Source organism: Caretta caretta, chromosome 16 (assembly GCF_965140235.1).
Source record: "Caretta caretta isolate rCarCar2 chromosome 16, rCarCar1.hap1, whole genome shotgun sequence".
Classification (NCBI taxonomy): Eukaryota; Metazoa; Chordata; order Testudines; family Cheloniidae; genus Caretta; species Caretta caretta.
Genome location: NC_134221.1, coordinates 8,840,697 through 8,912,785, shown reverse-complemented (window position 1 = coordinate 8,912,785; position 72,089 = coordinate 8,840,697). Strand labels below are relative to the sequence as shown.

The 72,089-nt window shown below is 44.9% G+C and overlaps 1 long non-coding RNA gene across 1 annotated transcript; it reads left to right on the top strand.

Moving 5' to 3' along the window:
• Positions 1–47,681: 47,681 nt before the first annotated feature.
• Positions 47,682–71,834, top strand: LOC125623430 (uncharacterized). The gene is made up of 3 exons (XR_007352996.2): positions 47,682–47,878; positions 69,230–70,241; positions 70,871–71,834. It is a non-coding gene; the product is annotated as an uncharacterized LOC125623430 (long non-coding RNA).
• Positions 71,835–72,089: the final 255 nt, after the last annotated feature.

Sequence of the window (72,089 nt, the reverse complement as noted above, 5' to 3'; positions counted from 1 at the left end):
AGCAGGAACTGGGGGCTAGATTTTCTACTGCACCATGTCATTTAGTCACCCTCAGGGTATGTGCTGTCAGAGCTGGAGGGATCAGGTGAATGAATGTGAAGGCGGGTGGGAGAGGGGAGAAAGACAGTGATCACCTTCCTTTTGCAAAGAGCATATGTCCTAGCTTTTAAAGTCAAGTCCAATTTAGTTAGGAGCTGCTGCCGTATAATCAGTAAATAGGTTTCCTTTCTCTAAGAAGAGTCCCACTGGTGAAATTTCTTAGGATGTAATTGCATCCTGAAGGGTTCCAGCCCTGGGGTCCACAGGACACTTTATTTATTTAAAAGCCCCCAGATCTCCCTGAATGGCTGCCCTCGCCATCACCTTGGTTAGAGACAACTCTTGAGTTCTCCCAATACCTTAGTGTCCTGTAAAAAACCACAAATTGTAGAGCTGATCATCAACCTTCTGACTGAGGTGGTTTGGCTACTTTATATGCTCTGTGGCAAAGGCAGCTTTTGGAAAATATTACCCAGCTCAGAAATTCCACTGAGGGGACACTGTATTAAAAAGGATCCACAAGAGCTTTGGTGTATGTGTGAGGTCCTAGTGAATATTTAGTTATAACCACACATGTTATCTCTATGGAAGTAAAGTTTCCTTAGTAAGAGTTCTGTTGTGAGCCTGGACTAAAGCCCATTGAAATAGTATGGACAGAATGTACATGAGGGGGCAATTTATTTGTGGGTGAGGAGTTAACATTTCTTATCAGGAAATAGCTGGCCTTGCTGTACAGTTGCTCTCAGATTTTTCTCCTTAACATTTATTATCATTGGCTTTATGGCTTCTCTCTGTATGGCTGTGGTGTGACCACACCCAGAATATCCTGTCCTACTCTGGACACGTCTTTACAAGAAAGATATTGGAAGGAGTTCTGAGAAGAATAAGAGTGAGCAGGAGCAGAGACGATGAGATAAATATGCATGACCATATTTGGTAAGGGGGACATGCTAGCAACCTGTAGATATTGGAAGGATGTAAACAAAAAAGGTAGTGAAAAATGATATTGGGTGGTGCACAGGGTTATAGCTAGTATTAATGAGGTGAAATGAAGGAAAGAAAATGCAGACTGACTATCAGGATAAGCTTCCTGACAATGAGATGCGTTAGGCTGTTGAATAGACTCCTACAGGAAGTGTTGGAAGCCCCATCACTTGAAACATTTCAAACTAGATTGAACTAAACACTAGAAAGTGTTCCTTAGGGAACAATTCTGCATTGACAGAGAGATGGACTAGGAGACCTACTAATATATATTTAGCACTTGTAGATCTTGCCAAGGAGTTCCTCTCATTATCTACATTTTACAACTGGAGGCCCGAGGTCTTGCAGTACGTTAGTGGGTGAGCCAGAACAAACTCCATGTCTCTCTTGACTCTTGGTTTAGTACCCTATCCACTGGGTCCCACCACCTCCCCCAGTGTCTACCTCTCTGATTTCTGCAATTCTCAGGTCACACTGAAGTCAATGGCTATTGTAGGTGCTCAGCATCACAAAATCGAGCCCACAATTTGGTCCTTACTCACCCAGCGTGGATTCTATTCTGAAAACCTTTATGCATGCCAGTAGTCCCTTTGGGCCAGATCCTCAGCTGGTGGAAATTATTGATTTCAGGGGAGCTCCACTGACTTACACCAGATGAGGATCTAGCCCATAGTCTTCACTGAAACTATACCACTCCACAATTCTGCTCTTTTTAAATCAGTGTCAAAACTTGCATTTGACTGCTATGGCACAGGACAGGACTGAAATGGTGAAATTCATCCCTGTGCACAGGTCCAGCCAGAGTTCTAGGCACCACTTATATAGGTCGTAGGTGGGACTTAAGTGGCATTTAGCAATTGTTCTGGCCGTCTGCACAAGGGGGAAGTTTACCCTATGTGAGTGATGGATTTCAGGACTGGCCCTTCTATTATTATTTTTTTTTTTTAAGCAGAGCTTCAGTACACCGATGAGTGGCAGAAGGAAAATCACATTTTTGCAGAAAGAACGTGGGGTGTTTCAGGAAAACAGCAGGGATGTTTTTATTCATTTATTGTGCCTGATTTGCCATTGAAATCAATGGGGCTACTGAAACCAGCATAACAGTAGAGTAAGACAGTGGTGGATCAGGGCCAATATTTATTAAATGAAGCCTGGATTTTTGGATTAGCTGTGCACAGGGGCTGATGATTGGAATTCAGTCAGGCAAGCAACTAAGATGTAAAAAGGAGCCTATAAAGAGAAGCTCCAAAATGGAGAATTACAGATAACACTGATGTCAATATTGCAGTTCTTTAAGCTTGGGTCCAGACAGCTCTGATACTTCTGAGGCAGCTGCCATAGTTGGAGATTAAGCTGGTTTCCTTAAGAGAGAGGGGAAAAAATTGAATCCCTATTTTGTTTCTCCAGGCATGTTTTCATTTAAATGGTATAAGCCTCTCAAAAAGCCATGTTCTTTGGAGGGCTGCTTGTTGTTTTGAAGCCCCTTGTAGTGGTGCCAAAAAAATCTTTAGGGGGTGGAAAAAATGGGGTTTGTTTTGTTAACTCGGTGGGACTATTTAATGATGTCATGGCAAAAGTCCTTTTATCAGGAGGCACAGAAGCAAGAGGGACCCATCAGCAGTCCGTATAAGCGACTGGATAATTTATACTGCATTGAAAGGCTGCCTTGGTGGTCGCAATTAGAGGTGCATGTAACCAAACACAAAAGGCTGAGTTCAAAGCTGAATTTTTGATAAAATACTGAGAGTGAGTGTGGCAAGAAAATAGAAGGGAATCTGCGGGCAAATCATTCTGTGCTTGTTTGTAAAGTTTTTATTTTATTATGAACATTCATGAACTTTCCATAAAAATCTTAACATATATTATTCATAACCTTCATATTTTACCCTGAAAAGATCCATTTGTGTTGAGTCAGCCTCTTAGCATCATCTGTATTTATTTTATTCAAATTTCAAAAATGGTAACCAATCACCATATAATCAATTTGATCCAGATCTAACGCTCTGTCTTTTTTTTTTTTAAACTGACAAGATTTCCCATGCTGTTTCCAAGACACTAGTCTTGGGGGAATCTGTCCTTCTCTGAAACCTGACTATCACAGATCAGGCTGCTAGTAGTAATTATATGATTTAGAGTTTTTCAAGTTTCTGAGAGGCTTTTATAACATGAACAACATAGCAAAAACAATAACGCATTGTGTGAAATCCTAACCCCATTGAACTCAATGTAATTTTTGCCGTATACTTCAATGGGGCCAGGTGAGCATCGCAGTTGGGTACAGAATCCACATCCTTTAACTCCCAATCCTGTGGCCTATTTACTGCATCACTCTGATATCTCTGAGCTCAAAAGGCTGATTGATATAATTGGGACTAGAATCTGTTGTGTTGTCAGGCACTGTACAAGCTTTTCTTACCACACTGTGTTAATACCCTTCGATTCTGATCTACAACATTTCCAAATTTTCCAGTCTTGGGCTTTCTACACAGCTCTAGATGCTCCCTGACCAAGAGCAGCATCTGTTCGTGGTCCTTGCTTTCTCTTGAGCATAGACTAGCAGACATTCTGAAATTTTTAACTCACCATGACAACCTATGTTGTTTGTATTTCTTGTCAGGAATTTTCTGATGGAAAATGCAGATTCTGAAAAATCTAAATTTCCCAAGGGAAAACTTTGATTTTTTTTGTATATATATATTTGCTGAAAAATGTTGAATCTTCTATTAGGAAAATCAAAATGAAATATTAAATTTCAGGGTGGTTCAACTCAAATCAGAATATTTTTGGTTTGTTGAACTGACCCCAAAATGTTTTATTTTGAATCGGTTCAACAAAATATTATACAGCATTTCCTTATCAGTGCATTGCTTTATGGGAGTTGCAGTTCTGGCTCCTATTCCTTCCTAAAGGTTTGGCTTCCTGGAGGGCTACCTCTTCCATAATGCAGGGTGGATTTCCCTTTGGCAGAGTTGCATGGTGCATCATCAGAGATGTAAGAGCTGAGCCCAGAAGGGCAAATAGCTTCAACTTCCAACCATTGGGTCATGTTAGACCTTTCTCTGAAAAACTAAAGAGCCCATTACTCAATATTTGTTCCCCGTGTAGGTACAAACAGACCGTAATCAAGTCACCCCTTAACTTTTCTCTTTGTTAAGCTAAACAGATTGAGCTCCTTGAGTCTCTCACTATCAGGCATGCTTTCTTTTCCTTCGATCACTTTTGTGGCTCTTCTCTGAACCAATTTATCAACATCCTTCTTGAATATAACTCCCAGGAAACAATGTGCTACTATAGAAAAAATCAGTCAGTTATCCAAAGCGAAACATTTCAGTTTTGGAAACGTCACAATGTTTGTTTCAAATGAAATGTCAAACAACATTTTTCAGGATGTTGAATCAATTTTTTTTGCGATTTCAGCTTTTTAATTTGGAGTTTGTACCTAGGTCTGACAGATGGATTCACTAAACCATTTCAATCTGTCCTTTCCACACACCCTTTCCCATTATTAAAAATAAAAATAATCATAGAATCATAGAAATGTTGGGCTAGAAGTGACCTTGAGGGGTCATCAAATTCAGCCCCCTGTGCTGAGGTGGGAACAAGTATACGTAGGCTACCCCTGTTTTTTTTTTTAACCTTTCTTCAGAGGTCAGATTTTCTAAACCTCGTATCATTTTTGTTGTTCTTCTCTGTATGCTCTCTAATTTATCTACATCTTTCCTAAAGTGTGGCACCCAGAACTGGAAACAGTACTCCAGCGGAGGTCTCACCAGTGCCAAGTAAAGTGGGACAGTTACCTCCTCCATGTCTTACATATCTAACAGTCCTGTTAATACACCCCAGAATATTACCCTTTTTAGCAATTGTATCACACTGATGACTCATGTTCAATTTGTGATCCGCTATTGTAATCTCTCACGGTAAATACATATGCTCTTTTCCAAATGTTCTGCAGGAGTCTCTTTGCATCTCTTTTACAGATGCTCAGACTGTCTTTAGAAAGCTTCATCATCTGAAAAAAGCCCTCTGAAAAAAGTTCCCAGATTGATCATTCTCAGTGGAGATTTTTTCAAAGCCAGTGCAGGGATTTTGACACCCAGATCCCATTAAAATGAATGGGATTTGGCTGGGAATAAGACATTCAAATCCCTGAAGTGGGTTTGGAACTGTTAGCTTGATATTTAATCCATATGCAGGTTTTAACTTCTGCTGCTGATTCACAATAGATCTCTTACAGGATGGCAGATAAATCCAGATATTCTCTGCTTCAGGGGTTCATTAGTGGAAACACACATGGTTTATTTGACCAGTGCTATTTTTAAAATGCGATGAGTAAGCTGGAGTCTTGCCCCTTACAGCTCAAGAGAAGGGGTCACTGTATGTCTATCACAAAGTGAACATCACTCAGAGCAAGATGCTACTTGAGTCCTTATTTGGCACCACTTTACCAGTCACTTAGCATGTTTGTGCAGGTCTCACTTTGCCCTTCAGTGCCACGCAAACCTCTTCTCTCCCAGGGTTTCAGCACCGTACTGGTGAACAGCAGCCCTGCTAGAAGGTCTCTGGATAAGAGGGAAAGAGTTCTCATTAGCAGAAGCAATACAGCTGCATGAAAAGCTGAGATTCTTTCATGCCACAGCCCTGTGCAGTGGAAAAGTTCCAGCGGACAGAGACATTGCATCAGCAGCACATGGGTCTTGGCTTAACACCATGGAGTCTTGGATTAACCATTCCCAAAAATGAAACGTGATTCCTTGCAGCCTTGGCAGGGTTTGTTGTGAGCAATGATCTGAATCTTGAAGATTTCACATGACCAGCAAAACCTGTTTCTCATTTCTGCTCCTATTCAGACATTAGCACCACCAACAATCCTGCATTGAAAGGGGACATAACCAAGTATGCTGGGGAGAGAATTTGACCTCAAGCTGTGTGTAAATCAGAGGAGAGAGTCTCTTCTGAGTTTGAAATATAAAATTCTATTTTGTTTTTAAAATTTCAAGCTGTTGAGAAAAGTATTGAGTAGAATGTTCTTGTATTATAAGAAGGGAGGATAGAAGGGCCCAATTTACCTTCTTCATGCTGTTCATTATTTTATACAACTTCCTCGTGTCCTGTCTTGTTTGGCACATTTGGGTTCTTTGTGCAGCACTAGGTTCGTTCATGGTACCATGTAAGTAAATCCATGGAAGATGTTAGGTTGGTAGCATGCTAGGGCTACAAAGTGAAGAACTCAGAAGTTAAGATATGCCAAAATGACTATTTCTAATGCAACCCTAATTCTTCTTTCTTTTGTGTGTCCATTTTATTTATTAATTATATCGTATAATTACTTACAGTCCACCATCAGGTATGAAGGCCCCATTGTGCTAAACATTCTACATCCATATAGTACTACAGAGAGCTTATAATGATGCAGTGCTAATTATGTTAGCCATATACCATTTTTTTCTTCCCGCTCCCTGGTTTATAGAGGGCTCAATCCTGTGAAGATCCCAGTAGGATTACCCATTTGAATTTATTTACTGTCTGTACACTGGCTGGTGCACAGCATACAACGAAGTTGTTCAATATGTCTTGTCTTCACCCTTCAGCAAAAGGTTCTCTGCCCTTTTTCATGGCTCATTTACACATTGTCCAAGGTGTGCATTGAAGGAGGCAAAGGTGTTCTAGATGAAGAACTATGGCAGGGCAGTGCCAACAAGGACAATAATCTTCAAAACATAAGAATGGCCACACTGGGTCAGACAAATGGTCTATCGAGCCCAGTATCCTGTCTTCCAACAGTGGCCAATCTCAGGTGCTTCAAAGGGAATGAACAAAACAGGGCAATCATCAAGTGATCCATCCCATCACATCCAGTCCCAGCATCTGGTGGTCAGTGGCTTAGGGACATGCAGAGCATGGGTGGCATCCCTGACCATCTTGGCTAATCGCCAATAATTTCAGTTCTGTGATGTGGTGTCTTTGCCTATGCTGATGAAAACTGCATTGACCTTCTTGCATTGCATATTCCTGCCTAATTTGCTGTTCGCCTTTGTCTCGTTCAGCTTTACAGCTTCCCAGTGAATATGTGGGTTTCTGATTATCTTCACCCAAACGTATTAGCTTTCCTTCTCATAAGGGAAGAAAGGGAGAGGCCAGCTGTGAGGGTTGAATCTAGACTCCAATCTGAATTCCCCCTGAGTTGAGGGGTATTTTGACCCAAGGTTTTGAAAACCTGGGATCACAGCCCTGAGTGACCTTGAGTAACCCACTTAGCCTCTCTGTGCCTCAGCCTCTCTCGGTAAAATGAGGATGATAGTGTAACACTGACAGACCTCCCAGGCATCGGCAGGCAGGATTGAACCTGGGACCTTTGAAACTAAATGCATGAGCCTCTACTGCATGAGCTAAAAGCCACATGCCTGCTCTACAACCTTGGCGAACAGTCTGCTTAATCTCTCTCTCTAAGTGGTCTTGGTGCCACTAGATGGGACAGAACACCACACCCAAAAGGTGTGTGGGTTACAATAGCAACACCCTACCTCACAGGCATGTCGCGAGGATAAATGCTTTAAAGATTGTGAGATGCTGAGATACCTTTTTAATAGGGCCTGTATAAGGACCTCAGCAGCATTGGTTATTTGGTCTCTTCCCTCCCAAAATGTAAGTAACTCTGTTGCGTCGTTTACCTTGTTGCATTATAGAAAGAGAATTACATACGCTGAAGATTAAAGTATGGTCGCTGCTTCTGTGCCTGTATATTGTTTTCACACAAGCATCTGCACTCCCCTGAACCTCACCGACAAGATGGGTCTCAAACACTCTCCAGCATGGCACATTTCCCCTTGTGATGAATGTCTGCCGTCCTTGGCTCTACAGGTGCCTTGCAGACTTAATAGCTCCAGCACTAACACAGTCCAGCTGTACATGGGAAACCATAATTACAGGCCTTGAAGCAAAAGTGATTTGCTCCTGATGGTTGGCAAATGGGAATGGAAAGGCAGTTTGCTTTTTGTTCCAAGTGGTTTTAAGTTGCTTGCTTGCTTGTACAAAGATATGTTCAACGAGCTGAGCACTGCATTGGCAGAGGCTTTTGCTACCAGGTAAGAAGCCCATGTCTGGCAGGCTGTGTGCCAGAGAAGCCATCTGTGTTGTGTTTGGCAGGAGCAGGAAGTGGAGGAAGCCATTTTGCTCTTCAGCAACTTCTGTTCACCAGCCCATTTAAAAAAAAACAGCCAAATTTATCCTGGGTCAAAAGCCTTTGAAGTCAATGGTGTTATACCAGGGATGAATTGAGCCAATAAGAATAAGAATAAATTATCTTGATTTAGGCTGTAGCATTTCAAAGCACTGGACAAACCTCATTTACAGCCGGTAAGTATTATTTATTATCTCCATTTTGCATATGGGGAAATTAGCCCTTTGAATTTCAGACTCCGAGCTCAGTTACACTGGTGTAAATTGGAGCTAACTCTACTATTTTAGTGGCATTATTCCTGACTTATACCAGAGTAACTGAGGTTTTAATCTGGTCTTTTCCAAGGTCACAGATTAACGGGCCAAATTATCAGCTCATGTTAATGGGTGAAACACCGTATAAGATAGGAGATGCACCTGTTTACATCAGCTGTCAATGTGGCTCACAGTCAGATTGGGAACTTAGAGCTCAGGCTCAGGTCTTCAAAGGTGCCTGAGTCCCATTAAAATCAGTGGGAATTAGAAGCCTCCATACCTTTGAGTGTCTGAGTCTTGGGGACTCCTTTTCCCCTGCTTAGGCCAATATACCACACCCTATGGAGTTGTAGATCTGCGAGCTCCAAAAATTAGGTGATCCCCATGACAGTATCTGTTAGGTCAGAAGCTAGGCTGTTAACAAGTGTTAAAAAACATCTTAAATTTGCATTAGATTTCTTTTTAGTTGCATCAGCTGGGCCCCTATTGAGAATGCTTGACACTTTCCCCTTCTCCAGTACTGAGTGGAATACCAATGAAGGCAGAGGTTTTAATGGAGATGTCAGCTACTCAAAGGACAACATTTGACAAATACTGGCAAGTAATTTACAACAATTATTTTATATGAGGCTTTTCCTGCAGATAAATGCCAAGGCATGTTACGTTAATCTTTTAGAGAGGAGGGGGAAAGTTGTGATTTGTTCTCGGTTTTAATCAACTGAAGTCCTGCCTGTCATGATAAAAGTGAATTAATCAGGAGCTCATGGAGCAAGAGAAGCTGATCTCCGATGTGCAGCACGTTATGGAACACTCACATGCTCTATCATGCAGCTGATTAATTTGTGTTGGGCTCACTTGCCTCTGGTGTTGATTAATAGATTCCACTTATGTTGAGAATTAAGAGTGGAGAGGGGAAATATGGATTTTGTTCAGAAGAGGGTGTTCAATCAAATGAAATCTAAAGTTCACCACATGCTGTCTTACTCTGAGACAAAATACAGCAAAGACCTTAAAATCAATTTTAAACGCAAACAAATAACTAATTAGAAAGAACCTTACAAAATAAAAACCAGGGTCTCAAATGCTATTTCCAACTAGAAACAGATTCAGAGCCTCATATCTTTAAGCAATGGAGTTCACCATTCAAGAACAGAATAAACAAGCTAACTTTTCTCTGCATGGCTGTACTTAGATCCTTAGAACCTTCTCTTAGCCAGAGCACATAATCGACCCAGTCTTGCAATGCACTCGTGAGGCTTCCTCTCTAAGTTCAGTTTCTTCAGCAGGTGCTTCACACCTTGTAGGATTGGATGGACAGCGAAGAACATATCTGGGGGTCTGATCAGTGGCGTGAGGTATGAAGGAACAAAATCATATAATATTTCATACTCCATTTGTTTTATTTCAACATTGTTTTTTGGCTGTTGTGCTCTGACTGCATTCTGATCACTGGACATGGTGTTCCATTTCTTTCCAATATATGGTGTTTTGCCTTTCTGCCACCTTTAACAACAGCAGCCTAGGGAGTCTCAAGTGGGGTGAGGTGGGGGGGATGGGATGGGATGGAGGAAAGTGTTTTTTACTTCTGAAACTAGATGGATCAGAATAAAATTTTACTATCAGATCTTCAGCTGGTGTAAATAGGCAAAATTCCATCGGCTGCAAAAAATGTGGCCCTCAGCCTTGGCTGTGATCAGTGATCAGTAACTTAGCTTACCAGCTGTCTCAGTACCTCTAGTGAAATATAACAACGTCTATGAAGCAGATACACTGGGCTGGCATGGGAGGGGAGTGGGAGCGTAAAGGACAGGGGGACAGGTTCTGATCTCAGTTACATGAGTATAAATCCTGAGTAACTACATTGGTCTCAGAATGATTCTTTACAATAGTATAAATGAGAGCAGAATCTGGTCCAGGAACTGCAAACAAGAAGAATGATAGACCAAAGCTTTAGGCAGAAAATTATGTTCCTGCCCTGAACATTGTTTAGTTTATTTAACTTTTGGGGTGTGGACCCGGGGTGTCACTAGGGCATTGATGGTGGTAAGAGATTTAAGGAGCCTTCTGGACACTTTGAAATACGAAGTCACAACATCTTCTGTGGAAGGTTTCCATTAAAATATTTATTTCCCATTCAAACTAGAGAAGCTCTCCTAACCCTGGGCCTGGTAGAATTTCTGAGGCTTGCTGGGACAGCTGCCCATCTGCACATATGATCACAGCCCCAATATTTGTGTCCCTCCAATTTTGGGAGTAGGTTGTCAGGATGCCCAATTTGCACTGGATGCAACTGGGGAAGCAAAGCCATGTGATGTGAGGGAAGCTGAAAGAACCCCCATGGCCTCAGGAAATAGCATACCATGACTTAGTGCCTACAGACTGCTTTCTGTCCAAAGACCTCTAATCATTTTCCAAAGATGGGTAACTGCCATTATCATTGAACTCCTAGTTTATGAACTAATTGAAGATGGAGGAAGTCATAAAATTGAGAAATTGATAAAACTGAACATCTCAAAATGACAGTGAATGATCATAAAATATATCCAGTGTGCCTTATTATTCTTTGTTTGAGAGAACTGCATCTCTCTCTCTGCTGCCAAATCTGTCTTTTCAAACCTGTACAGCCGTTTGAATGTTGGCTGAAAGATTGAAGTCCCATTCAGAAGCAGAAGGACCGTTCATACAAGAAGTTGTTCATAGGATCGATGTTTATAAAATTGGGGTTCTACTGTGTCTTCATTTTAAAGACTTGGAAAGAGAGGCACAGAGAGATGAAGGCCAAAATATTCAAAAGTGGCCACTGATTTTAGATGTCTTCATTTTTGGGTGCCCTGTTTTGGACACCTAGGTGTCTTCAGTTGAATTGGCAAAATTAGTGGTTACTTCTGAAAATGTTGACCAAAATGACTAGCCAAAGTCATTTGATGGTGGCAGGAATACAGTCCAGGCCTCATGACTACAGTCCCCTGCTCTAAAAAGCAGACTATGTTGTTGCTACACAGTGCATGCCTTAATATTCTTCACATCAACTTTTGTTTTCTATTTCCTTAAGAAATATGGATCTGCCTCAGACATTACACTCCCCCAGAGCCTTTTTAGACTGATGGAAGGAAGTTTCATCTTTAACAAGGAATCCGATGGTTTTAGTCCTGATGTTTCTCAGCTGTTTCCGTTGTTCTCCTGTCACTCATTTTCTTTCTCATCTCTCTCTGTCTCCTTCCCATTACACTGAATTGAGAGCAATAAAGATAAAGCACTCCTTCCTGTCCATTCCTGGAACAAAATATTCATCACAGAGAGGAAGGATAGTTAGTCTACTGGACTGGGAGTCAGGAAATCCAGGTTCAGTTCCTGGCTGTACCACAGACGTCTTGTGTGACCTTGGGCAAGTCATTTAATCACTCTGTGCCTCAGTTCCCCATCTGTATAATGGGGATAATCCTTTCTCCCGTATTTAGAAGGAAAGCTCTTTGGAGCAGGGGCTGTCACTTACTATGTGTTTGTACAGCACCTAGCACAATGGGACCCAGGTCTTGATTGGGGCCTTTATGTGCTACTATAACGTTGTATCTTTGGGGGAAGAAAGAAGAAAGGAAGAAATCACTTGAGACGCAGAGAGCTGTAAACCTTGAAAAGCGACCATTTTTATTTCCACACATAGAACTAACCAACAACCAGCCAAAACAGGCGGGGCTATCCCCTAATAATCTAACTCAGTTGCCATAGCAACAACAAGATTCTATTACTACAACAACCAAATACACAACAGGTAATATACGTTATGTGGAGAAAACACACTAACTGCAGAGAAAATGAGGTTTAAAACTATGATTCTTTTCACACCAAGCATTTGAGATGAAGCCGGCATTTAACAAGTCCTTGATTTCCATTTTTATTGGCAGATAAGCTAAAATCCAGATTCATTTTCTTTTCACTCCCTGTTTTTCTTCAAATTCTCTCCACTTATCTTCATGTTCAAGAGACAAGCTTGTCTGTTGTTGCCCTGCTGCATCTGGCGTGTGTCAAACATTCACAGCAGGCCATAATACCAGAATAACAATCTCTCTCAGCATTGCCGAGTTACCTCAGCCATCATCACCTCTCCATTATATAACACCTCCAGCTGTTGTCTTCACTTATATAAAAAAAACAAACAAAAAAAGCTGCCATTGGTATGACAACAAATAGACTAGACCCCTAATTGGACAGTGATAATAGTTTAGTCTTCTGAGGGTTGTAATATTTTGGTTTAATTTTATTGCTGGCTTTAGTGTGCACAGTGTTGCTGGCCTATGATATACAGGAAGTCAGAGTAGATGATCTGAAGGTACCTTTGGAGCTTAAACTATGAATTTATGAACTATGGCCCTGATCCTGCAATGAACTCCATGTCTGAGGGTCCCTATAACTGTGCGGAATATCATTGAAATCAATGGGCAGAACTGGTTGGAAAATGGATAAATGTTTTCATTCAGTTTTTTGGTCGAACTTTGAAATCTTAACCAAAAATGGTATCAAAACTTCTAATTTTTTCAACCTGGTCCAAAAAAACCCCCAAAAAACAGAAAAGAAAAACACTTTTATGAGACTTTTGACTGTTTCAAAACATCAAAATGCAAAACACCCCCAAAAAGATTGGAGAAAAAAAAGTCTTCAAAATGACAAATTTTAAAGATTTCAACCATGTCTATTGAACCAGGGGTGCAGGGTTCTGACTCCCAAGAACAACTTGCAGGATTGGGGCATAAGGAGTGTGTGAAATTCTGGAACTGGGTTTTTTGGCAAATATTTTTTGCCAAATTATTCACAGTTTTGCTCCTGGAAATATTAGATCCCCCAAATTTGCCACCAGCACACTGAAACAGCCAAATGTGCCATTTTTTCTCATTTCTTTAGAGCAAAAATCAATCTCGAACTGAATACAGTTAAAGAAGTTGAGTTTTTACTTTGCTTGGAAACAGGATTCTTTCAAAGCGAACACGAGTTCATTTTTCTCCAAAATGGGTTATTTTTTATGCTCTTCCCCCCCACCCCCAGAAAAAAAAACATTACATTTCACAGGTTTGTTGTGCAATGGAAATTGCACAAGCCTGCATGCTGAACAGGTTTTGAACTGTGAACATTTCTCACAGCCTTCATGATCAGGGGATTACATTGGAAATGCCTCATGTTCTGAAGTAACAAGGGTCTCCGAGAGTATATTAAACTCCTAAAGCAAGTGTTTTTCTTTGGCTATGCAGGCCCGTTTTCCATTACAGCCTAGACGTGACAGGAACAGATTATATGAGGCCTCTAATTACCTTTCCTAAACTTAGCATGACCTGTAACACTGCCCTGTGGCAATGAACTTTCTCCCCCCTTACACTCAATGGGTTATTGTGCTGCTGTCTCACTCCAGCTGCTTGTCATTCTAGAGAAGTGCTGACTAGAAGGCAGAGAGTTTGCATTTGATGATTGACACTTATTGCTTCAGACAGACAAGGGTTTAATTTCTCTCTCCCTGGGGAAAAGTGATGTTTGTGAAAAAACACGGGCCAAGCTCCTGTCTGTCACTGAAAGATGAGCTAATCTTTTCTCTTGACACCATGTGAAGTTGTGGGCAGGGGTACAACAGTCCTCCTCATCTCACCACCAGAAATCACAGAACAGGCACATTGCAAAGATTGTTTTGGCAGCTGTCGTTCTATCTTTTGCACTAATTTGCTCTGGTTCGTACAGCACTGCTGTTTCACTATAAGTTCTCATGATATAGAGCTAATGGAATTTGTGCTGCAGAACAACATGGGGGGAAATATCCCTGTAGGCCAGCTCCTCCGCTGGTGTAAATGGAGGATGTCAATTGATTTAAGTCAGTGTAGTGCCATTGATATATGCCAGCTGAGGATCTGGCCCTATAGTTTATTTCTGATGTTTTCCCACTGAACTTACCCTAGTGCTCACAGCTCTGAAGTGGAGGGTGAGAAAACCTGGATTTGTGCTGGAAATGGCCCACCTGCTGATCACTTTAGACAAGCTATTACCAGCAGGACAGTGGGGTGGGAGGAGGTATTGTTTCATATTCTCTGTGTGTATATAAAGTCTGCTGCAGTTTCCACGGTATGCATCCGATGAAGTGAGCTGTAGCTCACGAAAGCTCATGCTCAAATAAATTGGTTAGTCTCTAAGGTGCCACAAGTACTCCTTTTCTTTTTTTAAAAGATTGCAGGAAGTTCTTATACAAAGTGAGTAATAAGAGTGTCTGTCAGTGTTGTCTAGTCATTAGAGCGGGGGGGTTGGAAGTCAGGGCTCCTGGGTTCCATTCCAGAATCTGCTACGTAACTAGAGCTGTTCAGGGTCATCAGTTTCACATTCTATTGGGATTGCATTTTTTTTTTAAATTATGTTATGCTTAGTATCCTGTTCCTTGAGCTTAAAATGGCTACGGCAAAATGGTTCAGGTAAAATTCTGCATTGTCTAAGTTCACTTTGTGTTGCATAAAATCAGAAATGGGATCCATCCAGCTATGATGGTGGTTCTCATTTGTGGGTAGAAGTTAGGCAAGGAATAGTTACGTTTCTAGTGTATGCGTATAGGTAAAGGTGGTGGTACACAGAAAGGTGATTTCCAGCACCAGTCTATGAAATTGCTTCTTAAAAACAGTTATGAGATCTCAAAGAACTACGGTCCACCACTGCCAACGTCTGCAGATGTGTCAGCAAAACAGTATCAACAGCTGCTGCTAAGTCTGGGGAAACTAATATGGACACATTAACTTTGCCCATCTCTAAGGCATTGGCCAAAGACAGTATGTTATGTATCTGTCTCTTTATGCTGTGCTCATACGTTCTCTGTATCAGACTTGGGCGGGAAACCAATGGCAGGGAAGCCCAAAGTCAGAGGAAGTAAGAGTTTTGCCACCACAAATGTCCGAACAACTTTTCCTATCAAGGGAAAGTTGAAGACAGGCTCATAGTTGACAAGGTTCTGTCAAGTGATGGCTTCTTGGCTAATCACTTCTTATTTAAACAGGACAGCTGGTTAGAATGTGTTTGTTTATTTTTGCCACTGAAAAGTTCAACTGTTCATCAAAACACTGAAAACTGATGAAAACTAAACCATGTTCTGCTGAAACCCAGGCCAATTTTTGGTTTTCCACTAAAGATTTGGGGGGGGGGGTGTCCAATGGAAATATGAAAATGGTTGAGGAAAGCAGACACCACGTTTTCTTTCAAAAGTTGTGATGGGAAATGTTTGATGGAAAATGTTTGACTACTAGCCACTACCCTTACCGTGCCTTGAGGTTTAACTGGTTTGTAAGGCTACGGCCACACGAGAATGTATAGCATTGGAGCTACAGTCATGCAGTTGCGCTTCTGTAAACTCTCTAGTCTAATGTAACCACTCTTAGCCGATGGGTGAGCTCTCCCCTGCCAGCTTAACGACTCCAGCCCTGCGAGTGGCTGTTGCTATGTTGTCGGGAGAAGCTCTCCTGCTGACCTAGCTAAGTCCAGACAGGCGCTTAGGTTGGTGTGACTTATGTCACTCAGGGGGGTGGCTTTTTCACATCCCTGAGCAACATACTTTATACCGCAATAAGTGCTAGTATATACATAACCTCAAACAGCAGGAGACCGTCAGATGAAAGGTGCTACTATATGCAAATAAATTTCCATTATTATGATTCTACAACAATGCCCCTGTTAAGTAGTCAGAACATATGGCGGGAATTCTTCCTTCCATGTCTTCATGAAAGACTTAGCTGTATCTTGTTTTTCATGTCCTCAATCCAGGAGATGTTTCCTCTAAACAAAAACATACTAAAGATGCCCCATGCATTTGAAATGAACCAGGGAATTTTTCCCCTTTCACCAGGAGCGGAGGATGGCCTGTGATAAATGTGTTGCTCTAATAAACTTAGGCATGAAGGCTGTATGGGAATGTGATGCAACAGTGAGAGTAGGGAATGCTTTCTGATGGGAATGTTAGAAACCTACCATAGGTCCCTAGGGAAAAAGAAATAAAAGGAGAGTCATAGTCAGTGTGGCTTATTACATGTCTTTGTGTTTATGCTCACTAAATGGGAGAGGAGTTAGTTTGTGGAATGATTTTTATCCTGGATCACACTGAAAACTGGGGGTCTGAAACAGTCTTGGGGCCAGACTTACAAAAGAGCTCAGAGTCCATTAACTAATATAATAACACCTAGCTCTTATATAGCATTTTTCATCTGTAGAGCTCAAAGCACTTTACCAAGGATGTCAGTATTGTTAGCCTCATTTTACAGATAGGGAAATGGAGGCATATAGAGATGAAGTGACTTGCTCAAGGACAATATCAGCAGGCTAGTGATGAGCTGGGAATATAAATTAAGTGGATCTTTCCACTTCCAGCCAGAACCACGGAAGAACATAAAAATGGGGAAAAAATTAGAGGCAAATGCGAACTTAACTTTTCCAAAAAAGATCGGCTTCTAGCTTTGGGTGAAGTTGAGATTGATTTTTCTTGTATCCAAAGTGGTTCTCCCATCCCCGAGAACTGTCACTCTCCAGAATTGCAGGAGATTGAGTCTGGGATTGCTATGCCTGTTTCCGTTATGCAAACTGTCAGTGTTTAACCCTATTGGACTTGCTTCAATTGCACATGATCTATTTGTCACTGAGTGTTGGTCGCCGCTCCACCATGGGTTCTAGAATGCCTTTTGGTGCAATCTGCTGCAATTGCCCAAAGGGAAGGGCCAAATCTGGGGGGGGGAATAAAATCCTTCCATGAAACACATGGATTATTTAAATTTGAAGACCTAATAACTAAGCAGAGGAAACAGCTTTGGCTATTCTCAGGATATAAATATCTTCTTTCCAGTCATCACGAGTTTACGCTGACATTAATTTCTGTAAAAGTGTCACAGCATCTAGTAAAACCGGAGATGCCTGCTGCTTATTTTCTGCCTTGCTCCAAGTAGTCATGAGAGCAAATGAGTATCTGGATAAAGCCCTGAAGCTTTGCCTGAGACAGCAGCAGAGCACAGAAGCCTGGGGAGATCCTTGAGACGAGGATCCCATGGTTATAGCGGGCTCAGATAGAATGCACACAGGGTAGCAGGCTTCATTGCAAGCCATAGCCAGTTACAGCTGGCCAACACAACCTGGGTCATCTTGGTGGGGAGGAAAATGAAGGGTTCAAGAGGGGAAGAAAAACAGGAGTCCATCCTGTGGATGGGGCTGACTGGAAAGACGAATTTGGCTGCAAGCAAGGAGGGGAATGGAGTACCCATGATAGTGCTTTGCTGCCTCCAGTTTGGGGAGGACACATTTTGCATGGAGACGGAGCTACCTGCATTCAAGCCCCACCTCAGAGCCTCGAGAAAGGGGGATAGGATAGCTATGGGGGGAGGGATAACTCAGTGGTTTGAGCATTGGCCTGCTAAACCCAGGGTTGTGAGTTCAATCCTTGAGGGGCCATTTAGGGATCTGGGGCAAAAATTGGGGATTGGTCCTGCTTTGAGCAGGGGGTTGGACTAGATGACCTCCTGAGGTCCCTTCCAACCCTGATATTCTATGATTCTATGATATTTGGCAGAAGAATGGTTCTAAATGGGAGAAGACACTTGGGTAAGAAAACAGAAATAAATGTGCAGGGGCCTTCAGTCTCATACTGGGACAAGGTTTCATTAGGGTACCTGCTTACTGGGGTGAGTCATCCTCTGACATCTGGGAGGTGTGGTTGTCACCTCTGCAAAATAAGGGATGACAAAATACAGGGAGAGGAGAGAAGGGATGACTAATAATCAGGGTAGCAAAATGAGCACCAACCAACTTCTGTTCCTTTGCTGCCGTCCACTCAAGACCAGCTTTTCAGGATGGGGCTGTTGAAGTCAATGGAGCAACACCCGCTGGAGATCTGGGTTTGGGGACATTCTTCCATTGAGGTTACTTTCACATTCACAGGTCCAAAGTGAATGAAAAGATTGCATGAGGTGATAAAATGTAAACAGTAAGAGAACTGGTGTTGTCCAGCTGTGAGAGCAGAGAGCTGGGAGTCAGGGCTCTTGGATTGTATTGCCGAATCTGCTACTAACCAGAGCTGTGCAAAACTCACTAATTTCACGTTCTATAGGGATGGTCTTTTGGAAGAAGGCGCTGAAGAATATAAAAGGGTTATCACTGGCTGCGAGCACATACACTCCTGTAGAATTTAATAAGGATGGCAATAATAGGCTCTTACAGAAATTATCTTTTAAAAACTATGGAATTTAAGAGAGTGAGGTTCTTTCTTTAGCATTTAAAAAAACACTACAGAATTCTAGAGCAGGAATATAGTTCTTTGTTATATGGTACAGGATGTTTAAACAAAATAAAAGGATAGGAAGGTTCTTATGTTCTAATAAATCCTGTAGGATTTGTTCCATATTCATTGACTGAAAACAATGGAATTACACCAGTCTAAAACTGGTGTTGTGGACTGGAGAATCAGGCCTTCAGAGCTTGGAGAAGGTTCAGGTGGGGTTTTATGCCTAAGAAAACCTCCTGGGTAATGATTTCCCTGCAAAAACCCTCACCACGACAGAGCCAGCTGCTCAGGGAAAACAAAATAGAGCAAATTCATCCCTGGTGCATCTCCAGTGTGTGTCAACAGCAGAAGATGCAGGGGATGCCCAGGGCATAAGGTTATCCACCCGATTCCCAACCAGTCTGCACTGATAAATGGAATGCAAACAGTCCACACTCCTTAGAGAATATGTTATCTTGCCTTGAAATGTGGGATTTAAATTCACCTCTCCAGGCCCTGACAAAAGACCTTAAGTCAACCCGACAGCATGCATGTCTATTGCCAAGGTCTAAAGGAAAATCTGTGCTTGAGCTGTTTCTTATTCCCCTCCAACCCACAGACCTCTGCAATTCTCCCCTTCCCCCATGCCTGGTACTGCCAGTCCCAGGAAGAAAAGAAATCTAGCGGCCCCTACAAAGAACATACTGTGTAAAGCCCCCTCTGACAATGTCTGATTGCAGACTGCCAGAGAAGGGCAGACCCTAATTGATGCTGTCTCCTCTTGAGTGGGCCTTTTCTTTTCTTTGTATATTTTAACATTTTCTTCTGTCGACCACCCCCAGAAATGCAGGTCTGTGTGTGTCCAATCCCCATTCATTCATCTTCCTCCGGGGAATATATTTCCTCCATCTCCCCACTACCCCCAGCTCCTGCCAGACATTCTATACCCGTTCCTTGCTCGCTGAACACTTTGGGAAAAGAAAGAGAGAGTGTGTGTGTGTGTTCCATTTTTCTCCTCCTCCAACTGAGAGCTCATTGAGAAGATATATATTCCAGCTGTTTGTATTAGGTGTATGAGACCATTTTCATTCAACCCAGAAGCTATTAAATCACTCAGTGGATCATTTTGTGTTCTTGTTGAAAACTGATTTTGCATTAAAGAAAGAAAAGGGAGCTGAAGACAGCCAGATAAAGAGAGCAAACCCTCCCTCCAGTATGATATAGACTTTGTCTACACCAGGGGTGGCCAACCTGAGCTGGAGAAGGAACCAGAATTTACCAATATACGTTGCCAAAGAGCCACAGTAATACGTCAGCAGCCCCCCATCAGCTCCCGCACCCAGCTCCCAGTGCCTCCCACCCACCGGCAGTTCTGCCGATCAGCGCCTCCCCCTTTCCTCCCGCACCTCCCAATCAGCTGTTTCGTGGCATGCAGGAGGCTCGAGGGGGGAGGAGCGAGGGCACAGCAGGCTGAGGGGAGGGGGCGGGAAGGGGTGGCGTGGGGGCAGGGCCTGTGGCAGAGCCAGGGGTCGAGCAGTGAACACCCCCTGGACACATTGGAAAGTTGGCTCCTTTAGCTCCAGCCCCGGAGTCGGTGCCTAGATAAGGAGCCGCATACTAACGTCTGAAGAGCCGCATGTGGCTCCGGAGCCCCAGGTTGGCCACCACTAATCTACACTGTGAAAGACAAAACCTTTGTTGTTCAGAGGTGTGAAAACACACACACACACACACACACACTGAAAGACAAAAGTTCTGTCAACAATAAGCGCCGGGGTGAACAGCATTTTGTCGGGGAGCCCTCTCCTGCCCACAAACTTACCGCCTCTCATTGGGGGTGGAATTTTTTTGTTGGTGGCAGAGCTCCCTCCTGCCAACAAACAGCAGCTACCCTGTGTGCCTTTTAGCGACACGGCTGTAGCGACACAGGTGTGTCGCTAAAAGCTGCGTAGTGTAGACATAGCCTAAGGCTCAGAGCAGGAAATTTGCCGAGCGTTGCAGGGGTTATGGATTCCTTGCAAGGTCATTTGAACAGATTTGGGACTGTGTGTAAGGGTAGAGTATATTGGGGTGAGAGGTAAGGGGACATCAGGCACTAGAAGACAGGTTGTCATTTCCTTTTCTTATCCCAGAATAACAATGGCTTTATTTTGCGATCTTTCTCTTTTCTATGCCCAGCTCTTATCTCATAAAAAGGAAACAACCCCCAGCACCTTTTCCCTGTGTAAAATCCCTTTCTACAGTTTTTGTTCCTGTTTTAACGCACCTCTCACATAGGGCCTGAGCAAATTCAGAGGGAGTCGAATCGGCCCTGTACTAAGATCAGTGCTCTCAATGTGATGGAGAGGAATTATCCTGTTGGTGAGAGAAGAAATCTCAAAGGAGCAGGAGGGGGAAGGAGAGTCTTAAACTGGCCTGCCTGGGTGCAAAGTAGAAACAAAGCAAAGTGTTTGTCTCTGTGTATGCATTACTGCAAGTAAAATTCACTATATTTGCTGGCCAGCACTCTTTCCTGATCAACAACTCCCATAATGTCCTACTGAAAGATCTGCTTCTTTTGAGGAAGAAGTTGTCACATTCAGCATGACAGAGTGGTTAGAGGAAAGCAAGATGAGTCAGGACTCCTGTCTTTCATTCCCAGGTCAGAGTGTTTGAACTCCAGATCCAAATGTAGTAGTGTGTGCCTGTCTCTGATCCCGGCACTCAAGTATGTATCCTGCCTGAACCCAACCCAAACTCCCATCCTTGGGAAGTTTGTTTTTTACTATCTGGAACAAGGCTCTGGGCATCTGGCCTGCTAACGTAGTTCAGCTCTCCCTAGCACAGTATTACATAACTGTGGCTGTGCGCACATAACTGAAAATGTGGCATAATATGGAATCGCAGAGATGTTGAGACAGACACAAACAAGTTTCCACGCAGCTTGAGTAGCAGCTTTCTCTCTCCAGCTTACCAGGGGTTACACCCTCTATACAGCATAGAGAAGTCTAGTGGTTGAATAATATGCTGCAATTAAGATATCATTAAATAACCTGGATATTCAGAGCCTCCTGGGGATTTAGGCCCAGATCCTCAAAAGTATTTTGGCTCCTAACTTTCACTGAAATACTTTGATTCTTAGAATCTGTCCTGAGCAGGACCACCCTTGGGTTTGCCAACTTTCTGACCAAACAAAACTGAACACCCTTGCCCTGCCCCTTCTCTGAGGCCCCCCCCGCTCACTCCATTCCCCCTTCCTCCATCACTTGCTCTCCCCCACCCTCACTCACTCGCTCATTTTCACAGGGTTGGGAAGGGTCCCTTTTCGACTGGGTGTTCGGTTGAAAACTGGACAGCTGGCAACCCTACGAGCGGTTACACTTCGAGATGCTACAATTTTAGCTGGAAGAACTTTCTTCTTGGTGTTTGTCAGACTGCATTTCCCAAACTTGCTGATTCAACATTCAAGAACACAACTGACTTTCTGTTCTGGCTGTCCCAGTGCAGAGGGAAAGCCCCTCCTTCCCTGTCCCCATGGTGATCAAAATGTTTGTACAAAGCACATTTCCACCATGCTCATTGTGAAATCAACCATAAGAGCATGTTTCCAATATGATCCAACTTCTTTCTATGACCAGCCTCCAACCAGGATGGAAATGCAATCTGAACAGGCTGGAAATTAACAAGTTATGAAGGACATGATTGAAACAACCTGTTTGGAGCCAGCTCTGAGACACTGAAATGTCAGCTTCCATGTTTTATCCAAATCAGGCATGCGTATGGTTATGCCAGCCGTGCCTCACTCCGCCATCTCAGAAAGCCAGAAGTCCTTGATCCACACCCTTAAGCAGGGGTCTTTCTTTCTGGCATATGGGACTGACGCAACACAATCTGCTTACAACATGACTCATGGAAATAGTGTGCCAACCGCATAGGAGTTAAAATGTTCCTGAATTCAGTTAGTGAAACCGTTGTGAGAATGGGTAGTTCCTATTCTAGTGGAAGTGATCAGAAGACCCAGATTGTCACTGTACCTACTTGTAGTGATGGCTGTGAATTCTACTGCACTGGCTTTGGTAGATAATGGTTTAGGTCTTGTCTACACACAAACTTGCACCAGTTTAGTTAAACCAGTTTTGTTTAACTGGTTTAGTTAAATTCCCATGTTGCTAGTAAGGATGCGGGGCTGATTTGTAATAATACTGTATGTGGCTGGGTTGTTTGGATTCATGCTATGGCTGTATTGGATTATTTGAAATGTTTAGTGAATGCATGCATTGGTTTAGTTTAATAGCACGGCTTAGGAAACTAACAGGAAGGTAACAAAATAATTCTAGATTTCTAGACAACCGGCCTCCTAATAACCACAGAGAGTGTGACTAAAAGACAATGCCTGAGCTATTAGCTGGGGAAATGTTACTTCCAGGCTCCAGCCAAACTTGTTTTGCCAAGACTGGAAGCCCAAAGATCAAAAGGACACTAAACAGTTAATAAGCTGCTCTCCAGAGAGAGGGGGAGGCAGCTGTCAGTTGGTGGTTCATGGAGCACCAAGGCAAACTGGGCTGGAGGATCTGGAAAAGCAAAACAGGCCCGGCCCACATCCACAGGGTGATAGGGCATAGAGTAGGACAGACATGCACGTAGGCCTTTTGTAGTGTTAAATTCCTTCTCTTATGCTCAGTTCCTGCTGTTAAGATTAAACAATGCTTTGGTTGGAGAAGCTCACATGTATTAACCACCAGTCACAAACTCCTGAAGGGACAACGTGCGGTGGCTGCCCAATCCAGGCAGGCCTGCTGAATAGTCGCAGTTGATACACAGGGGGCTGAAGCCCAGGGCCAGGTCTAAGAGTGGGAGAATCACAGGATTTCAACCCAGGAGACATGAAAGCCTGACTCCTGAGGAGGAGCATTCAGAGACCAGACGGGAGAGTGGTGCAGTTAGAACTGCAACCGTGACAGTGGCTTTTCTGCCACGGTCTGTGCTGGAGGGGTGCAGCGTGTGGTAGCCAGAATCCCTCCTGGAGGACTCAGTGCTACCTGCTATGCTCCGGCAGGCTGGAAAGGGAAGGCACTGAGGTTGCTCCTGAAATGATATTCCCAAGGTAGCAACACAGTGAGCTGCAGCCCAGCTACCAACTCAGCCCTTTTCCTTTCTTTTAATGATTAAAATATATTGGAGGAATTAAAAATAGAGGAAGAAGAGCCCATGCAGTGGCGTACATGGAGCCAGAGAACTCGGGGTCTGAGCTTAAGGCTCCCATTGACTTCGGTGGCACTAGACTAAGCCATACAATTGGAAGCGTGGAGAGGCAGAGGCAAATCAAGGGGTCAGCAGATTCCAGTCCAAGAGTGGCCGTGCATTAACCTCATTCAAGTATTAGAGGGGTCGCCATGTTAGTCTGGATCTGTTAAAGCGGCAAAGTGTCCTGTGGCACCTCACAGACTAACAGACATATTGGAGCATAAGCTTTTGTGGGTGAATACCCCCTTCGTCAGATGCATTTGGTAGAAATTTCCAGAGGCAGGTATAAATGTGCAGCAAGAATCAGGCAAGGGATAATGCTGTTAGTTCAATCAGGGAGGCTGAGGCCCTCTTCCAGCAGTTGAGGTGTGAACACCAAGGAAGGAGAAACTGCTTTTGTCGTTGCAGAGCCATTCACCGTCTGTGTTTAATCCTGAGCTGATGGGGTCAGATTTGCAAATGAACTGAAGCTCATCAGTTTCTCTTTGAAGTCTGGTCCTGAAGTTTTTTTGCTGCAGGATGGCCACCTTTAAATCTCCTATTGTGTGTCCAGGGAGACTGAAGTGTTCTCCTACAGGTTTTTGTATATTGCCATTCCTAATATCTGACTTGTGTCCATTTATCCTTTTATGTAGGGACCGTCCAGTTTGGCTGATGTACGTAGAGGGGCATTGCTGGCACATGATGGCATATATTACATTGGTGGACGTGCAGGTGAATGAACCGGTGATGGTGTGAAGTTAGTTCTTTCTCTAGATGGGTGGAGAAGAGAGAGCTTTGTCTTAGTCGTGGTCCAGACTGGAGGGATGGGGAGCTGCAGATGAACTTCCCTGTCATACTTGGTTCATTAGCCCACTGGGCCCTTACCTTTAATGCCATCCCTCTCCTTGATCCTCACTTGTCTTAACTATCTAGGTACTTATCTGGTCTCCATCATCATAATATCTGAGTACCACACACACATTAATGAATGAATGTACACTACACCCTATAAGCTTTGGCAGCATTATTATACCCGTTTCACAGATAGGAAATTGAGCACTGGGAGACTGAGTCTCAAGGTCACGCAGGGAGTCCATACTGCCTCTGGGAACTAATCCAGATCCACTGAACCTCAGTCTAGCACCTTCGCCACAAGATCATTCTTCCTTCCACCCACTAGTTTCTCAGAGTAGATAAGGAAAGCAGGGGGATCTCAGTGTTTTCTTTCTAATTACTATGGTTTCTTTACAGTGGCATGAAACATGCTACTGTTTAACCTCAAACACTATGGAAAACAAATCTTGAGACTCCTATTGTTTTCTAAACAAAAGAAAAGCAACAGAGCAGTTAAGTGCTCATTAAATTTAATGGGAGAGGGTTCCGCTCATTTTCTGTGCGGATACCAACATTCAGCCTTTTCTTTTGAGTCACATAAATGTCAAAATCTCCATATCTGAGCCCAAAGCTTTCCCAGAACCCTGTGGCTGTGGAGGCGCAAGCTGAAACCAATCACCAGCCATGTGAGCCATGCCCAGGGTGGGGAAACCAAGGTTCGCAAGGAGCCCGCAGTGAGGCTGAGTACTTCTCAGCCTTTGCAAATGGTTTCTGGCTGGAAGTTTGGTTTGCTCCCTTTCTCCTGATTTCTCCATTGCAACCCCTCTCCTCTAGCCTCATTCAGAAAGGAGCTCTCTGACTTCTTGTGTTGCCTTTTGTTGGTGCTTGGCAGTAGTGGGCAGACCTTTGGTTTACTAATGGGTTCAATGACCTTCCCCCTTCCCCCCCACACTCCAGCACAGCAGAGAGATGTCAGAGCTGATATACTCAGAGGATTCAAGCTTAGGGCCAGATTGCACTGAGATTTGTGTTCTCAGCTCTGGGGAGTCTCATGTCTAGGAGTGACCTGGGACTACAGCTGAGTGTAATCTGACTACTATTATTTATTATCGCTATAGCACCGAGGATACCTAGTTATGGACCAGGACCCCAGGGTGCTAGGTGCTGTACAAACCCAAATCAGAAAGACTGTCCCTGCCCCCAGAGGGCTTACAATGTAAGTATGGAGGGTGCCTGTGTTTGTTTCATTTTCAAAGGCCTGTCTGTGCCCATGTTTTATATCCAGAGGTGGATGCTGTGTGGTGAAGGACCAGGAATCTCACACTTGAACTTTCTTCATCAATCACGTAATGCACTGAAAATGGACCCTGTGGAAATAGCGTCAAAGCTCCTGGGTTTACTGTCTCTTCATGACTTTTCTTTGTGTCCCTGGCCATGTGCTGCGGCACTTGGCAAAGCAAAATGAGAGGGACTTTTACTGCCACTGCTTGCGCCATATACATTGTGGGCCCAACCGAAAGCCCATTAAGATGGGTGGAAATCCTTTCAGAGACTTCACTGAGCTTTGAGCCAGGTCCTTTGGGGTTAAAAAGAGAATGGGGGAAGAGAGAGGAGGGAGAAGGATCCATAGCAACCAGCAATTGTGACCTGCTGGGGAGTGGGTTTCATCAGTTCCCCTCTGTGCCCAATCTGCAGAGGGTCTGAGTCAGTTCCAGCCCCGGCCTTGGATCTTAACTTGAGCTATAGCAGCTTATGCTTTAAATTCTGGAGGTCTCTGCTTCAATCCCTGGTGTTTTGGGCAAGATGATGGCTGTCCTGCACAGTGGCGGATCAGCCAATGGGCCCATGGGGTCCATGCCCAGGGGCCCCGACCAATTGGGAGGCCCTGGAAAAATGGGCACCGCCCCCCCCCAGCAGACAAGCACCAGGGTGGGGCAGGGTGGGGGAAGTCTCTGCACCCTGGCCCCACTCCCCAGCAGCCATGTCAGGTTGGAGAAGCCCCTGACCCCACTCCCTGGCAGAAGTGCCAGGTTGGCGGGGCAGGAGAAGCCCTAGCACCCCGACCCTAGCCCCCGCAGAAGCATGGGGTGGCAGGGGAAGCCCTGGTGGTGGGTGGGGGGCAACAGAGCTTCTCCGGTCTTGGGGCTGCAGTGGGGGAGCAGAAAGGAGTAAATGGGGGGCCGCAGTGGGGAGGTGGAATGGGGTGGGGACGCGAGGGGAAGGGGCTGAATGGTGTAGGGCCATGGGCAGGGCCGCAGGGGGAAGGTGTGGGGAGGGGGCCCCCCACTTGCTCTGGCCCAGTGCTCCACAAGACCTTAATCTGCATCCGGTAATGCAACAGTGTTGGCTGAACATAGAACCGACCCCTGATTATCCCAAAGAGGCAGGGATCCAAATGTGTCTGAATAACAACCATCAGGACCTGCATCTGTACAGGATCACGGTATGGTCCCTGTTGCTTGGCAGCCCATTCCTCTCATTGAGATTCTGTAATTGAGAGAAAGTGACACTAGGATGGACAGTTTGATGAGAACTAAATTTCGTCATGTTTGAGACTAGTGTACAGCTGGGGATAAGAACAATTAACCTTGGTCCCAGATGGTGAGACTCCTAAACAAAGGGTTTGTGTGTTTAATCCATGTGTGTGTTGTGGGGAGGGAGGGAGGTTGGTTGGTTGGTTTTTTTTCTTCACAAACAACTTGTTTCTAACCTCAAAACTGCTTGGCACAGGGAAAGACTTCTCAGAAGACTCTGCAAATAGCAAATCCACATAAGCAGGATATTTTACAAAGAAAATAGAACACCCAAAGATCCACTTGAAAAATAAACAGCTGCCATCTCGGCATCCACTCCTATAGAGGGGGAATGGGAACCCAGTCACCTCGAGAAGAGTTTAGAGGTATTAATCTCCAGAGCAGAAAACAGAGGAAATATTAAAGCAAACTTTTGAACAATGCTTTATTAGAACATTCATCATTGTTAAGATAAATAAACAATAAATCACACAATTGTTTCCAAGTAACCCTGGATTATGCAATGCCACCATGACAGCCGCAGAGGGACAATGACTCCCTTTATGAAATTATAAATAAAACCCTCTGCAAATAGTTGGAGTAGAGCCACCAGTAATGAAAAAGCAGCATATAATTAAATAGAGACTGTGGTCAGTTGGTTAGAGCAGGGAGACTGGGAGCCTGGGCTCCTGGGACCAATCTCTGACCCTGCTACTGAGCCACTGTGTGGCCTTGGGCAAACTACTTAACCTCTCCATGCCTCGGTTCCCCCAAACTGGGATAAATTGCACTGACCTTGTTCACAAAGGGGAGGGTTGTCTGTCAATCTTCTTAGATGGGGCTCATTATCATAGCATCTGAGTGCTTCACAACTGTTAATAGATGTTAGCCCCACAATGAATAGAAGGGAGGTATAATTCCCATTTTAAAGGTGTGCAACTGAAGCAGAGGATTGGTTAAATTATTTGCCCAGTGTCACACTAGTAGGAAGAAGAAGGAACAAATAAAGCCAGAGGAATAAGCCGTACACCAGAAACAAGGGAGGCTGTGAGAATGTTTCCATTAAGGGCACGCTCTTTTGTATGTTAGATGTTGCTTAGGGTACCACAGTGACAGGCAATTTAGAACAAAGAAACCAAAACCTAACGACGGAATGTACAATCATTAGACAGACGCTCCATATGAAAACACACACATTTCTATTGTAATCTATGAACCACAGTGATTGTAGTAATAATAATATCATAAAGGATTTTTCCACTTTACACTTTTTAAAAATAGCTTTTCTCTTTGTTCTTCACTTTCCACTATTTGCCTCCTGAAAGTTTGGTAGTGGGGGAAAATCAATCCACCAAACTGATTTCCTTAGTTTCTATCAGATATTATTGGGAGTTTGTGGTTTGGTATTGAGGGGACTGAAAAAATATGACTGTTTTTGTATTGCACTAGTTTCTGCTTTCTGTATATAGCACAGTGGCAGAGAAAAAAAGAGAGATAGAAAAATCTTTGTTGAGGCCAACATTGCTCTGGGAAGGGAGTTTTTATTAGTGTAGCAGAGACAGCAAGGTTAGAAAACTAATATCGCTTTTTGTAGTATTCAGTGAACTTGGGACAGCTGTTTTCTGTTTTTGTTTCTCCTTTCTAAAGAGATTTTTAGAATTAGTATTGTCCTGTCTCCTCAGCCCCCATCAGACTATGACAAGTTTATGAGAGGCTGTAAAATTGATGGGGTGAGGTGGAGTAAATTGCACATTGTGAGTCTGAGTTGCTCTCTCTTACCCATCAAAGGTCATATTTAATTCTCAGTTACATGGTGAATCTACAATCAGAGGTTAATGGGAGTTATGCCCATGAAAAGGAGGGAAGAATTTGGAAAGGGATGCAGCAGGCAAATCAGCTAATGGGAGGTTATACAAAGGCATAAAGCAAAGCACCTCCTCCACTTTGATACACCTTTTTTCACCTTCTTTGATCCCTTCTGCATATAAATTACATCAATATAGACTTACTCAGGATTTACTCCAGGTTTTGCCATTGACTTCATACCATCCCTGTGCCCGGTGGAGAGTCACACTACTGTGGTACTATTGGTGGTGGACAAGAGTGAATGTGGCCCTTAGACTCTCTAACGTCCCCTTACTGATGTGTAACACACATTGCCTCACATAGAATCATAGAATCATAGAATATAAGGGTTGGAAGGGACCCCAGAAGGTCATCTAGTCCAACCCCCTGCTCGAAGCAGGACCAATTCCCAGTTAAATCATCCCAGCCAGGGCTTTGTCAAGCCTGACCTTAAAAACCTCTAAGGAAGGAGATTCTACCACCTCCCTAGGTAACGCATTCCAGTGTCTCACCACCCTCTTAGTGAAAAAGTTTTTCCTAATATCCAATCTAAACCTCCCCCGCTGCAGCTTGAGACCATTACTCCTCGTTCTGTCATCTGATACCATTGAGAACAGTCTAGAGCCATCCTCTTTGGAACCCCCTTTCAGGTAGTTGAAAGCAGCTATCAAATCCCCCCTCATTCTTCTCTTCTGCAGGCTAAACAATCCCAGCTCCCTCAGCCTCTCCTCATAAGTCATGTGTTCCAGACCCCTAATCATTTTTGTTGCCCTTCACTGGACTCTCTCCAATTTATCCACATCCTTCTTGAAGTGTGGGGCCCAAAACTGGACACAGTACTCCAGATGAGGCCTCACCAATGTCGAATAGAGGGGAACGATCACGTCCCTCGATCTGCTCGCTATGCCCCTACTTATACATCCCAAAATGCCATTGGCCTTCTTGGCAACAAGGGCACACTGCTGACTCATATCCAGCTTCTCGTCCACTGTCACCCCTAGGTCCTTTTCCGCAGAACTGCTGCCTAGCCATTCGGTCCCTAGTCTGTAGCTGTGCATTGAGTTCTTCCGTCCTAAGTGCAGGACCCTGCACTTATCCTTATTGAACCTCATCAGATTTCTTTTGGCCCAATCCTCCAATTTGTCTAGGTCCTTCTGTATCCTATCCCTCCCCTCCAGCGTATCTACCACTCCTCCCAGTTTAGTATCATCCGCAAATTTGCTGAGAGTGCAATCCACACCATCCTCCAGATCATTTATGAAGATATTGAACAAAACCGGCCCCAGGACCGACCCTTGGGGCACTCCACTTGATACCGGCTGCCAACTAGACATGGAGCCATTGATAACTACCCGTTGAGCCCGACAATCTAGCCAGCTTTCTACCCACCTTGTAGTGCATTCATCCAGCCCATACTTCCTTAACTTGCTGACAAGAATACTGTGGGAGACCGTGTCAAAAGCTTTGCTAAAGTCAAGAAACAATACATCCACTGCTTTCCCTTCATCCACAGAACCAGTAATCTCATCATAGAAGGCGATTAGATTAGTCAGGCATGACCTTCCCTTGGTGAATCCATGCTGACTGTTCCTGATCACTTTCCTCTCATGCAAGTGCTTCAGGATTGATTCTTTGAGGACCTGCTCCATGATTTTTCCAGGGACTGAAGTGAGGCTGACTGGCCTGTAGTTCCCAGGATCCTCCTTCTTCCCTTTTTTAAAGATTGGCACTACATTAGCCTTTTTCCAGTCATCCGGGACTTCCCCGGTTCGCCACGAGTTTTCAAAGATAATGGCCAATGGCTCTGCAATCACAGCCGCCAATTCCTTCAGCACTCTCGGATGCAACTCGTCCGGCCCCATGGACTTGTGCACATCCAGCTTTTCTAAATAGTCCCTAACCACCTCTATCTCCACAGAGGGCTGGCCATCTCTTCCCCATTTTGTGGTGCCCAGCGTAGCAGTCTGGGAGCTGACCTTGTTAGTGAAAACAGAGGCAAAAAAAGCATTGAGTACATTAGCTTTTTCCACATCCTCTGTCACTAGTTTGCCTCCTTCATTCAGTAAGGGGCCCACACATTCCTTGGCTTTCTTCTTGTTGCCAACATACCTGAAGAAACCCTTCTTGTTACTCTTGACATCTCTGGCTAGCTGCAGCTCCAGGTGCGATTTGGCCCTCCTGATAACATTCCTACATGCCCGAGCAATATTTTTATACTCTTCCCTGGTCATATGTCCAACCTTCCACTTCTTGTAAGCTTCTTTTTTATGTTTAAGATCCGCTAAGATTTCACCATTAAGCCAAGCTGGTCGCCTGCCATATTTACTATTCTTTCGACTCATCGGGATGGTTTGTCCCTGTAACCTCAACAGGGATTCCTTGAAATACAGCCAGCTCTCCTGGACTCCTTTCCCCTTCGAGTTAGTCCCCCAGGGGATCCTGGCCATCCGTTCCCTGAGGGAGTCGAAGTCTGCTTTCCTGAAGTCCAGGGTCCGTATCCTGCTGCTTACCTTTCTTCCCTGTGTCAGGATCCTGAACTCAACCAACTCATGGTCACTGCCTCCCAGATTCCCATCCACTTTTGCTTCCCCCACTAATTCTACCCGGTTTGTGAGCAGCAGGTCAAGAAAAGTGCCCCCCCTAGTTGGCTCCTCTAGCACTTGCGCCAGGAAATTGTCCCCTACGCTTTCCAAAAACTTCCAAAAACATACTGTTTCTGCATTTGCCCCACATTCCCCAGAAGGCTCTCTCTTCCAGAAGAGATTATTTAGCAAATCCCTGTCCCCCCCCCACCCCCATGGATGGGAGAGAGACTCTTCTGCCAGTCTTCACCTCAGTTTCATTTCCCCCTGTGGCAATGGCTTGTCCATTAGATGATAACTGTCTAACAATTAACCTTGGTTTTCTTCACAAGTTGTTTGTGAAGAAAAAAAAACAACTCCAGCTAGAGCCCGGCTGCCCCCTGAGCTCCCAGCTACCCGCTCCCAGGCACCTGCTGCTGGAGCTCCCTTCTCCTCGCTGGGACCCCTGCTGCCCCATAGGCTCCTGGCTCCCAGTCGGGCTGCTGTCCCCACTCCCTGGTAGGAGTCCTGCTTCCTCCCGGCTCCCCACTCCCAGCCAGGCTACTGCCTGGGCACCCCACCTCGAGCCCAGCTCCCCATGGAGCCCAGCTCCCCATGGAGACTTTGTAAGCAAGTCGTTTTTAAGTGAAATGTAACTTGGAGGTACTCAAGACAAATCAGACTTCTGAAAGGGGTACAATGGTCTGGAAGTAGACTCGTATACGGAATGAAGATAGAAAATGTTACAAGTAAAACAAAACAAAATACAGTTTAAAAGGCTAGAACTTTATCTAGCAAGATACAATATTTACGTAAGCAGGTTTCTCACTTGTATTCAGTTCCCAGAAACTTCCCCCTCCCCGTGAGTTGAAGGATCCATCTTTTTCAGCTTGCAAGAGTTCTGGCTTCTTAGTGATCGGTGCCAAAGATGGCTTCTCTCCTTGCTTATATCTTCCAGAGTTCAATGAACTTGTTTCAAGAGGCAGGATGACTTCCAGCTGTTCTTCCCATCCTGTGAGCTACCCATCCTCCTGTATCAGACCTGCGCAACATGCGGCTCCCGTGGTCTCACGGTGCGGCCCGTGGGGGGTGAGTAGGCAAGCGGCGGGGTGGGGCAAGCCAACGGCTGGCTGGCTGGCTGGCTGGCTGGCCGGCTGGCGGGTGGGCGGGGTGGTGAAGAGGCCAGTGGCTGGGGGGCAGGTGAGCTGGCGGCAGGGGAGGGCGGCTGAGGAGGTGAGCGGGCGGTGGGGGGTGAGGAGGGGAGCCGGGAGGGGTGGGGGGATGATGAGCCGAGCGGGCAGTGTCAACAGGAGGGAGGGGGAAGAGCGGAGCCTCAGCACGCTCACTGCTCTGGGGAGGAGGAGGAGAAGAGGAGGGAGCGTGGCCTTGGGGAAGGGGCTAGAATCAGGGCATATCCCCTCCAGCCCCTGCCATGAGCACCCCCCCAGCCCTCTGACCACCCTGACCCCTGCACCCCCTAACACCTCCCCAGCCCCCTGCAGCCCCCACACCTCCCCTGCCCTGACTCCTGAACCCCCCTCACACACTCCCAGACCCCTGCCCTGACCCCTGCACCCCCTCACACCTCCCCAGCCCCCTGCACCCCCCTCACACACACCCATCCCCCTGCCCTGCCCCCTGCACCCCCTCACACCCAGCAGGGTGGTGCTGGGGAAGGAGGGTTTGTTTCCACGTGGCGGGCAGCGCTGGTGGGGGGGTTGTTTCCATGGGGCCAGGGGGTTTCGGCCCTCAGCTGTTTTCTTTGGAGTAATATGGCCCTCACCACTTTACTTGTTGTGCAGGCCTGTCCTGTATGATTGATATGTAAATAGGGCTTCCATTGTTTCTGATGCCACCATGCCTAATTTATATGGGAGACAGGTAGATAGCTGTAACCAATGTTCCCTCTAATTTTTGGCATGCTGTGTGCGCAAAAAAATTCTTCTGGGTAAATTGTTGAGCTTCTGTGCAAATTTTTGTGCGCGCAGTGTTTTGCCGTGTGTGCGGGGTTTAGGATCTGTGTGTGCACGCACACGGGCACAGCTTAGTGGGAACAGCGGCTGTGACATTCCCTCCTGTCTGAGCAGAGACTGTACAACCTAATATCAATTAGTAGTAGCCATAATTCCTTAGTGTTAATATATACATTTCACAATTATATTAATCACCAATGTGTCATTAGCTTTCAGAAAAGACCTTCCTCTGTACAATCAGTTAATTCAATTGCTTATCACTGGAGCTTCAGCCTCTGCCCCTGTGTCTTTATAGACCAGTAAACCCTTGCAATTTATTCTTTGAAAAGTAAAACCTAAACCAAACTTCTCTCTCCTGCCTGGTGTAGACGCCATACTATCTTCTCCCCCACTTGTTAGTGTGAGGTTTGCCCCACCTCTTCTTAGCTTGATGGGACTGTTTACTTGATATGTAAATACATTCTCATTGTCTTTCAAAGTGCTTTGGAAGTAACTCCCAGGTAGGGAAAACATGTTTCTTTGTTGCATCTCTCAGGGTTGGGTTTGGTCATAGGGAAAAACCAAATAACTGATGGGCAAACATCACAACCTGCAGGAAGTGTCTTCCACTGGATAGGCAAGGGGTTCTGCACCAAGAACTGTATGGAAGAAAACTAAAAACAGCCCCCAAAAGCCCCCTTATCTCAAACTTAGAAAAGTCTCACTCTGGAAGTGCTTACAAGGAGGCCATCATCGAAGACCTTGGTTTCTATAAAAAGAAAAGGAGTACTTGTGGCACCTTAGAGACTAACCAATTTATTTGAGCATAAGCTTTCGTGAGCTACAGCTCACTTCATCGGATGCATAAAGTGGAAAATGCAGTGAGGATGTTTTATACACACAGACCATGAAAAAATGGGTGTTTATCACTTCAAAAGGTTTTCTCTCCCCCCACCCCACTCTCCTGCTGGTAATAGCTTATCTAAAGTGATCACTCTCCTTTCTATAATAACGTTACCAGTTAAAACATTAGCTGGCATCATCTGTGATTCCTTTGTCTAGGGCAGACTTGTGTACCACCCTCCCGGCATGCCTGGGTTAAACACACCATGCTCATTGTTCTAGAGCAGTGGTTCTCAAACTTTTTGGGCTCTGGACCCATTTGTAAATATTTGTGGCTTGTCACAACATAGTCTGGGGGTAGAGGTCCTGGGGTGGATCTCGGTTGGATCCTGCTCCTCGTGTGGGGGGGGTCCTGCCCAGCACTCACCCCACAGTGACGGTTCCCGCAGCTCCTGTGCTGTGAGGCTGGCTGGGCGTGGCTCTCCGCTCCTGGCATTGCAACCGCCATAGTTGCAGCGCTGCTCAGGTTTGGCCCCACCCCCCTGACTGGACCAAAGTTGTAAGTGGAGTTGTGACCTGGCTCATGGGGTTGCCACTCACTCAAATTTGGCCTACCTGGACTCCTGTCATTATGATGGCTGGGCCAAACCTGAGCTGGGCTGGCATCCCAGAGGTTCCAGTACCTGCAGCAGGGAGGTGACCCCAGCCAGCCCCATGGGACAGGAGCCACAGGAGCTGCCATGCGACCCTTTGAAACATTCTGGTTGCCTAATTTTGCATCTCGACTCATGGGCTGAGAAACCCAGTTCTAGCACATATACATTACTCCTAATACCTCTCATGTACATACATCACAGAAGAATATTAATGATCCCTGAGTTGTTAGTTTTCAAATGATATCTCAGAAGGCGTATTTTGTATAAAGATTATTACAGCATTGTGTAGGGTGTGACTACAGGGGTGCTTCGTGTCCTGATAGTATAATTATAGTATAATATAAAAGAAAAATATTTTGTTTTGTGAAAAAATCAGAGATTTCAACTTGGGACAAAACCAGATTTTGAAATCTTGGAATTTCAGACGGGATGGACATTTCAAATTTTGACCAGCTATAGCCCTAACTCTGCACCCCTAAAAGTCAATGTGAGGGCTTGTCAGTATGAACTCTTAGTGTAAATCTAAGGGGTGTAAATCTACTCCACTCTGACCTGCCACTCACTGTGTCCATGTGCATCTGGCTGCCATGCACCAAACCTTTTACAGTGTGCTTTGATGGACCCCGCTTTGGAATGGGCGTAGACTAAAGTGCACTAGGGAACTTTTAGGGCATAGCAGCAGAATCCACATGGACACTTAGTGCACAGCAGACTAGTGCAGATCAGATTTACACTTCAGCTTGCCATGAGCTTTGTTCATATAGACAAGCCCACTGTCTTAATGCTGCCTTAAATGAAGTTAAATTAAGCATAACATGCTTTGGAAAATCTCACCATATCAAACCACCCTCTTCTCTTTCATGGACAGATTACATCCTCTTGTGTCATTTTTCTGTCTGATGGCTCTTCTTGTCTCAAAACTTCCCTCCCTAAATCCTTCGGACCTTGGAATTTAGTATATCTCTCCACTGTTTACTGAGTTTAATTATAAACAGTCAGGCATCATACATTTAAGCTCACTTTTTCCTGTTTATTTAACCCCTTGTTTGTGTGAAACTTTGGGATCTGTGATTTTGGGTATGATAGGACAATAGAACCACAGGGTTAGAAGGAACCAGAAAGGTCATCTAGTCTAACCTCCTGCCAAGATACAAATCATTCAGTCTCGAATTAATGGGGCTAGGAAGAAACATTCCTAGGGGGAAAGTTATTTTATTGTTGGGTTTCTGGTACCTTTCTCTGAGATATCTGGTGCTTGCCACCATTAGAAACAGGATGCTGGAGAAGGTGGACAAATGGTCTGATTCAGACGAGCAATTCCTATGTTCCTATAATCAGATTGCACCATCCAACGTTAAAAACTTGCCATAGAAAGGTTAACTCTAGAAAACCTCTTCTATAGCAAGGCTTAAAGACTTGTATGGATTAAGCAGGAGCTGGGGGGTTTCTCCAGGGAATCCAAAGAGAAGGAACCCTGCAGAACTTCATGACCATGTGCCATCCTGTCTAGAAGGCTGTCCCTCTGCATGGCTGTGCTAGCAGCCATCTTCTGAGTACCACTGTGGCTGGGCACTCACTGCCATCGAAAAAACACTTCAGGAGATCACGCTGCTTCCAGACACATTAAACTCCCAATGGAAATTCCACAGAAATATCCTGACACTGAGGATTTTTGTGGGGAATTTCCATTGGTTTTGTTGAAAGCAGCCAGCCCTCTGCTGCATCGTCTTTGATACCCAGCTGACCCCCCCCTCCAGCCCCCCAAATCCCACAGAATTCCAGAACAGCAGGGCAATGCTCATGGAGCAGCCCCAGAAATGGTAAATAATGTTGTGCAGGCAGCAGTACCCCAAGGCTAGAAGAACTCAAGGAATTTTAGCCATAGTCCTGCGAGCAGCATCGTCTTCTGAAACATTTTGCAAGGGAGCATATTTCCTGCCTTGTGACTCACAAAGGAGCTTCTGGGAGCCTGGAGTACAGCTGGCAAAGCAGGAGATTTTTTGCTCTTTGCGGTAATCACAGGCATTGCTCCTTCTAATATATGCCAGGTAGTTGCCAGTGCAGTTGAGTACACAAGGCAATGCACAAATCCAAGACATCTCCTATCTGCCATAACACTGATGCTGAGTCGACTGAAGTCGTGACAACGTTTTCTTGCCACCGTTAAACCCCTCACATTGTCACCCAGACAGACAATGGTTCAGTAATGGCAAAGGAGTAAAGAATGACCCTGTGGCCCACGCACTCCAGCTCCCACCAGTGAAGAACCTACCACCCGGTGCAGATCAGCCCTGGACTACATGGTGTTGCCTTAATCAACTCCACACTGGTCCTGGCCAGTCTAGAGATGGAACGATCAAGTGAGGCTACATCACTGGCCCCAGTACTATAGCAGACCGCCTCAAAGTATGAAATATCTTCTGCAGGGCCAGCTGCTTGAGCATGAATGCTCTTCCAGTGATCTGGCGGAGTGCAACGATCGGGCAATCACATGGGCATGGATGTGGTGGGAAGCAACCAGGAGGACACAACAAGAAGAACCACAGATATATTTATTTTTTTAAAGAGATATTTAAAAAGATGGAGGTGAGTGGGATTCGAGCAGATATAACATTGCATGCAGAGCTGCCACAGTGTGTTGTGCAAATTGATCTGCGAAGTGTTTTCTAGATAGGGTGTCAGTGTGTGAGTTACAGTCATCCAGGTAAGGCAGAGCAGGTTTTGCAGTGGTAAGTATCCCGGTATCAGAACTAAGAGCACGCTGTCTCTTGAGGCTGCACAAACCTCCTCAGATAAGCGCTTTGTCTAAAGGCACTTTCCGAGTGAAGTATTCTATGGTCTGGGAGCTCAGCTTCACTGAGGTCTCTTATTCTCGTTGCTATTTACCTGGTGAAGCCAGAGGTTGAATATGGATCTGTTGTATTTCAGCAGTGTAGTAACATGTGACTGTATACACAGGACATTCATTCTCCTTACTACCATGCAAGCAAATGCTGATCAAACTTGTTTTCTGGTACAAATTAGCCTATGCCTAAATCTCAGATCTATCCTGTGACAGTACAGGGAGAGTGAATCATAGAATCATAGCATATCAGGGTTGGAAGGGACCTCAGGAGGTCATCTAGTCCAACCCCCTGCTCAAAGCAGGACCGATCCCCGATTAACTCATCCCAGCCAGGGTTTTGTCAATCCTGATCTTAAAAACTTCTAGGGAAGGAGATTCCACCACCTCCCTAGGTAACGCATTCCAGTGTTTCACCACCGTTATAGTGAAAAAGTTTTTCCTAATATCCAACCTAAATCTCCCCCACTGCAACTTGAGACCATTACTCCTTGTTCTGTACTTTTAATGTACTTTGATTCCAAGGCCTTCACAGAAAATAAGTAAACAAAATAGATCCACTAGCATTTTATCCACCGTCTGTGGTTGCTCTAGGTGTTCAGATCAGTTTTGCTAATCAATACAGTATCTGTGAAGCTCTCACTGGGTTTTTGTTTTTTGTTTTGCCCCAAGGTGAAAAAATGAGGATCTGTATGAAAAGCCGACTGATAGCACTGAAAGGGCCAGGAAAGGCATTGTACTGTTCCCTGGGCAAACTGCTTTTCATCTACATCTCTGTGTCTGTCTCGTAGGTTACATTGTGAGTTCTTTGTGGCAGCAACTGTCTTCTATTCTGTGTGCAGAGCGGTGGGCACAATGGGGCCCAGCCCTCATTGGGGGTCTTCAAATGCTGCCAGAATCAGAGCTCATCAGGAATTTTTCAACACAATTTTTTTCCCACTGGAAAAGGCCAGTTTGGAGAAACTGACTGTGGAAAAGTATCCGTTTTGATGACAATTTCATCAGGAAGGTTCTTAGATCCAGGATGGAATTCAGAGACAGAGAGCTACCCCAGAACAGCCAATAGCTTCGGGTTGTGCACTCTCTCTCTGATTCTGGCAGAGCAGGGGCTTTAAACCCAGGTATCCTCCATCTCAGGTGAGTGCCTCACAGTACTGCCAACACTCACAATTTTGTCATGAGTTTCATGATAATTATTGTTTTCTTTAAAGCCCCAGCTCCTGAAGTCAAACAGATATGTGATCATTTCAGCCTTCATTCTTAAAGAAAAAGTCATTTTATAGCCCTCATGGCTGCAGAGAAACATTTGGGGTTGGCAAAACTGCTAACTCTAGGCTAATGGCTGTTCTGAAGTGCTGGTGTCCCCCTCGTGTCTTTTAGAAAAAGAATCTGTCTCCATTTCATTCTGATGCAGAACAAAAATATATTTCAAACGCTCTAATTTTGTTTTTGCAAACTGGAATGTTTGTTTTCCAGCCCATCCTAACCAGACCACAAATAGTAAATAAGAATAATAGTAAGTTCTGCCTTTAGATATGGAATAAGTGGGATTTGCACTGTGGGCTCTTAGGACTGCGTTTTCCAAAAAACTAAGTGAATTGGGTTCTTTTGAAAATTTGGCCAGGAGTGTTACTGTGACGGCTGCCATCTTGGCAGAGACACTGGGCATTGGACCAAGACTTCCGGTGCTAAAAGAATGAGTTGTTACAGCTTCACCTAGCAAGGTACGGCTTGTGAGCTGGAGTTAGAGCAGATTCATATCCTTTGTGGACTGACACAGAGGTGGGGAACACTCTTGTCAGTGGGTTACATAGCAATGGGAGCTGCTCGGAGCTGAATAGAGACGGTCAAATATTTTGAATTTTGATAATGTTTTTAGTCAAAACCTTGATTTAATTGAAGCACCCTCTTCTGCCACTCCCTCAATCCCCAAAATCTTTCTTGGATGGCAGCTTAAAATGTTTTGAATTTTGAATGGTTGACAAAAATATTCGTTGACTATTCAGTTTCCACCAAGTCTGAGTCTTTGGAAAATCTAGCCCTCGGGGAGAAGAGACCTTAGACAATTGTCCCTGAGTCTTTTAGAAAATCTGGCCTACAATGAGCAAGGATTGTGTAAGTTTTCAATATACTGCGCTGCCTCTACAAATGGAACGGCAGCAAGCCCACCAGATGTCCCAGATTGCTGAGAGGAGCTCTGCATCCCAGAAACAGGATTACATTCTTCCAAGCCATGGGGTATCACAGGATTTTTCTCCATTCTGAAATGCACATAGAAACTGGAGCATCAGTGCTCAGTCAGTGTGTAGAGTTCCTGTCACAGAGTCAGGCTTCAAACTCTCTCAGCCAATAGTTAACTTCTTCCCTGATCATACTCAATTCACCATTCAAGTTAGCCTGGGATGGAGAGAAGTGATTGTACTCACTGAAGTAAAGGTTGAGATTGCCTGGCATTGCCTGGTATAGAACATCCTCCAGCCCCAGAACATGCTCCAGAGTACACATACTGAGTACACCAAGCACCTCTGAGCGCTGAGGATGTTGAGGGGCCTGTCCTCTGTTGCCTGACATATAAAATCAAAATGTTGACCACACAGGGCATTAAAGATCCCATGATGATTTTTGCATGAGTTCTACTGCTGGCCCTGTTGACCTGTGGTTTAGGGACGGGAGCAAAAGATCTTTGACCTGAAACTCTTCTGTGTTAAAGTCACTATACACCTCATAAAGGGCTCTTAAAAGGGGTGTAGATGTAATTGGTTCTAACTTTAATGCTCCATTGCACTACCAGAGTTGGCTTAGTGTAAATGAGAATCAGGCCCTAAGAGTGAGAAGAGACCTGCTTTCTAATGCAGACCTAACCCATGACTCCCTCAGGTCCTGATGCTGCAATGTGTCAAGCATCTTCAGTTCATATCAGCTCACTAAAAATACCAGTGAGGATGTGGTGCTGTGGGCTTCAGTGTGGGCGGCATAGGTCTACCAGATCCCTAGGGTTTGTACTTTCATTGCTTGCCCGGGCTGCAGCCCACACCGCTATGTCCTGACTGCTGTTCTTGGCAAGCTAGCTAGACTAAAGCTAGTGTGGTATATCTGCTCACTGGAGATGTAGCCGTAGTGTTGGAAGAAACTGAAACCAGGCAGATATTGGACATGCGATGAGGCTGCATTGCAAATTATAGCCCTTGCTTAATTGTTGCAAAAATGATTTTAATTGATAGCCCTTGTAAATAAAACTTTGTAGGAAGTGACTTTGTCCTTCCAGTAGGAGCAGAAATCTGGCTTAAGGAGTTCACTCTTAACCCACGGGAGATGTGTGTGTAATTTATGGGCAGTATGGATCATTTTATCATTTACCCCTTTCCCTCAAATGTGTTTTTGTTATGTGTGTTAGCTTCATTCTCTTCAGTAGCTTACTCTAATTACATCTGAGAATCACAGCACTAGCAGGGGGGAAATGCAGAGAAGCACCATGCTATCAATTTTTCCCTCCCAGAAGCTGCCTCCTGTAAGTGCCAGGGAGTTTTCCAGAAGGCTTGTTTTGCAACATGGTTTTCAATTTTCCAGCACTGTTTTTTCCCCCCACACCTCCCCAATTTTTATTGCAGCTAGTGTTTCGGATTGACTGTCATCAAGGTTTACAGAAGGCTCAGGCATATTTCCACCGCCCCTTCAGAAGCGCCTGAAGCCGTATTATGCAACATGAAGATTCATTCACATTTAAACAATGGCTTAATGGGACAGTGCATCTGGCAACCAAAGACATCTGTTTACACTTAGCCAGGGTACAGTTTCCACAGTAAACATTTCCCTGGTTCTGTCATTCAACAGGCTTCTAGTTTCATTGTGGCTTGGAGTCTTTCACGTACATCCAGCTGACTCAGGGTACAGTCTCTCAGAAGACACAGAGCACGCTGCAGTAGCAGGCTCTTAATGCGTCAATATCATCACGTAAGCCAATGACACATTGCTGATGCTAGGGGAAGAATCTATCTAATCAACTTATTATTCCATCCCCCTTGCTGTTACTATTAAAGTGAACACATAAAGTTCTCTGTATCTTTCTCCTGTCCTTGTTCCAAAAAAAAAGCTGTTTGTTTGTATTTTTAATAGGGATTCTAGTTAGGGATTCGCAAAAAGAAAAGGAGGACTTGTGGCACCTTAGAGACTAACCAATTTATTTGAGCATAAGCTTTCGTGAGCTACAGCTCACTTCATCGGATGCATTCAGTGGAAAATACAGTGAGGAGATTTATATACACATAGAACATGAAAAAATGGGTGTTTATCATGCACACTGTAAGGAGAGTGATCAGGTAAGGTGAGCTATTACCAGCAGGAGAAAGTGGGGTGGGGGAGAAAACCTTTTGTAGTGATAATCAAGGTGGGCCATTTCCAGCAGTTAACAAGAATGTCTGAGGAACAGTGGGGGGGGGGGGGAATAAACAAGGGGAAATAGTTTTACTTTGTGGAATGACTCAACCACTCCCAGTCTCTATTCAAGCCTAAGTTAATTGTATCCAATTTGTAAATTAATTCCAATTCAGCAGTCTCTCGTTGGAGTCTGTTTTTGAAGTCCTTTTAGTTGTAATATTGTGACTTTTAGGTCTGTAATCGAGTGACCAGAGATGGTCACATGATGGCACATATCACATTGGTAGATGTGCAGGTGAGCGAGCCTCTGATAGTGTGGCTGATGTGATTAGGCCCTATGATGGTGTCCCCTGAGTAGATATGTGGACACAGTTGGCAACGGGCTTTGTTGCAAGGATAGGTTCCTGGGTTAGTGGTTCTGTTGTGTGGTGTGTGGTTGCTGGTGAGTATTTGCTTCAGGTTGGGGGGCTGTCTGTAGGCAAGGACTGGCCTGTCTCCTAAGATTTGTGGAGAGCAATGAGTCGTCCTTCAGGATAGGTTGTAGATCCTTGATGATGCGTTGGAGAGGTTTTAGTTGGGGGCTGAAGGTGACGGCTAGTGGCGTTCTGTTATTTTCTTTGTTGGGCCTCTCCTCTAGTAGGTGACTTCTGGGTACTCTTCTGGCTCTGTCAGTCTGTTTCTTCACTTCAGCAGGTGGGTACTGTAGTTGTAAGAAGGCTTGATAGAGATCTTCTAGATGTTTGTCTCTGTCTGAGGAAAGCTTATGCTCAAATAAATTGGTTAGTCTCTAAGGTGCCACAAGTCCTCCTTTTCTTTTTGCAAATACAGACTAACACGGCTGCTACTCTGAAACCTGTAGTTAGGGATTGGTGAACTGGTTTGGATAAAATTACTCGTCTGAACAAAATTAATAAGCACCCCTTTGGTATATCTTTTTGCCTTAAATTCAAACCCAACATCAACTTTTAAAAAAGTTAATTGGACTTGTTTATTCTAGTTGTTTACCCAGAAACATGCTAGAACATATATAAAGATTCTTTCTTAAAGTAAAAAAAGAACTTTTCCCTTTCCTGCGGGGGGGGGGGAGAACCCCACCGCCACCGATAACAATGGTTAACTTTCAATTTTTTTAATGTGATCTTTGACAGGCATTTAATGGGAAGTTATACCACTAAGAAATTGACTTTTCCAGTCAAAATGAACAACTGACATAATTAATAGTTACATGTTACACAAAAAATCTTTGCTCCAGTCAGCATCTATCCATGACAACATTTTATTGGTATTTTCCTTGACCCTGAGAAGGCCTCCCATCTGCAATATGATCGCTGTCAATTTATTTCCCTACCATAGTATACCAATGATGATGGGAAGCATAAAATCTGATATCCTAGCATGGCAACTTTGTCCCTCTCTGTAATCTGCTATGAACAGTATCAGGGTGGGGAGACAAAAAAGATTTTTGAAGTTTACACTCTGCTATGAAATAAGAGTAACTGTATACTCCCTATAAAGGCTCACAGCATTTCTGGACTCTTTCAAAGGTAAAGTGGATTAATCTTCACTTCTCGATGGCTTTATATTACAAAAGTCCAGAGCCAGAATGGTAATTCTGTGCAGATTATAGAGTTCCCCTAAATTTCCATTGGTTAATGCTATATCCATCGGTTCCTACCTGCCCTCTAATAGTGATCAACTGTGATGCAGTGATGCTAGAACACAAAGGAGTGAGCTGCTGAAAGAGCTGTAATGGTACATCCAGGTGTATTTGACTTTGTTTTTCTAGATACTGAGACATAATGGGCTGCCTGTCTCCTTCAGTCCCACCTGACACATACTTAGTTCCATTCCCCATGCATTATTATTGTTACCTGCTTGGGCACCAGAGCAATGATTAACACAGCTTGGTGTGTTCCTCTATAATTCAGACTGAACTGGTGTTGTGATTAAGAGCTTATTCCTCCCTACTTGGTACCCTTAAGGGACTCCAGCCAAGATGTGAAGGGGGCAAAGGGCCAAATTCTGATCTCTTTTGCATCCACCTGCAACCCATTGACATCAATCGATTTGGATGGGTGCAAATGAGGCAGAATTTGGATTTAGCATGGGATTTAGGCTGCATTAATGGAGGCATAGCATGCAAGTCCCGGGAGGTGATAGTGCCACTCTACTCGGTGTTGGTTAAACTTCAGGTGGAGTATTGTGTCCAGTTTTGGTCACCAATATATAGAAAGGTTGTGGAGAAACTGGAAAGGATCCAGAGGCGAGCAACAAAGGTGATCAGAGGAATGGAACACAAGCCATATGAGCAAAGGCTGAAGGAACTGGGCACGTTTAGTTTGGAAAAGAGGAGATGAAGGGGGGACGTGATAACGGTCTTCAAACACTTGAAAGGCCGCCATAAAAAAAAAAAAAGATGGAGAAAAGTTCTTCTCTCTTGCCACAGACAAGAGGCAATGGGTTCAAACCACAACAGAGCAGATTTAGATTAAATCTCAGGGGAAACTTCCTAACTGTAAGAACAGTAGGACAATGGCACAGACTGCCTAGGGAGGTTGTGGAAGCTTTTTCCCTGAAGAATTTCAAAGGGAGGCTGGATAGCCAGCTGTCTTGGATGGTTTAGTCACAACCAATCCTGCATCTTGGCAGAGGGTTAGACTAGGTGACCCTTGCAGTCCGTTCTAAACCTGTGGTTCTATGAGTCTTAAAATCACCCAGCAACTGCCTGATTTTGCTCCCCCTGCAGTCAGTGGTAAAGCTCCCTTTGACTTTTATGCCCCGGCCATCATATCTGAACTCTTCACAATCTAATGTACTTCCCCTCACTGTTTCCCTGTGTGGTATGACTAATAGCCCCATTGTACAGATGGGGCCTGAGGCACAGAGAGGCTAAATTATCTGCCCATGGTCACACAGAAAGTCTCTGGTGGAACAGAGACTTGAACCCAAGTCTTTGGGTAGTATCCAACCACTAGACTATTTTCCTCACTTCACTACTAAAGTTCCCAGTGATAGCCACAGGAGCACTGTTAGGCAAATGATATTTATTCTATGATCTTGCTCAACTCTGAACCTCTGTTCAGTCTGCCGTTGTGTCAGTTCAGTGTTATTTTATTTTGCTATGCACTGGGATGACACCATCAAACTGTTGACAAGTGCACACAACCCTCTACACAACAACAATGCCCAGGGTTACACTGAAGCTACCCCCCCTTTCCACTCCTGTGGGAGGGAAAGAAATGTCTCTTTTAATGGCAAATGTGCTCCATTACATTAGGTGACAAATCCCTATATGCCTTGATGGAAGATGTGGACTGAATGAGAACTGGCTATGTCCTTGCTTGTTTTCTGGCTACTTCAATCAGAGCTAGTGTATCCATGTGTGCAGAGTCGGACATATTCTTCTGAGACTATACAGCCACAAAAGGTTGTGCTTCTTTGGCAACCATACCCCCCCCCACACACACACACATACACACTCATTGTCACATGGAAGCAATTGTTTAAAAGATGAATGATGATTCATATCAAAGCTACTTCCCCAATTCCCTGTTTGTGGTCCTGTCTGACTCTAGCCCCAGCTGTGAGACTGAATGAATTCCTGAATGACTGAATGAACTGACTGACTTCACTGCTTGGGAAATTATGCGACAGCAGCATCTCCTGGGTAATGTGGTTGCAAGATGCTGAACAAACGGGCATGTCGGTGGGGGTGGTAGCAGGAGACAACTCCAGCCTAAGGAGGTCAGAGACCTGTAGGAAGTAGCTGGGATCATGGGTATTGGAAATGAGTGAATGATGTCATAGATGGGAAGGAGCTGGCTACAGCCCTGCAAACATGGCTTGGCGTGCGGCCACAGAAAATCTAGGAATGACCCTGACTAGTGATCTGGCCCACTCTAGCACATGCTGCCTGTTTTACAGCTAAGGACATCTCTGCTGGCTGACTCTCCAGCTGCTGGGATGAGAACTGGTAATGCCCCTGCTTTCTGACAGTGGAAATCAAATACATTGTCATTCATCACTGTCAGGAGTTGGGCTGGAGTCTGCAAGATGCTGCGCTGCTCATGTGAGAACCCCAATGTCCTGATGTCCCACTGACTCAAAGTAGGTATTCTGCACCTGGCAGAATTGGGGCCTCTGGCTATTGGCTTCATTCCAGTTTTGTTTTCAGCTCTGAAAGGTTAGACTCTAAGCATCTGATTCACGTACCTACTGCCCAGCAGCAATGTCAGTGTTTCATTGGCACTATGAGGCTCCATCGGCATTTTCATTATTAAATACCAATTTTTTAGAGGGGCTATAACTGATCTGTAAAAATGTGGTTCCTGCTGAGAACGTGATGTAGAAAAGGTCTTATCCCAAGAGTGCAGATTTTGTTTTCAAGTTTGGGGTGGAGAGAATCCAGACTTGAGCTTTTATAAAAGTGCAAAGAATCAAAGTTAGGGAGTCAGGATGTGGTTCTGCGAGTCAGACATTATTAGGGCATCAAATCAGCAAAGCATTTGAACACAAGCTTAAATCCATCCCTGTTCAGCAAAGCACATAAACATGTGCCTAATTTTTACTGTGTACCTAAGTCCCATTGATGTCAGTGATTGAAGTTAACCATGTGCTGATGTGCATCACTGACTAGGGATGAACCAGTGAATCAGGACCTAGGGCCCAAATCACTGTCCCATTAAATGACCTGGGGTGACCATGCAATGAGTGATATGAAGCTGAGTTTGCCCAGCTGCCACATCCTTTGCTTTCAGCTGATTGTACGGACTGGTTGGTTCTTCAGTTTGTATTGATCAGATTACCTTAGGTGCTTGACATAAATGTGTGTGCGTGCATGTGTGTATCAACAACAAGGGTAAGATTTTCAAATGAGCCTAAGGGAGTTGTGTGCCTGGGATGGGTTTTTATGTGTCTAAGGGACTTAGGAGCACTGATTGATTAGGAGCATTGATTTCCAGTGGGATTTCTACTCCTAAGTCACTCAGGTACTTTTGAAAGTTCCATCCCTTGATTTTGGGTGCCTAAAGCCCTTAAGCACCCAAAATAAATATAAAATTCTGCACTGAAAAATCCATACTGAGAGCCCACTGAGCTGCATGAAATCATCCATTTGGATGGAACAGAAAAGCAGTAAACTTAATTAAATAGATATTAAAACTTACATGAAGGAGTGAGAGGGACATTGACACCCTTGTCTCTCACTAAGGGGCTATCGGCTTCAAAGCCAGCAGAGCAGCTGTTTGGATCATTACTGGACAGCTTTTGTGGGGGCTTTTGAACAATGATGTCTTTGCACGAGAATGTGCATTTTGCATCCTGTGATGACATCAGCAGCTACTGCGCGGGATTCCAGCCTCAGCCGTTCTCTAGACTTCAGGCTGGCTGCACACACAAGCCAGCTGAACTCTGCCTGCCCACAGCAAGGGGGGACACTAGGCAGTCAGCTTGGCTTTCCTGCACGAATCTGGGACGCTCAGCGAGTTCACGCTTTAGGAATGCTCCAGAGAAACCGCAACAAGGGCACATGAGCGACTGCAGATGTGGAAGGTCTGTATGCAACGGACGCGATTTCCCTGCATAGAAAAAAAGAGACAACCCGAGGCACAAAGGCTGTGGGTTTTCTGACTCATTCCCCTGGGAGGGTCCTTAAAGCCGGAATTCCATCATCTCTCCTCCCACCATAAACATGGGATTTCCTGGCTGCACCTGCTTAGTGAGCTGGGGAGATTTCCAAACCTGCCCACAATTCAGACCTCTCCAGCTATTGTCCTACTCTCTGTCCCAGTTACACTCAATGTGAGATACACACACACACATACCCCATAGCTGTAACATACCTAGTAAATGTAGGTAAGAAATGACTACCCTATGAAAGGTGAACCCGAAAGCTACATGAGTAGAGGTTTATATGCCCCAAGGGGAAAATTATGCAAAAAGACAGGTATCTCAGTTTGTAATAGGCCCTACTTCAGAGGAGGTATTGAGTTTAAAAACAAAATGTTTTGGAACAATGTCTGGTTTTTTTCCCTTGCAAAGCAAATAAAAGTATTTTGGGGGAGAGAAGATTTAGGCCATAAGAGACAATCAACAGATGGATGTCATGCCTTGGGCTGCTAAGAAATTTGTCAGCTCTGCACATTGATTATTAGGGTGTCACTTTGTTCAAGATTTTCCAAAGTGACTAATAATTTTGGGGGTCCAACCAGAGACATCTAAAAGGGTCCTGATTTTCAGAGCGCAGGTGCTCTACCTCTATGCCAAGGTAGAAAGCACCTGCTGTGATGTCATCATATGTGTAAGGTACTTCCAGGCAGAATGCTACTAGCATGCTGAATTCCCAGGTGTGCCTAGCTAGAAATACTGGTTATAATAGGAACTTGCTAACACTCTGTAATACCTCCTGCATCTTAATGTGTGATGGCAGACCAGCAGCATCAAAAGGCTTTCAAATAACATATTTAATACTATTCCTTATCATCTTCAGTATTTCATTCTTTTGTGGGAAATAACAACAGAGCATCAAATTGCTCACAGACATGACCAATAGTTCTGATGAGATAAACACACACTGCCAAAGAATGAATGGTATTAACAGATGTGGAGGTTGATCTTGAAATACCCTTCTCAGTCTCTGTGCTGTACGGGGCAAAGCGTTCCTGTAAAGGATGTAATTTATTAGCTGGGATATGGCAAAAAATGCTCACTAGGTTCCAGACATTGCTTCAGCGGCAGGTTATAAAATGGCACCAGCCCTTTCCCCTGGCCACATGTTCATATCAGCAGTTTTGGCAAAGGTTGTCAGGATTTTGACGATGTTCTTCTCATGCCCACTTTGCCCTGTGCACGCAGCCTGCAGCCACCACTCAGTGGCTAGGCCACCAAAATGCTACAGTAACTGATAACCTAACTGGCTTCCTGCTTTAACAGCTTATGAAAAAATAACACTGGAGGTTTTTTCTAAGATAGCAAGTGTCTAGATCGACAATTCCCCATGACTTTATAGCTAGACACTGACATCCCAAAAGCATTAGTCTTTTGAAGAAATACGTACCGTACATACTGTATTATTTGAATCATAATATTTGGTGCCAGGACTTTGGCTTTTCCTTGCTATTTATTCACTAAGGGAAACCTTACGTACCAACATACTTGGTGCCCTGAGGTGGATGACAAAATTCCCTTTGACTTCATTGGGGCCCAGATTTCCCCCCCTCTTTATTTTAGTTATGGTTTGTTGATCAATGGCACCAGAAGGGGAACTATAGCCCCATAGTGGTGCATGTTATTATTTAGCATTCTGGTAGCACCTGTAATGTGGTGGGTATTACAACCCCACACAAGAAGTTGCTGCCCCTCTCCTGATGAGCTTCCAGTTTAGAAAGTCAAGCAGCATTCATTGGGCAGGAGGAGAAGAGTAAAATAAAGATACTTACACATTTTATTATACATTGGCCCAGATCCTGGGCCCTGGTGAAGCCACTTTGTGCCCGTCCATATACACAATGCAGCTGTAAACTCAGATGATCCAGGTAGTTGGAGGATTCTCCCACTGTGGGGAAATCCTTTGAGAGCATTGGTCTACTGTGGCAGATGCTAGCCCAACCCCTCCCCATCCCACAGTGTAGGGATGTGGCCAGGGAAAGAGGGTGTGGGCAGAATGTTACCAGATTCTGTGGATCTTCGAATGCTAGACCTTGGGACCATGGGTAGCATGATGGGGTCTACAGGGCCCACACTGAACCAAGGCTAGAGGGGACTAGAACAATACTAGGCTAGGGAGGTCCCACCCCTCACCAGGAGGAGGGCATGCTCCCAATGGAGAAATGGTTTAAAGGAAACCCAGGAGAGGGGGAGTGAGCTTTATATGGCACCAGGAAGCCAAGCTGATGCTTAGAGATGGGCAGGGAATGGCAAGAGCTTTGTGAAGACTGCTCTAGCAGCAGGGACTTGGCTTCCACTCCCCATTTTTGGGAGCTGAAAGCCCTCAGAGAGACTGACTGATTGAACAGGATGCTACAAGATTAAGGAGAGTCTGCTAGGCCAGTGAGCGTGCCTCAAACTGAGGAGCTCCAGACTGGTAGGAGGTAGCTCAGAAAGTGGGATGAACACTTTGAAAGACCCCTAGGACCCTGTGACAGGACCTGGTAGACTTGGTGGGCCTGGGTCCCCTAACCTTGATCCCCACTGCTCCTTTGCATGTTGCTCTCTGGGGGAGCAATTGGAGAATGGGGGTGTGATTGAGGCTGCAGCTGGGGCCCCCTCTGGGATGACTGGACTGGCAGAAACCGGAAGGCCGTGAGCTGACCACTAGACCAGCTGGCCATCAGACGTTCCTGCCACAGGTAGCCAGGCAACATTAAAGCAGTTCTAAGTATTCTTTCATTTACGCTGCGGAGTACTGAACATTGCCACTCTATCCAGAACCAGGATCCTATCTAGCTAGTTGGTTGGCTGTGGTTTAAGTCACCTTTGTCCCCACCCTGCAAGTCTTGAGCTCATCTCAGCCAGACCAGAGAATCAGGCTGGTGATATAAATCTTTATATACATCCTTCTCAGATGCCATCTTCCAACATAATTGACATGGTGGGTTTTCAGCATTCCTGCAAGTGAAACACTATGGACACAGGGCCAGTGAGCCTTGGACTATGGATATAGATGGGCATGGGCCTTGTACAGAAAAGCAAGATTCTCAAGAGCTATTGTAGTAATTGATAATGTACATTTTGGAAGAGATAATAAACATCATGCTTCAGAGTTTAAACCAACCTCTAGAAAAGGGGATTAGCAGCAAACCTACCATAGGGGGAAGATTATTTTACATCTACCTAGTATGAGGTTTCTTGCACCTTCCTATGAAGCATCTGGTGCTGGCCACTGTCAGAGAAGAGATAATGTACTAGATGGACCACCCCAACATTGCCTATATCCACAACACTGTGACGGGGTATACAGACCCCACACTGACCAAGAAGGGGTTAATAAGGGCATGCGAGTGCAACCCCACCCTGTTACCGCTGTGTGAGGTGTCAAGCCTGGAAGGAAGAGTTAAAAGAGGAAAAGCCCAGCTCAGCAGTGGCTGACTGGGAGAGGAGCCCTGTAAAGGAATACCTAGTTGGGGACAGAGTCTAACCAGAGACTCCTAAGTTTCAGAGCCTCCTTGGTACAGAACAGACCTTGCGCCAGACATTTTGGAGGGTTTTGTTCCCCATAACTTGTTTGGTTCCCCTTTTTAGGGCTCTGTAGAAGAGTCAGCTTGGGAAAAGACTATGAGAAAAGTCTAGCCATGGGCCATGGTAGGAAGCAGTCCAGAGGTACAACAGATGGTCTGAACAGACCTTATCTACTTCATATAGAGCACCTGGGTTGGAACCTAGAGTAGAGGGAGAGCCTGGGTTCCCCCATAAAGTCTGAAATCGGGCCAAAGATCCAGTGTGATGCTGTCAGACCACTGGTTGGTTGGGCTTGGTTTACCCTGGAAGGGGAAGGAATGAAAGCCACCTTGCCAGAGGGCTGACTCACAGGAAGAGGTAGATCACCACAGACGTGGTTGGCAGGGTTGCCTACTATGGCAACTGACAGAGGTGTTTGGTCCTTGTCAGGGGGCTATATTTTGTTCTCTGTTATACCAATGTCACTCTAGAGCAGCCCCACAGGAGTGAATGTAAGAGAGCAAATGTGGTCCTAGACCTTCTCTTGACTCATTGCAGGGCTCACTGTCCACCCATCCACCACAATAAATGCAAACTACTCCATAAAAAGTCTTTTTAAAAAAATGCACCTAAATGAAAGAAATCTCAAGCAAAAGTGGAAATACATTTAGCCACTTTGCATCCCAGCTGACAAGAGTCCATTGGTAAAAACACTAACTGAGCCCCCAGATGCAATTAATAATTTGCTGCTAGCAATAAAGACTCATCGGCAGACAAACAAGTGTAACAAAGAAGCAGGAGAAAAGAAATACCCCTTTGTCTTGTGCTTGGACTTGTTTCCCTTACTGGGACAAACAGTTCATCTGGGAGAGAAACCCACTGGCCAACTTGGCATCATGCCGTTCCTGGCATGTGTTAAACAGGTCAGTTGGTGGTCTGCTTACCCTGGCACAAACCTTGGTTGGATGTGTTTTCTCACAAGATTTCTTGCCTTACAAAAATGAGATCCTTTTGATAGGTTTTACAAATTATTTTATAGAATTTAATGGGCTAGAGAATGATATCCCTGTTATTGAATCCTGTAGTGTGGTTTAAAAAAAAGAAAACTTGAAAAGGAAGACAAATTCTGTAAGGCTACAGAGCCGTTTCTGTAGTCACTTATTTAATTTCTTAGAAGCCTATTGATTTCATCCCTATTAAATTCTATAGAACACCTTTTTAACACATATGCAATAGCTCCAACAGATGTTATGGGTTTGATATGGAAATTATTGGGTGAAATTTTCCTCTTCTTCAGATCAGACTAGATGATCATAATGGTTTCTGCTGACCTTAAAATCTATTAATCTGTTTTCCTAAGGGTTGGCTCTGCATGCTAGGCTCTCACATCTCATTTGCTAGTGCCAGCTCTGGTAGGGAGCTGATTATGCTCTGGCTTAGTGGTTTTACACTGGTGTAATTCCATTGACTTCACTCCTGATTTACACAAGCACTTTTAAAGACTTCCTGGGTATTGATAGGGAAAGTAGAAAGGACACCATGAGTTGACCTGACTCTCAGCCCATTTCTAAGAAAACCTTCCTTCTTCCTTGGTCATTATTACTTTACTTCTGGACTCTCTTCACTTTCGTTATTACAAACCCTGAGTAGTACCAGAAGGGATTTTTTAATTCCTGTTTCTCTTTCACTGTGCTGGTGTTACTTTTCCCCACAAATGCGTGGAAACCCTCTGGCCATCTCTTTCCTCTAAAGAGGCAAAATGGTCTACCGGTTAGGGTACTAGTTTGTGACTTATGAGCCCTGGGTGGTCAATTCCCTGCTCCACCACAGACTTCCTGTATGACAATAGGCAAATCACTTAGTCTTCCTGTGCCTCAGTGTTCCATCTGTAAAATGGGGATAATAGCACTTCCCTACCTCACAGAGCTGTGTAAGGATATCTACATTGAAGACAGTGTTCCATCTGTAAAATGGGCATAATAGCACTTCCCTACCTCACAGAGCTGTGTAAGGATAACTACATCCGATGAAGTGAGCTGTAGCTCACGAAAGCTCATGCTCAAATAAATTGGTTAGTCTCTAAGGTGCCACAAGTACTCCTTTTCTTTTTGCAAATACAGACTAACACGGCTGTTCCTCTGAAATCTACATTGAAGACAGTGTTCCATCTGTAAAATGGGGATAATAGCACTTCCCTACCTCACAGAGCTGTGTAAGGATAACTACACTGAAGACTGTAAGACCTGTGGATAGTACAGTGATGGAGGCTACGACAGATCTGGATATTGCAGAAAATTACCTGGGGAGAGCTTATTGAATTAAGTTCAGTATCTTTGGGGTTCATTGTATGACATGAATGGTTTACGTATTATTGTAGGCCGGGATTGTATGGAAGCTCTTCAGGGGAAGATGTGACCGATGTGAGACCTGGGAGTTTGTTTTTCACGATAGTACTTTGTACCAGACGACAATTGACTTCTAGAACAAAAAGTGTTATATGGTTTTCCTGGAAAATATCGAGGGGGGATGAATGAAAATTTCCCATCTCCGATTATGCAGAAACCCAGCCTTTTGTCTACTGATCACTTCTTCCGTGAGACCAAGATCAAAGGCCCAGGCTGTATAAAGAAAGACTGAGCCATTCGTGGCTACTGTAGTTCTGAATCCCAGACAGTTATGAACTTGTAATCAAACCCAATTGTTGGCTTCGGTTCGGATTAACTGTTAGAGGGCTTTCCCTTTACCCCCTCCCCTGGTTCTTGTCACGCACACAGAAAGCAGAAGACCAGAAGTCCGAAGTGCAGGGAATGCGATGTTTATTGGGGTTAGTGCCAAGCAAGCATATCCATAGCTCTACATGCTGGCGGAGTCTGTTTCCCAGTGTTCCCCTTCCCAGCTCTGACGGTGAAAACCTTGCCTGTGTCCCCATTAGCCTATTCCCCATTCCCACCTCCTTCTAAGCAGGCCCAAATACACCTGCAATGCATGCCCACAGGGAGTGTACCCATGCACCCCATGGGAAGGGCAAGGAGTGAGGTTGTACTACGGTCAGAGACAGGTATTTCTTTGTTTTTTTAGTGTTTTAAATCTCCCCCCCCATCCCTCCTTTGCCCCTCTCGACTGGTTGCTTGACCTTGCCTTGAGATAGGGGTTGAGGCAATCTTAAAGTGTGCTCATATTAAAATTACATAATACACAGGTTGAGAAAAGAGTGTTTGTACATCTGGGTATCGTGTTTAGATTACCCACAAATACAAGCTTGTTGTTAAAGCCATAAGTTACATGTACTGCATAATCAGCAATAACCTAAATTTAGGTGAATGAATTGAAGAATGCAGTTTAGGTATCTAGCATCCATGCATCTGGGTACATTACTCATGAAAAAAGTTATACAGAGAGTTGGTGGCGGAAAGCAAAATATATCAATGAGTGAAGATTGTCCCTCAGTAATTGAGAATTTCGGATAGGTTGTCCATTTAGAGAAAAAACAGTCCATCAGGAAAGTATTTGAGTTACCTTCCCGACTGCACTTCTCATCAGCACTCCAGCTCATCCTCTTGATGTCTGGTGAGATATTCTATGTAGATGTACCTTGACCACCTGATGGCATCCAACACCATGAGTTGCCGCATCAGCCAAGCGTAGCGTTGACCGACTCCACATTCTTTCAGCACTGTCTCGTAACTGGGGTCCCATGCATCCAGGGCTCTGACAATCAGCAAGTGAGTTTGGACTTCGTAGCCCCTAGCTCTCACGGTGTCGGCAACATACTGTGCTGGCTTCTTACAACCGTATCATACCTAAGGAATTTGCAGCCACTTCCTGCCATCATTCTCTGCACCCTGGAGAATTTTCTATAGTCAAAGCCTTCTGCTAAAATCTACACTGGCCGAGGTTGCATTAGGACCTGTACTTTTGTAGAAAGACTAGTTTCCCTATAAGCTTCCTTAAATATCTCTTACTGGAAAGTTTACCCCTCATTTCCAAAGGGATGTCAAGAGCCTCTAAGCCCTCTGGAAGACCACACAAAAGCTACTTAATCCTGCTCTGAATATTTAGTGCTGCCTTGATCCCCTTTTACAGGAATTTGTTAAGTTGTTCCTACAACTTTTCCAACAACCGTGCCCTGTGTCATCGCGGCATGCCGCAGATCATGGGCGAGGAGCTGTCAGGAGCAGCAGTAATGTCTAAAGGATTAAATGATTTAAGTCTTATGGGTGAGACACGGTGCCGTAATTCCAGATTGTTCACCCGTCACCTCTCTTTGTGTTCTGCCGCTGCACTATTGAAGACTGAATTAGGTCACGGATCTGTGTGTTGGGGGGTGGGGAGGGGGAAAGCACTGCACAGAGCAAAAACCACGAGAGCTGAATGTACTTACGCCTGATTCTGTCCAACCTACAGCAAAGAGAGCTTCCCAGGGCGAGTTAGGCTTCAACCTTTCCATCTGCCCTGAGTGAGGGGCAGCACCAGCTTCCCAGTCCGAAGCCAGACCGCAGAGTGAACTGACTCAAGGTGTGCACCGCCTGCAAACACGAGGTGAGACTGCAGCTTGTGCAGACGCCCCCAAGCGAGCTGCAGTCTAGCTCAGCGGTTCTCAGACAGTGGGTCAGGACCCCAAAGTGGGTCGCGACCCTGTTTTAATAGGGTCACCAGGGTGGGCGTTAGACTTGCTGGGGCCCAGAGCCAAAGCCGAAGCCCAAGGGCTTCAGCCCTGGGCAATGAGGGTCAGGTTACAGGCCCTCCGTCTGGGGCTGAAGCCCTTGGGCTTCGGCTTTGGCCCTCCCCCCGCCCCGCCAAATAGGACAGTGGGGCTTTGGTTTTGGCCCTTCCACCTGGGGCAGCGGGGCTCGGGCAAGCTCAGGCTTCAGTCCCCCCTTCTGGGGCCGTATAGTGATTTTTGTTGGCAGAAGGGGATCGTGGTGCAAAGAAGTTTGAGAACCTCTGGTCTTACTAGTTCGGGTGCTGGTAACCGGTGAACCCTGGTAGCAGAGGCTTCATCATGGGTTAGCTGTCTGAGTAGCTACCCAGGGGTCTTGGCATGCTTGTCCAGCCCATGCTGCCCTGGTTTCACTGGTGCTGGGACCCCAGCTGGCTAGATCAAAGCTAGCCTGGGTGTGACTGCAGTGTAAACATACCCTCAGAGTCACATTTCTTCCTGGTCCATCCCCCTTCCCCTTTTGCTCTGAGTAGGCGAATAACTTACTTCACAGCTTTTCATGGAGCAGCTCACTCCCCCATTGTGTTAGTGGGGCAGCAGAACCATGGGCCCATTCGCTCACTCTGGGCAGTAACTGGTGAGTAGCCCCTGCTCTACCCCCTGTAGCTAGAGTCACAACCTGAGCAAGGACGAGCATGGGTCCTATCCCTCGCTTACTCCCCTGTCTTGCCAAAGAAGAGCTGTGGTGGTCTAGCCCTGGGTAAGTAATCCCTTTGCAGTCAATGGGACTATGTGAAGAATTAAGTACTACTTAGATGATTCAGGGTGGCAGGATCTTTCTCTTATTAATTTAGTTTTAGAGTTGAAGGCCAGGAAGGACCAACAGGTAATCAAATCTGACCTCCTGTATGTCACAAACCACCAGCACCACACGGCACCCACTCACTAACCCAGCAATGGAAATGAGACCTAAGTATCACAGTCCACAGGAGACTAGACTATTTTGTGCCACAGGCAGAGAACAGGAGGATCTGACGTGTATTAGTGCTCAAGGCCCCCACAATGAAAGGGAAATGACCAAATGAGACAGACCCAGTTAATCCTGGCAAGTGACCCGCATCCCCACGCTGCAGAGGAAAGCAATGAAAACCCCAGTGCCACAGCCAATCTGGCCTGGAGTAAATTCCTTTCTGCCCCCACGTATAGTGATCAATTACAATGATTCTGCAAAACAGACAAGCCAACTAATCAGCTACTCCATCCACGGCAGTTCCAAGGATCCCTTTGTTCCTGTGAAAACACAAAATCACTTTATTAGGGAAAGACTAGAAATGTGCATCCAGTTTGCATCTGAAACAGATCAGCTCCACAGATAATGAGTTGTCACTTTGGATGGGCTAGCACCAGCAGGAGAGTGAATTTGTGTGGGGGGGTGGAGGGTGAGAAAACCTGGATTTGTGCTGGAAATGGCCCACCTGATGATCACTTTAGATAAGCTATTACCAGCAGGACAGTGGGGTGGGAGGAGGTATTGTTTCATATTCTCTGTGTATATATAAAGTCTGCTGCAGTTTCCACGGTATGCATCCGATGAAGTGAGCTGTAGCTCACGAAAGCTCATGCTCAAATAAATTGGTTAGTCTCTAAGGTGCCACAAGTACTCCTTTTCTTTTTGCGAATACAGACTAACACGGCTGTTCCTCTGAAACCTTTCTTTACTGTGTTAGGGAATTCACAGACTGACATCAAGAGAGACACATACACAGACTGATATTAGAAGCCATGAGATATTTTACTCATTATATTATACCCGTTATAACAATTCTTAGCACTTCTATAGCACCTGTTGCCTAATAATCTCAAAGTGCTTTACGAAGATACAATAACTATGCTTCACAATACCCCTGTTTATGTATCAGACAGTGTTATACCCATCTTAGGCCCTGGTTCAGCAAAGCATTTAAGTATATTCTTAGTTTTAAGCATGTTTTTAAACTCCCAGTGAGTTCAATGGAATTTAAGCATGTGCTTACACTGAATGGGGATGGATTTAAGCACACACCTAAAGTTAAGCATGCGTTTGAGTGTTTTGCTGAATCCGGCCCTTAAAGATAGGGAAACTGAAGTGCAGGGATATAAAATGGGTTGTTCAAGGGCACAGAGTGAAGTGTTGGCAGTGGTGGGAATTAGCTGGGTGAAGAATGGAATTTTTTTTGGCTCATCAGCAATTTTTGAAAAATCAAAACAAAGCAAAAAATCATTTCCAGTCAGAACAAAAATGAAAATGTTTGAACTCTTCTGTGAACTGGAAAGTTAAAAAAAATAAATTAAAGTTAAAACTTATTTTTTTCATTTTTGACCATTTTTACCCATTTTAAAATTGAATAGAAAATTAAACTCATTATAATGATTAAATTAAATATTTTTTCAAGCCCCTCCCAAAAGAAAAAAACAAACAAAAACAAAAAACAATGACCCACCACATTTCATTTAGAAAATGTTGAAACAGACATTTTTTTTGTGATTTAATTTATTTTTTCTGAAACGAACAATTTGGTGAAACGGACGCAAGTTTGCAAAACACTTCGATGTTGCCAAATTTGCATTTTTCATCCAAAAAAATAAAAAGTTTCAGATGAAAAATTATGCCCAGTTCTAGTGGGAATAGAACTAATCTGTCTTGATTGTTAGTGCCCTATTTCATTCCTAGGCCTTTAAGTTTGATGTTAATTAGTATTGTGTTCAGCATATTTTGTCTCAAATAGTCTTTGATATAAAGTAATAAGTACCACCTCCTTGATATACAGTAATAAGTACCACCTCTGTCATTTTCCCCAGTACTGGCTGCTGTCTCTCTCCTCGGTTACAATCCGCATTCCTCATTACCGCTGCTGGGGTAATGCCTGCATACTTGCGTCAAGTGTGTCACATGAGCAGTGCTGGTTTGTCTTTTCAGTTGATGTGCATAAACTTCCTGCAGCATTAAACCCTGATGGATACGTTCTCTTTAGACACTTGCTACAGGCAAGTTTGCATCTTGGATCAGCGTTCTCTCCTCCAAGGATTCCTTAGAGAGGAATGTTTCCATGCAGACATTGTACATGGCATAACAAGTGTTTGCAATATTTATCTGCTATAAAACATTTTCCCCCAGCCTCTTTGATCTGAACAATACCTTTGAAGTCCTTGCCCATTTCTACTCCATAAAATGTGGCTTTCCTTGTGGTTGCATTCAGAAATATATTTCCCTGGAGATTCAAGCCCACTGGAATTAATTTTCCAGACTGATTCCAATCCCTCCATCGTTTCCAATGGGACACGATTTTGCACAGGCGGGTGCTATTTTAATGATCACTCTCCTGAAGCTGGGGAACTCGTTATGTCATCACAGATGAACTGCACAATGAGTAACTGTGCAGTGGGGAGAGAAGAATGACCTTGAAGAGGTGGGTCAATGCATCAGCCTGTCGGAGGTCCAGTGCTTTTGTTTCCCTTTGCTGCTGAAGAGCTGAGGTCAGGGTGAAGGAGGGAAGGAAAGAAAGACGATGAAGGTAGGTGAGATGACAATAAGGAATGCGTACAAGCCAAAACCAAATATCACGGGTTTCATGCTATTAATGTGCTGGTGGTGACATCTAGGGATTTAGCCTTGAGAAAACACTTCCTGGGAAGATATGCTTTTGGCTCCTTTTGCCAGCTGCACTGATAAACGCAATAGTCTTGGCTAAGGGTAGTGAAATGTGAGGCGTGGCAGAGCTTCCCTGAAATCTACTGCATCTTTCTGTAGATATGGTCCCACCTACAGAGGGCCTGCTGAATATTTGTGTGTCTTGCTATGTCAAGAAAGGAGTAGGAGGATGTGAATCCCAATTCTTTGCAGACAGTGACTGGGTGGGGCCATGAGAATACACACACTGGTGGAAACACAGCTTGTAGGAGTTCTATCAGTGGTCAGACCAGATTGTAGTGAACAAGCTCTGCTAAAGAGAACTCCACCCCAGGAGAAGGTGGATCTTGTGATTTCTACATGCAGGAAACTGTCTACATCATCAGTTACATATTATTGATTTTTCTGTCATTTTAAATTCTCCAGTAAATGGTATGCACAAGGAGTAAGAGAAGCCTTCACCCCCTCTTGCCCTGATGTGAGCATTTGTCATCACTGGAAGAGTAAGAACTAAAGGCAATACAGCTCAGTTTTATTGCTGGGGCTGGGATAAGGCAGGAACAGATCTGGATTTTATAACAGTTCTGTTAAAGTTTCCAAAATAAGTGATAACTCTGTATATCACATCCATGCAATACCTCTGGGATTTGCTTTGAACCTGGACCAATGCAAAGAGTTTGGATTATTATAGGATTTCAGAGTCGTACAAGCCAGATGCAAAACCTGAAGGATTCACTGTGAAGAGAGTACAGAACTGGATGTCTAGAAAGGTATGAAGAGAAGCTTTTCTGTTTACCTTAGAAAACATCTAAACCAGGGGTAGTTAATAGGCAGACCGGGGGCCAAATCCGGACCGCTAGATGCTTTTGAACGGACTCCAAAATCTCTTTATTTACTTACTATCTAAACCATAGTCCAGCCATTAACCAGTGTTTTAAACAAAAAGGACTCCCCACTTAGAGGGAGGATATAGAGTAGTGGCTCACTTGTGGCCCAATCAGCACACAGCTGTGGCCCATGGGACATCCACAGGGCCATGCAGGCAGTATATATGTTGTGTGGAGGCAGCCCACAAAACACAGAGAGCTGCATATGCAGCCCACAATGGCAAAGAGGTTGAGAACCACTGACGCAGAGTTTAAATCTAAGATTTCCAGGGCTATAAAAACTATGTATTCCAATGACCGATCTTGTAATTGAAACTCTGAGAACTTCAAATGGTCAGAAGAGCAAGTCTGTCTGATACCCCATTTTGGTCTCCTAGATGCTTCTTGAGGGCTTATAATTAAATAGGCGTGAGTAAGATTATCCTGGTATCACAAGAAAGGAAGAGTTTAGAGATCATGTTCATTGTGCGGGGATGAAAACTTATCCGTGAGAAAGGAAAGAATCTTGGGGAGAGATTTTCAGCAGCTATCAGGGTTGTTTTAATGCTACTCCCATTGAATTCACTGGGAGTTTTAGTATTGACTTCAACGGCAGCAGAGTTAGGCCAATGCTGAGCATGTTAGACAATCCCACTCTATGCCTCTAGGCAATGAAGTCCGGAGAGACCATCAAATACTTGTACTTTAGTGGTAAGCAATGCAGTCAATATATTCAAGAATATATCATGACACACAAGCAATGAAGACTGTGAGAGATCCTGGCCGCAAGTCAGTCCATATCCTGTAGAAAACTCGACAGCAATTTATCAAGAGAGAGGGCCAGACTCTCAGTGGGTGCTAATCAGCACAACTCCACTGAAGTCACTAGAGCTGCATCCATTTACACCTGGCTGCAGATATGGCCCAGAATAGAAGTAGGTACCTTGTGTATTCTGATCACTTTACATCATTATGGAGTGTGTGTGGGTGTGTGCGTGTACACACATACACAAGCAGAAAGCCCAATTTTCAGCCCTCACTTGTGCAAGGAGTGCTTATCGATGCGAGCTGCCAATGGGATTACTCATGTGACTAAGAGCTTTAGGACCTGGACCATAATCAGACAGCTTTCTGTATAATAATATTAATAAAAGCTAGCTCTTATATAGTGCTTTTCATCCGTAGATCTCAAAGCACTTCTCAGGGTCAAAAGGAGGTAACATTTTGGAGGCTGAAGTATTCCTGGCTCCGACATCAGCAGCTGTTACTATGAAGATACACACACAGTGGTGAAGTGATTAAATATATCCACTCCATGTACACAATTCTGGGTGCTGCGAATACAAGCCCAGGCCCATTGCATTAAAGAAATGACCGTATTTCCTCCAACACAAACCGTAATTCAGTGTCTCTGGACTAGTAGCATCTGGCATGAAGCCCGTATGTTGTTTCCAGAAACCCAGGACAGAAGGGCATTTTAAAGCAAACAAAAAGTTGAAATGCTCTGATTCCAGCGAGCACTTGGAAGAAGGATTTGGGTGCAGGGTGTGGAAATGCAGCCAGCACTTGAACTAACCCCAGGCTGTGTGACGTATCACAGCAGCTATGTAAAACAAGGACTCTTTTACACTTCAGCCCTCTCCCTCCAATGGGGTGTTGCGCTGAGCTGAGTGTTACCTGACTTTGATGTTCTCCATACAGACCCCATATTTGTTCATGTTTATATGTTCTGACAGTGAAGGAATGGCTCTGCTTAACATCCCCTGGGTTTCCTTGCGGACAGTTTTAAACATCACACAGCATGTCCAACAGCCAGTGAGACCCAGCCAGCCAGCACTTGTGTCTGACGGAGCAATGGATGAGATCACTGATTGCTTGCGTAGATTTCAGACCTACAGCCACCACTGTATGAAGATATTTGGAAAGCTCCTATCCCATCCAAATAGGGATAGGAAAGTACTAAGGTGGATGTAAGAGGTCAGCAAACTAGTACTCGCCTCCTTTAAAAAAGAACAAAAAACACCCAGCATGTTTCAAATATATATTTTGTTACAGTAGCAGGTCTGAGGAGCTATTCAAGAATAAAAATCTCTGAGAAATTACACTGACCATGCAAGCTTAGTGAGCCAGATCCTCCCTCCTGATTACATTTATTCAGTCTACTCATTTATTCAGACTCAGCTGCTCCTCATTGTCCATTCATGTTGCCTGAAACTCCATTGACCTTGCTGGAATTATTCCTGATTCACACCAGGGTGAGTGAGAACAGAATCAGGCATACTGCACGGAACATCCTCACCCAAATTCTGCCCTCGTTTATGTTGGCATTATTTGTATTACTAGGGGCCCTGCCTGAAATCACTGTTAGATGTTTTGCATACATATAGGAACAGTCCCTGCCACAACGGCTTAGAATTTAATAGAGAAGGGTTAAAGAAAGCATTAATATCCCTGCTTTACAGGTAAGGAACGAAGGCATAGAAAAATGAAGTGAGTTAGCTAAGGTTGTACAAAAAGTGTGCAGGAGTAACTGAAGCCAAGAATCAGGAGGAACTCAAAGTCTAATGCTTTAACTGTGGGAACACCTTTCTCTCACCCTCCTGAGCCTTGTGTATTTCCATATTTTCAGTTTTCATGATTTTTATTTTAGGTTAACAGGCAAAAAAGCAACAAGAAAGAAAGAACAAATGTAAAATCTCCAGAAGACAGAAGATGGCATGTGTGTGTGTCTGAAGGATATTTCACCTGGCTCCCAGCCGTCTGTGATTATCTGTATAGGAAGCATTGCTGAATAAAATGGATTGACCGTGAAATCAACAGGATGATGATCTTCATGGTGACTTAAAGGGCTGAAAACGGGAGAACTTTCAGAGGGAGAAACCACCAACTAACCATACAGAAAGAGAAGGAACGGAAAAAGAGGAGAAGAATACACATATTTAAGAAAGGAACCTGAACTGTACGTCCCAAATTGTTCAAACATTGTCAACACTGGGTGAAATTCACCTTTGTGCAGAGGACCAGAACAAGGCCCATGTATCTCTTATGTCCCACTTAAACCCTCCCAACTGGGATCTTGTTTTTCAGAACTGAGGCCCCTTCCCCATTTCTCTCCTAATTTTTCTCTGCATGGACTGAAATAGAGAATTAAAAATGATGTCACATCCAAAAAGAGAGCCCAGCCCGCTGGAACTGTGTTTGTTTTCGGTGTCAATGGGGTTAAATGTAACAAGCCAAAATCTTCATTAAAAGGCAATTTAGCTCAAGTGTCCAGTAGTCTGAACTGCAAGGAAGTGACATCTAGGGATAATGAATTCACTACACAGCTGTCTAAATGACATAAATCCATTTATATCAAATATCTCCTCTACGAGAGACTATCCAACCTCTTCCAGTTATTAGAAATGCTGGACAAAGCCAAGAAGGGGACCCCACGGTGTTATTGCTAAACAAATGCAGTAAGAGGAGATGGGGAGCCAGGGAAATCCTGATGTACATGCATGCTTCCCTCAGGCTGATTGTGCTCCTGATTACAGGAGATTAGTCAGCTTTTGGCTAGGAGCAAAGCTCTGCTGTGAAGATGAAACCAGAGTGGAATTAGTTGACCCTCAAGCTGCCTTCACTCAGTAAACAAGATGGAAAAAACTGGACCAAAACCAAAGCCAGTGTTGGTGGCTTGTGCAGTTGAACTGTCTATTTGGGGTAAACATGAATCTATTCTGTTTGCTTCAGACAGCTCAGTCTTGCTACATCTCATTGGTAGCATTCACAGCAGCCCAGAAAGGCAGAACCATTTCAGACAGAAGAGATCCATTCCACAGCATATGACAGAGCAATAAAGATCAGCCTCAATCTTTCACAAAGTACTGGGAGCCTGAAGCCACCTGGGAGTGGTTTGAAGTAGTGTAAAATTAAATGTATTTTCATTCTTGAGTTCAGCATGGGTTTTCTTCAGCTCAGACAGGCAAGGACTGAGGGACGGCAGAAACTGTGACAACCAGGGTAGAGGTGTTAGGGATCTGATTCGCCATGTCATCCGAATAACGCAGTGCTGTATCAGGCCCTAGAAGGAAACAATAAATAGGACCAGATCCTCAACTGATGTAAATTGGCCTAACTCCACTGAAGTCAATGGAACTAGGCCCATTTACATCAGTTGAGCATCTGGCTCATAACTGGCAATACGTACAAAGAAAAGGAGGACTTGTGGCACCTTAGAGACTAACAAATTTATTTGATCATAAGCTTTTGGGAGCTACAGCTCACTTAGTCAGTTCCACTGGTATACTTTTGTTGCTTTGTACCACTCTGATATAACAAAAATTTAAACTTAGCTTAGGTGGCCAGTAAAATAAGGCATATGAGTACTTTGTATCACCACACCATCCTCGTGAATCGGGAACACTATTTTTAAAAAGTGAATTTAGCACTACAGAATCAAGTAACGTTGCCCACGCAGCCTCAATGCATCCTCTTTGTGCGTATAAATTACAATACTTTACTTATGTGATCACATCCAGTTGTTCTCCCCCACCACAAGACCCCTGCCTCATTCAGGTATCTATTGAGTATTTCTCTTTATCCAAAGAAGATGGCTCTAGACTGTTCTCAGTGGTAGCTGATGACAGAACAAGGAGTAATGGTCTCAAGTTGCAGTGGGGGAGGTTTAGGTTGGATATTAGGAAAAACTTTTTGACTAGGAGGGTGGTGAGACACTGGAATGCGTTACCTAGGGAGGTGGTGGAATCTCCTTCCTTAGAAGTTTTTAAGGTCAGGCTTGACAAATTCCTGGCTGGGATGATTTAATTGGGGATCGGTCCTGCTTTGAGCAGGGGGTTGGACTAGATGACCTCCTGAGGTCCCTTCCAACCCTGATATTCTATGATTCTATGATTTTATGATTCATCAGTCAATGTGTGGCCCCATGCATTTTTTACTGCACTGCATCTAAACCCTGGAACAATTGAAAGAATATTTTTAGCATGGGCAAAACAGTGTTATTTTCCCCCCTCAAATCTCATTCTCAGAAACAGCTGAACTGTTTTACTTCAGACTTTCCCCAAAAATTCCACTGGAGACAGACACCCGACATGGAAAATTTCAGCCCATACAGTTACAATTTGGCAAAGTTACATGCAACTGAAAATGATGTCTTTTAATGGCAACCTTAACTATAGGTTTTGTTATCTGCATTCCATCTGTTTATACTTGTCTTCCAGATGGACCAAGGAAAGCCCCGTTTGCCAACTGGCCAGATTCCTGGTACCTTTGGCATATTTTTCACTCACTGTAAATATTTACGGAGATGGTTATCCTTGGAATGACAACATCTTTTTCCAAAGAAATTAGTTCAGCATTAACGACAGCAAAAAAAAGAAGTGATAAATGTATCTGAGACTTGAGAAAAGCCCAAACACCATGGTTGCCTGATACTGTTTCCTTAGAATGAGTTGCAGGGAGGGAGGGGGAGGGTTAGTTTAAAAAGCACCAGGGACACCAGACTAAGAGTCTGTCAGATCCATAATGTTTTATTCTTCCATGGCTCTCAGATACCATGATGATGAATGTGGTAAACCAGATTACAAAGATGCAAAGACTACAAAGGTACAGAGTCGTATTTTCAGCCACAGGTTGTTGTCTCCTATGCAACAGTTACTGAGTGAAATTCCATGGCATGTGTTATGAAGGAGGTCAGACTTGACGATCATAATGGTCCCTTTGAAAACTATAAGCTCAATTCTCCCTTGTTTCTGAGCTCCCCTTGGTTCCTGTGGCAGCCCGGAGCCAGTTGGATTTCCTGTTGGAACTGCTCACATGCTTAAAGTTAACCCCATGTCTGAGTGTTTGGGACCTACACTTGATTGTTGGTCACTAGTAAGAATAATCGTTTGCATTAGAGCAGACTGGAAAATGGGAAGGGGGTGAAATCTACAAATATTTTTGTCAGAAACTGTTTCCTTTTTTCAATGACAATTTTGTTTTGACAGACATTTTCCTACCAGCATCTCTACTTTGCGCTTAACCCAGCACATTTAAATCTAAGGGTCTCCAGGCAAGGAAGGATGGTCTTGTAGCAGAGACACAATCTTGGGTGCTGATAGAACTCAATTCTGTTCTTGGCTGTGAAGGGGCTTGTTCCGGTTTTTTTTTTCTTTTACTGACATTTATACTGGAAAAAGCCTTAGTGTGAACACAGTTATATCAGTTAAAAAGTTCCTTATACCACTATAATTATTCCCCTTCCGATGTGAGAATATCCATAGCAATATACCAATATTATTACTAGCATTACCGTAGTGCTTAGGAGCTGCAGTCATGAAAAAAGCACCCCACTGTTTTAGGTGCTCTACACAGACCAAAAAGACAATCCCTGTGCCAAAGAGCTTACAATCTAAATTGAACCGTTCCCATATTAGGGGATTGTGCCACTTTAACTATCCCACTATAGTTAAAGTGGCACAACTTTGTAACATAGGCAAAGCCGAATATCACCTCTTCTCAAATGCATCCATCCTCTACCCACTGTGTTTGCCAGACCCCTTAGAGGATCAGTTTTGGGGATGGAACGCTGCTTCGAAGCTGCAGCTCTGGCTGTTGGATCTTGCTCACAGGTCCTTACAGTCAGATGTATTAAGCTCTTCAGCTGTCCTCTGGCCCTCCAGGCTGATCCCTGGAGTGATGCTCAAGAAAGAGCGAGTCCCTCTTCTTGCCCCATAATATGGGCTGCCAGCATCTTCCTTAGCAATGTGGGGTTTTGGGAAGTGGTCAGTTATGCCTGAAGGGAGCTGAACTAATCCTGGCCTGTGGAATTCAGTGGTAAACATTCTCAGAGATGACTTACTGTCTGTCACAACATTGTGCAAATCTATTTGTAACTGGGATTCTTGCAGGGTGAGATCAGTCCCCCCACATGGCAGTTAGATCCAAGAGGAAGTAAGAGTGTGCATTGGGTTACAAGATGATATCACCTTGCTCACTGCGGCCATATGCCTGTGGGTCTGTTCCCATATGAGATCCTCTCAGAGATTTATGAGACTGATTCAGAAGGCTCTAAGGTCCCCCTTTCTCCCATCCCCAAGGAACCATGTTTAAAGATGATTCAAATGTGTCTGCAGCCCCCATCCAGCACATGCTGTTCAGACTGTGTGGATGGGGGCCAAAACAATTATTATTAAATACATTTGAGATTAGCGGGATTGTGGGAGGCTCATTAAAAAGACAGCCTTGGCCGCTCCAGCATGATTGCAGTATCCCCACTGTCTCCTGTTCTAAGTTTGAAGAGCTAGTGCACTGAAAATAGCAGGGTGGCTTCAGCACCCTAGGGGGTGACTTGGGTAAACCACCCAAGTATAAGCCTGCCCAGCCCCACTGGGCACATATTCAGGTGGCTATCCCAAGCTGGGCCCATGCCATTGCTTCCACACTGCTATTTTTAGCAAGTGAAACAGAACTAGTACATGTCTATCTACCTGGCATAGGCACCGACTCCTTGGGTGCTCCGGGGCTGGAGCACCCATGGGGAAAAAAGGGTGGGTGCTCAGCATCCACTGGTAGCCCCGCGGATCAGCTCCTCCCGTTCCCTCCCAGCACCTCCTGCTCACTGCGATTAGCTATTCAGTGGCGTACAGGCGGTGCTGGCGGGGAGGGGAAGGAGCAGGGGCAGGAAGAAGTGAGGGGATGAGGCAGAACGGGGTGGGCGGGGATGGGGTGGGGTGGGAGAGGGAAGAGGCAGGGCAGGAGTGGGGAGGGGGCGGGGCATGGGGCAGAGCGGGGGTCGAGCACCCCCCGGGAACTGGGCAAGTCGGTGCCTCTGCTACCTGGGCTGGGAAACTTGTTCCTAGTTGCTGTGGAGACCTATCCTTAGCCCTGTTTTCCTCCTCAGATGGTGTCACAGACCAGAGTGCTCTTTTCTATCCCCTAGCACTCCGTTCAATAAACAGTGGCATTTCTAAGCACAGGTCAAAGAACTTCATTAAGCTGTAGATAAGTGTGAAATGTAGATCAGTGTCTGAAGTGCTAGAGACCTTGAAAGAACTTTGTAGCTATCCAAGCACAAAATTCCCAAATTCCAACTTTATGAAAGCATGCAGCCGAGCTGCACTGGGACTCCTCCTCGCCCACTTGCAAGGGGCCAAGAACTGTACCCATATACCCAGCTTTTAAAATATTGGCAGGCAGCCCCCAAATCCAGGTTATGCGCCTTTCCTTTGCTTTTGGAATGTCCTTGAATGTATATTCAGCAGCTCAGGGGAAATCACTGGAGCCAGTTAGGAATGATAATGTGGAATGGAAAAATCCCACTCTGCCCTATAGAGAAAACAGACAAGGCTGTGTAATACGGGAAATGCCATGCTGTTCTTTTTATGCAGGGAGAAATGCAACACTGTAATATCTGGTTCAGGTGCAGGCCAAAAACCCAGCAACCTGGGAAATCACAGGCCAAAAACCCAGCAACCTGGGAAATCGCTTGCCAAAAGCTCCTCCATAAGACTTTTTTTTTTAATTAGTTTCTGGTACTTTCCAATATTCTTTCCCTTTTGTTTCGTCTTTCCCAGGCAGGCCAGCTCTCCACTTTGAGAGAGCCTTCCTGGACATCCTGTCCAAAGAAATCCCAGGCACCCCAACCAACAGCTATGGAAAGCAACAAAATATTTTGTAAGACTTTTTAGAAAATTTCAAAGTATTGTTTCCTGCCCACGCATCAGCATTATCATTGTTCTCAAATATCCTGCTTTTTCATTTCATTAGTCAAAACTTTTTTTTTTAATTAACATGAAAATTAGCTGAGACAGTAGGAAGAAGAGCTTAGTAGCTACAGCAGTGGATTGGGACTTTGGAGCTCAATTCCTAAATCAGCCCCTGCCTTCCTTTGTACTGATGATCGAGTCATGGGTGTAGAGCCCTGAGCAGATGCCAAATTTATATCCATGGATATAAAGCAGATATTCGCGGAGCTGCAGGGCTCTACCAGGAACCACAGTGGCAAAATCAGCAATATGTTGGGCCACTGCTCGCAGGAGCCAGCGCCCAGCCCAGATAGCTCCTCCGGTATGGATGCACTGCCCTGAGCCCAGCCCCTTGGGGCAGGCACCAGGCTCAATGGCAGCTGTCCCTGGTTGTGCTACAGTGTGCAAGCGACTCGCATGCTCCCAGACAGGAGACGCAGACAGCTGTGTGGAAGGAACTCCTGTCCGGGAATATGCAAACTGCTTGCACGCACTAGCATGATCAACATTTCAATTAAAAGTGCCTGTGACGGGGAACATCGGCCTCACACTGGTACCGCAGGGGTTAACCCTTCCTTCCTAGCAGAGGAAGCTCCACCCCGTAAGCTCTGCTGGGCATGCTCTAACTGAAGAACAGGTATAAAAGCCTACAGAGCTGCTCAGTCTGGACTGACCGCTGGAGGGGAAGGAGGCATGCCGCCAGCTCCCAAGGAGGGACAGCCTGCGTGCCAGGATCCGGGGGGCCAGCCGAGCCGGGATGCACCCTCATGCCCAGACAGAGGACGTCACAGGAGGGGAACAGACCGGAGGATCCCACAAAGCGGAGAACCTGGCATTTATGGTAGGAAGTGACCCAGGGGAACTTTAGAGGCAAACAGTGTTAGAGCCGCATAGACACTTGGTGTGTCGCAGGCGGATCCCCAGCGAGCTGGTGGCAAGGGGAGCTTGCCACTACCAGGGCCCTGGGTCAGGACCCAGTGGAGAGGGTGGGCCCGGGTCCCCCTACCACCCCCCGCACTGTGGGAATCCTATGGACTCTGTCCGCTAGGCTGTACTACCCCACTTGCGAGGGGGATTGTGTGAACTCTGGCCATTGGGCCACATTGCTCCAATGCGGGGAGCGATTTATGTGGACCCTGGCCATTGGGCCACACTGCCCTGACACTTGGGGCGAGTTACCTGGACTCAGGTGGCTAGTCCGTACTACCCTGCTTGTGAAGTGGATTGTGTGGAAGGAGGCCATTAGGCCACAACCGGCTGCCCACAGAGAGACAGGCGTGTGAACTTCGAAGTGGTGAGGTTCCGACACCCCATCCCACCGCTGCCACAAAGGGGTGGGGCAGAGTGCCATGCCTGCCACAGTGCCCTACAGTCTTTAAATTCCATGCAGAACTGCCAGGACCTCACTTTTGAAAGTCTCAGCTGAAAAGCCAGAACACACAGTAAACCACAGTTTATCTCTCTCTTCAGGATGAAGGGTTACGTCAGGTGAGATATTGCGCCTTGTTTCAGAGGAGACAATCTGAAGTGGCTGCAGCTGGGTGCAGGAGTCAGCTGTGGTCAATGGATAGTTTATGGAGCAAGAGGAAGCCTGTTCTCAAGCTATGTTTCTGAGCCTTCAATCAGAGCTTGAATCCATTCTGAATGTGAGGCCAAAAGGACAGCTGTCCATGCATAGGTGGAAGCCCAGAAGGTACAGGGAGCGTCTTTCCTGCCTTGGATTTCTATGCAGAAGGCCACCATCACATGGGTAGCTGCAGTCCAAGCACATGAGGGTAGAAGGATGCTAGTGTTGCCAGCAATACTTCATGACCCATATGTGTCTGGCACGGACGGGACTTGGCCAGGATTCTACTGCACTGCAACTTTCCCACACAACGGGGAGCATCTGGTGCCCAGATTGGGATGGGCGTGTGACTTTTAAATGGGACTGTTGATGAATGTGCTCCCCCAGGACAAGTCGAAGCATCATTCCTGTTGGCCTCCAGAGGCATACTACCTTGTAATGTTGAGAGGTACCGGTGATTGCATCAATCAGAAACCTCTTCAAGATTGGGTGGAGAAGCATCCTTCAATTAGCATAACTGTAATGAGATGTTAATCAGAAGCCCCCCACCTGAGACAAAAGGGGATTGTGAAGCTGCCGTGGGATTTGGACTGAATGGGAGGAGGGCTTTTGCTAAATAGTGAGAGACAGAGACTGGGAGTAGGGTAGGGGGCAGAACACACACAACAGAGAGAGAAGCGGAGGCAAAAAGCAAGAAACCCAAGCAGTAGCTGTTGAATACAGTGTGATCCTGGAAAAAACTAGAGAGAGCATTTGGGTCGATCAGCTAAAGAGGCTTGGGGTTGTAAGCTAAGAAACTGTTCCTTTTGTTCTTGGGTCCTGCTGCATTTGGAGAAGCAGGACTTTGTACTTTCTTTATAAATAAACAAAACTGCATCAAAGAAATACCTGACTATCACCAATTTCTTCTTCCAGTTGGAACATCCTAAGGGGCCCAGACTTTCACTAGCCACTCAGGTCAAAAGGGGCAACACCTCTTTATGCCACCATTCGAGGGTGTGTGCAGCCACACCCAGCCTGGGCAAACTAGTGCGGATGTTTGTGATGGAGAAGCATCTTGGCCTCTCGAGTAAATGGCTTGTCATTGGCTGTGTTTATTTTTGACCTGCTCAAAGGGACCAT